General features: G+C 41.0%; 5 protein-coding genes and 1 long non-coding RNA gene across 8 annotated transcripts; 4 read left to right on the top strand and 2 right to left on the bottom strand.

Moving 5' to 3' along the window:
- The first annotated feature begins 1,788 nt into the window (after nt 1-1,788).
- On the top strand, nt 1,789-5,072 carry LOC122002937 (beta-xylosidase/alpha-L-arabinofuranosidase 2-like). Of its 2 annotated transcripts, none has more exons than XM_042558338.1 (6): nt 1,789-2,519; nt 2,617-2,904; nt 2,985-3,154; nt 3,228-3,325; nt 3,411-3,747; nt 4,170-5,072. In XM_042558338.1, the coding sequence occupies exons 1-6, from the start codon at nt 2,079-2,081 to the stop codon at nt 4,870-4,872; spliced, it is 2,037 nt and encodes a 678-aa protein (XP_042414272.1). In that variant the 5' UTR covers nt 1,789-2,078; the 3' UTR covers nt 4,873-5,072. The 2 variants fall into 2 exon arrangements, with proteins under 2 accessions (XP_042414272.1, XP_042414271.1); XM_042558337.1 differs by having other exon boundaries at nt 1,794-2,519; nt 3,411-3,761; nt 3,875-5,072.
- Nucleotides 5,073-21,624: 16,552 nt separating this feature from the next.
- On the top strand, nt 21,625-22,309 carry LOC122002938 (nuclear transcription factor Y subunit B-3-like). The gene has a single exon (XM_042558339.1). It carries the CDS (start codon nt 21,768-21,770, stop codon nt 22,191-22,193), a length of 426 nt encoding a protein of 141 aa, XP_042414273.1. The 5' UTR covers nt 21,625-21,767; the 3' UTR covers nt 22,194-22,309.
- A 16,308-nt stretch (nt 22,310-38,617) lies between these two features.
- Nucleotides 38,618-40,509, bottom strand: LOC122002939. The gene is made up of 2 exons (XM_042558340.1): nt 39,416-40,509; nt 38,618-39,335 (listed from the first exon to the last, which is right to left on the bottom strand). The coding sequence occupies exons 1-2, from the start codon at nt 40,332-40,334 to the stop codon at nt 38,872-38,874; spliced, it is 1,383 nt and encodes a 460-aa protein (XP_042414274.1). The 5' UTR covers nt 40,335-40,509; the 3' UTR covers nt 38,618-38,871.
- Nucleotides 40,437-41,036, top strand: LOC122002940. The gene is made up of 2 exons (XR_006117751.1): nt 40,437-40,577; nt 40,660-41,036. It is a non-coding gene; the product is annotated as an uncharacterized LOC122002940 (long non-coding RNA).
- A 12,241-nt stretch (nt 41,037-53,277) lies between these two features.
- On the top strand, nt 53,278-60,029 carry LOC122002941. Its single transcript, XM_042558341.1, has 6 exons — nt 53,278-53,782; nt 57,247-57,424; nt 57,521-57,597; nt 59,024-59,241; nt 59,416-59,542; nt 59,644-60,029. The coding sequence occupies exons 2-6, from the start codon at nt 57,259-57,261 to the stop codon at nt 59,776-59,778; spliced, it is 723 nt and encodes a 240-aa protein (XP_042414275.1). The 5' UTR covers nt 53,278-53,782; nt 57,247-57,258; the 3' UTR covers nt 59,779-60,029.
- A 1,145-nt stretch (nt 60,030-61,174) lies between these two features.
- Nucleotides 61,175-66,142, bottom strand: LOC122002942. Of its 2 annotated transcripts, none has more exons than XM_042558343.1 (10): nt 66,013-66,142; nt 65,454-65,536; nt 65,154-65,360; nt 64,209-64,290; nt 63,991-64,066; nt 63,442-63,525; nt 62,933-63,066; nt 62,499-62,739; nt 62,227-62,290; nt 61,175-61,922 (listed from the first exon to the last, which is right to left on the bottom strand). In XM_042558343.1, the coding sequence occupies exons 2-10, from the start codon at nt 65,500-65,502 to the stop codon at nt 61,324-61,326; spliced, it is 1,536 nt and encodes a 511-aa protein (XP_042414277.1). In that variant the 5' UTR covers nt 65,503-65,536; nt 66,013-66,142; the 3' UTR covers nt 61,175-61,323. The 2 variants fall into 2 exon arrangements, with proteins under 2 accessions (XP_042414277.1, XP_042414276.1); XM_042558342.1 differs by having other exon boundaries at nt 65,448-65,536.
- Between the last annotated feature and the right edge of the window lie 5,330 nt (nt 66,143-71,472).

Raw genomic sequence — 71,472 nt, forward strand, 5'->3', positions numbered from 1 at the left:
TGGACAAGCTAGTGAACAAGAAAACTATGGATTGATATCATGTAAAGTATGATAAAATAGTTTAAGAACATAACAAACATAATCATCAAAGTGAATTAATGCACCCTACAATCAAGATCCTAAAAGGATTATGAGATTCATACAATGCCATCTAGATTCTCCTGGGTGCTAACTCACTCCATCGACTTTACTAAATCCTTAGTTAGACTTTAGTTAGGGGTGCTATAGCTCACTCGATCGACTCTAAATTAGAATGTCTCCCTTATTTTAAAGGTGGGTCATCTTTGCTTAGATATTCTATCTTTATCTCCTCCAACCAATTTCCCCTTTTACTTAAGTCTATTAAATACAAAACTATTAAACAATAAATTTAGTTGGATCAAATAAATAGCTGTGGTGGTCCAAAGGTAAGGATAGGACACAATTAAACCTCCATGTGCCAATACTATTATATTAATTCCCAATTCAAAATCATCACATTGGCTTGTGGCATAGGCAATAAACAAGTCAAGTTAAGTTAAATTTTATGATGTTCGAGCTAAGTAAAATCGAGATTAAAATGAATCAAGTCGTTAAAATAATTATTTAGACTTGATTTGATTTTTTTATGAGCTTGAGCTTTGTTTATGTTTGGTTTAAGTTTGGTTCGTTTATATAATAGTGATTTCAATTCAAACTTATTTGATTATTTAAAATTTTTATAATTTTTTATTGGCACTGGGTATCCAGCTTACGTCGACTAATCCTAGGATGATCAGTTTGGTCCCACAAAAATTTTTTACTGACCTTCAGAGTAAATAAGGAAACGCTCATAGTGAGTGATGCATCAGTCCAATATTCTTAAGTCAATCGCTCATTAAATTTTTACATTTAAAGTTTGTTTAGTTGATTATTAAACTTAATAATAAAAACTTGCATATTCATTTTGAATTTTTTTATTTATTTAAAATAATAATTATTAATGAATAGTGTTCATGAACCCATCTACTCAAGCTTATTTATTTAGGTCCTATTTTTCATTTTGAAAAAATATTGTTGTATAATTGGATCAACATTATCACTAAAGTATATCAAAAATACTTTTTACTAGTCATGGACAATGACATAGTAATTAGGTCTTTCAAATACTTTACCCAGCATTGAGGGTAAATTTCAGTTGTAACGCATTGTAAATTTTTTTTCCCAGTCAGATAACAATTCTAAGAATATTAATTGTTTAGATGGGCTTCCACGAAGATTTTATAATTTACCTTATTTCAGCTCTTAAGAATTAATTTATTTGAAGAGCTAGATATCTTAATTAAAATTAAAAGACACTTTTTACTAACTATATTTAAATTAATTTTTACATGTAAAATATTGTAATACCAAAAGATTTACACTTAATCATCTTTATAACAAAATGTCCATCCGTTAATTAATTAACTGTTAATCATCTTTAATCAATTAATTACTTAGTAATCACATGTTCCTTCCCCTCTACTCCCCTTCTTAAAATTTAGTTAGTTCAGAAACAACCATTTCGGTATCTTTCTCCCAATTTACATGGCGGCTACTCCACTCTGGATCATAATTCTCTATTCTCACGCCTTGCCTTGCCATTTCGTCCGTCCTCGATTTGATCTTCCTTTTCTCACCGATCGCGAAGATCCGTGTAGTTTTTTGAGATTCCAGTAAAAAAAACAAAAAAAAAAAGGATTTTTATCCGACTCAATCAGCCAATTAACAATTGCAGCGCGGTCGAACAGAGTTTGGGATAAAGTCGAAGCTCTATCTCTCCCTGTTAATCCGATCGAATCATCCGCGTCGCCATCCATGACACCGAAATCCTCGCTGCGTCCGATCTGCGCCCTTTCTTATAAAGGCGAGATTTTTGTTGGATTATTGCAGCGAAGGTTAGTGTAGCAGTAACCACTGTGTTAATCTGCGGTAATGGCGGAGTAGGGAAGCGTACCCAAGTCCCCTTTCGCCATCCAAAGTATTCACGCGCTCTGTGTCTGTGCGGAGAGTGAGCTCGTGACCTAGCCGCCGCCGCCGCTGCTTGTGGGAGGAGGAGGAGGAGGAGGAGGAGGAGGGAGATGGGGGAGCGGTCAAAATCGCACCTTTTGGATCTACTCCTGGCGGCGCTGTGCTTGCTGGGCGCCCTGCGGCCCAATGTCTGCGCGGCCGCGGCCGGGGACGTAACCGCCGGTCCGATCTTCGCCTGCGACGTGGCGGCGAACGCCACCCTCGCCGGTTTCCCCTTCTGCAACGCATCGCTCTCGGCACACGAGCGGGTCGAGGATCTGCTGCCCCGCCTCACGCTGAAGGAGAAGATCGGGAACCTGGTGAACAATGCGACGGCGGTGCCGCGGCTCGGGATCCCGAAATACGGGTGGTGGTCCGAGGCCCTCCACGGCGTCTCCGACGTCGGTCCGGCCACGTTTTTCTCCCACTTGATCCCCGGCGCCACCAGCTTCCCCCAAGTCATCCTCACCGCCGCCTCCTTCAACGCCTCCCTCTTCGAAGCCATCGGAAAGGTGACATTTTTACTCAATGCTGCTAAATCCCAAGTTTAACTTCCACCGTCAAACATCCGCAAGATCGCGTCTTGCAAACAATTTGTTTGTTTCTCAGGTGGTGTCGACCGAGGCGAGGGCAATGCACAATCTAGGTCATGCAGGGCTGACGTTTTGGAGCCCGAACATCAACATTTTCAGAGACCCTCGGTGGGGGAGAGGGCAGGAGACCCCCGGGGAGGACCCTTTCCTAGCTAGTAAGTATGCCGCTGGCTATGTGAAGGGTTTGCAGGAGACCGACGACGAAGACCCCGAAAAGCTCAAGGTCGCTGCTTGTTGCAAGCACTACACTGCCTACGATGTCGATAACTGGAAAGGCATCCAACGATACACCTTCGATGCTAAGGTAATATATGACTGCAAGCTCAAGGTTTGTGATCTGATCGATTGGGCTGTGACTGAAACTCTTTGGGGTTGTTTTTGTAGGTGACGAAGCAGGACATGGATGACACCTTCCAGCCCCCCTTCAAGAGCTGTGTGATCGACGGCAATGTGGCGAGTGTGATGTGCTCCTACAACCAAGTCAATGGAAAACCTACTTGTGCCGACCCTGACCTCCTCGCCGGCACCATCAGAGGAGACTGGAAACTCAATGGGTCTCTCTCTTCTTCATCTTCTTCCCTTCTCCAATTCAAGTTCATGAAGCTGACAGTGAACTCATGCTTGCAGATACATTGTTTCGGATTGCGATTCGGTGAGTGTTCTCTACTATGATCAGCATTACACTAAGACTCCTGAGGAAGCTGCAGCCATCTCGATCAAATCAGGTTAATTTTAAAGATTTAAATGGAGTTTCGGTGATTTTGGGAGGAGGATTTCGGGGTTTCGGCATTAACGTGGAGTTTTGTCCAGGGCTCGATCTCAACTGTGGGACTTTCTTAAAGGAGCACACGTTGGCGGCGATCAAGGGCGGGCACCTGAAGGAGGAGGACGTCGACAAGGCGATCAGGAACAACCTCGCCGTGCTGATGCGGCTCAGATTCTTCGACGGCGATCCCCGGAAGCTCCCGTACGGTAACCTCGGCCGTGACGACGTGTGCTCCGCCGCCAACCAGGAGCTCGCCCGCGAGGCCGCCCGCCAGGGCATCGTCCTGCTCAAGAACGACTTAGAGCGGCTGCCGCTAGACGCCGCCGCCGTCGAGTCGCTGGCGGTGATCGGCCCCAACGCCAACGTCACCGTCACCATGATCGGCAACTATGCAGGTGTGCGCTCTGTTTTCTCCGGCGATTTCATCGACGGAATCGTTTTCTCTGCTAAAAATTCGATTTTTTGGGGGTGAAAGATTAAAAATTTGATTTTTGATCGATTGTTTCAGGGCCGCCGTGCAAGTACACGACTCCGCTCCAAGGTCTCTCGGCCAACGTCAAGAACACCCTGTATGCGCCGGGTTGCGCCGACGTGGGTTGCCAAGGCAGCAGCCTCCAGTTGGCGGCCGCCACGGACGCCGCCTCCAAGGCCGACGCCACCATTCTGGTCGTGGGCGCCGACCAGTCCATAGAGAGGGAGAGCTTCGACCGGGTGAGTCTCCTCCTCCCCGGGCTGCAAACAGAGCTCATCACCGAGGTGGCCAAAGTGGCCAAGGGCCCGGTGGTCCTCGTGATCATGTCCGGCGGCCCCTTCGACATCACCTTCGCGAAGAGCAACCACAACATCTCCGCCATTCTCTGGGTGGGGTACCCCGGCGAGGCCGGCGGCGCCGCCATTGCCGACGTCATATTTGGATTCTTCAATCCAAGTGGACGGCTGCCGGTGACGTGGTACCCAGAATCCTTCGCCGACTCCGTCAACATGACCGACATGCGCATGCGGCCGGACCCCAGCACCGGCTACCCCGGACGGACCTACCGGTTCTACACCGGCGAAACCGTGTACAAGTTCGGCGACGGCCTCAGCTACAGCAACTTCACCCACCACCTCATCTCCGCCCCCAAGCTGGTCACTGTTCCCCTCGACGCTTCCCACGCCTGCCACTCTCAGCGCTGCCTCTCCGTCCCGCTGGCCGACTCCGGATGCAGCGCCGGCCCACTCAAGTTCGACCTGCGCCTCCAGGTGCGCAACGCCGGCGCGGCGCGCGGCTCCCACACGGTGTTCCTCTTCATGACGCCGCCGCCAGTACACGGGGCGCCAAAGAAGCACCTTATGGGGTTCGAGAAGGTGTTCGTCGAGCCGAGCGGCGCAGCGGAGGTGGCGTTCAGTGTGGAGGTCTGCCGGGACATGAGCTTGGTGGACGAGAACGGCGAGAGGAAGGTGGCTCTGGGGGCGCACGTGCTGCACGTGGGGAGCTTAAAGCACTCCGTCAGCCTTACGATTTAGCGATCAATTAATTAATTTGAAGAAGGAAAAAATAAGGAATTAATTCATTCCAGTAGAAATAGGAATTTAATATTAGTCGTCATTTCCTAGTTTTATTCTAGTGCAAATAAATTGTAATTTGGATTTTAATTTTATTTTTCTTTGTGTCGATTGGAAAAACCATTACAAGATTTATTAGACAAGATTTATATTATTATCAATTAATTGTTCCTTTCCGGTTAGGGTGGTACGATCCGAGCTCGAGTCCGTCTCAGCTCAAGCTCGGCTCTATTTATATTGGCTCAATTAGGAACATAGTCAAAATCTAAATTTACTTGGGGCATCGTTAAAATATAATAAATTAATTGATTTAAAAATATAAAAAAATAATTATTAATTTTTTGAAATTATAAAATAATAGTGATCCGGCAGTAAGAATGGGGGACCCACAGATGGGGTCCCGTCCGAGCAGAAACAGAGATTACCCAGCCAAAGGTTTGAGTTTCCGACGCCAAAGCAGAAGAACCGGAGCCGAATGGCCGAGTGGAGGTGTCCGCTCGGCCGGAGTCGTGGCGAGGGAACAGTGGTTAGCCGAGCGGCCTATTCGATCGGCTCGGGATATGATATGTCAGCAAAGGCATGATGATTAGACTGTACGCAAGATGACACTATTAAAGGCCCCACCATCACGTCACGGACAGGTTGATACAGTAGCAGTATGGTCTTATGGATGCCCTTCTGACAGGCCCACACCTAGGCATGGTCGAAAGCAGGTGATCGCTTCGATTGGTGTGCCCAGGCTCCTTCGAGAGGTCTATATAAGGCCTCCATTTCTTCAACCGGAGGTACACAAGTCTACATTTTCTAAGCCACTTTCTTATTCCTTCGCCTAACTTGAGCGTCGGAGGGCCGTCGCCGGGACACCCCCCCCCCCGGCTCGGTTTTGTTGCAGGTTCGCCGGAGCACTCGAGGATACAGCAGGGAGCGCCACATCCCCAGCGTCCATTAATCCCGGTTCGGACAGGATCAATTTGGCGCCGTCTGTGGGAACGCACCTGCATCCGAGCAGAGGCAATGGACGAGGCTGGAAGACTACATACCGTGGCACTCTCATAAGAAGAGTTTGACGCTATAGTCGAGGCGAGGGCAACCAAGACAGTAGCGCAGCAAAAGGAGAAAGTACAGGCTGAGCGAGCGCAACAGCAAACAACCTCGGCTTCAGCAGGCCGGGCGGCGCAAGCAGACCGCCCGGAATATGTTTCAACAGGAGAGTTCCCTCAGGCACTCTTCCGTACTCCCCCATAAATCGCGCCCGCTCACGGGGAGCAAGGATCTTCATCCGATGAGCCTCCCGTTCGGGATCATTGGAAGGGCAAAGCTCCCCGAGCGAACGCACCACCCGAGCAGGTTCACCGACAGTTCTCTGAAGCCATACATCGGGATCCGTTACCAAAATACTATACACCACCGCCGATCGGAGCTTACAATGGGACGACCGACCCCGACGACCACTTGGGGAAGTTCGACAGCATCGCCACCTTGCATCAGTACTCCGATGGCGTAAAGTGCCGGGTATTTCTCACCACTCTATCGGAATCTGCACATAGGTGGTTTCGGAGGCTGCCAGACGGCTCTATCAATAGTTTCCAGGAGTTCTGAAAGGCATTTCTTCATCACTTTGCGAGCAGCCGACGTTATCAAAGGACAAGCGTCAGCCTGTTCACCATCAAACAAGAACCAAGAGAATCTCTCCGGGCGTATATACAGCGATTTAATCAGGTAGCGATGGACATCCACACAGCCACCTCGGAGACAATGGTAAACGCCTTCACGCAAGGCCTCGCGGAAGGGGACTTTTTCTGCGCGCTTATTCGCAAACCGCCCAGAGACTACAACCACATGCTACACCGGGCGAATGAGTATATAAATGTGGAAGAGGCGGAGGCTGCCCGGCGGAAGGGAACTCATGCCGAATGTCCGGCCCATGCCGAACGGAAGCAGCCCGCTGCCCATCAGCCACCAAGAGGACCAAGAGTTGAGGCATCCCGGGCACATCATGTGAAGTCCCCGGTGGTCCAAGAGGTAGCGGCCAAGCGGTCAAAGATGAAGAAAAAAAGGGTATGGACCCCAATGTTTTGCTCTTTCCATAATACTGACTCCCACTACACCCGCGACTGTCGGGGCCTGCCTTCAATCACCCATCCCGTACGACGGGGTGGCCCTCGTCGATCGCCTTCACCCGGCCGCCGGCAGCGGCATTTAGAGTCCGGTCGGCGAACATATAGAAGATCTCCCGAACAGCGTTTCCCTCCAAGGCATGAATATCGCTCTCGAAGGTCCAATGAGCGACCTAGGCAGTCCGCTCGGGAAGAGGAAAACAGAAACAACACCTCCTGGGGAGAAATCAATATTATTGCGGGTGGGCCGACCGGAGGATATTCACACAGGGCGAGAAAGGCAAGCGCCCGGCAGCTCAGAATCCATGAGGTGGGTTGCAGCCAAGAAAAGGCGAGCGGACCCGAGATCAATTTCGGGCCCAAGGATCTTGAGGGAGTTGAAGTGCCGCATGAGGATGCCCTTATCATCAAAGCGGTGATAGCCAACTACACCATCCACCGTATCTTCATTGACACTGGCAGCTCGGTCAACATCATCTTCAGAAAGGCCTTTGATCAACTACAAATCGATCAAGCCGAGCTGCTGCCCATGACAACCCCCCTCTACGGGTTCACGGGCAATGAGGTTCTTCCGGTCGGACAAGTAAGACTGGCTATCTCCTTAGGGGAAGAACCGCTCCGGAGAACGAGGACAACAAATTTTGTGGTGGTCGACTCCCCTTCCTCCTACAACGTGATACTGGGGCGACCGGCGTTAAGCGAATTCCGAGCTACTGTGTCGACGTTCTATCAGAAGATCAAATTCTCAGTCGAGGACAAAATCGGTGAAGTACGAGGAGATCAGTTAGCCGCTCGAAAATGCTATGTGGAAATGATCCGAGCCGAATCCAGCGCCGTGCGAAAGGCTCCACGGATCGAGGTACACGCCATAACCGAGAAACCTCCTGCTTTAATTTATGATGAAAAGGAGGAGGTTCAGATCCATCCGAGCCGATCGGAGGCTACAACCTTTATTGCCGCTGACCTAGAGGACGAACAGAAAGAGGAAGTGGTCAAATGCCTCCAGATGAATCATGACGTCTTCGCTTGGTCGACGCATGAGCTGTCCGGTGTCTCCCCTAGCATAGTCCAATATAAGCTTCACGTCCGGCCGGACGCTCGGCCAGTAAAACAAAGGAGAAGAGATTTCAGCGCCGAGCAGAATATTATCATTCGAGCGGAGGTAGAAAGGCTCTTAGAGGCCGGCCACATACGGGAGGTTCAATTCCCAAGCTGGTTAGCAAATGTAGTGCTCGTCTCCAAGCCGGGCAACAAATGGAGGGTGTGCATCGACTTCAGAGATCTGAACAAAGCTTGCCCGAAGGATTTCTGCCCTCTGCCCCGAATCGACCAGCTCGTAGATTCTACAGTCGGATGCGAGCTTATATGTATGCTGGACGCCTACCAAGGCTATCATCAAGTGCCGCTCGCCCCGGAGGATCAGGAAAAAGTTAGCTTCGTTACACCGGACGGGACGTATTGCTATACGGTGATGCCGTTCGGACTGAAGAATGCCGGAGCAACATATCAAAGATTGATGAATAGGGTCTTCCGCGAGCAAATCGGACACAACCTGGAGGTCTATGTAGATGACATCCTCATCAAATCCTTCAGAGCGGCCACTTTATGCAAAGATATGGAAGAAACCTTCCGTACACTCAGAAAATATGGGGTCAAGCTAAATCCTCATAAGTGTTTGTTCGGCGCCAAAGGAGGACGTTTCTTGGGCTATATTGTGACCGAACGGGGTATTGAAGCTAATCCTAGCAAGGTGAAGGCTCTTCAGGACATGCCACCGCCCAGAAACATGAGGGAAGTACAGAGGCTGACCGGTCGAATTACAGCGCTATCACGCTTCATCTCCAAGACTGCCAACCGGAACCTTCCGTTCTTCAAAGTCCTCCGCAAAGCTACAAAGTTCCAATGGAATGAAGACTGCGATCGGGCCTTTGAAGAACTGAAGACGTACTTAAACTCCCTACCTGTGCTGGCCAAGCCAGCTGTCGGCGAACCGTTGCACATTTATTTATCCTCAACCGAGCAGGCAGTGGGATCAGCGTTAGTCCGGTCGGGAGGTGAGGAGCAACCTGTATATTTCCTGAGTCATATCTTGAAAGATGTTGAAACTCGCTACACCGGACTCGAGAAGTTGGCCTTTGCTCTGATCCTGGCCGCTCGGAGACTTCGTCCTTATTTACTGGCGCACATGATTATCGTCAAGACCAATAGCCCGTTGGGACGAGTGCTTTTAAATCCAGAAGCTTCCGGACGGCTCATCAAATGGACAACCGAGCTAAGCGAATTTGATATCCAATATCAACCCCGCTCGGCTATCAAGGCACAAGCCTTAGCCGATTTTGTGACGGAGGTGCAGGACCCGGAACCCGAAGCTGTGTGGAAAGTGTTCGTGGATGGATCGTCCACTAGACACGGGAGCGGAATTGGCATAGTTTTGCTGTCCCCACAAGGAGAGCGGATGCAGCTCTCCGTCCGGCTAGATTACCGAGCGACCAACAACGAAGCAGAATATGAAGCCCTTATTGCTGGATTGCAGGCCGCTCGGCACGTTGGAGCCGTCCGGGTCATCCTCTATTCAGATTCCCAGTTGGCTGCTCAGCAAATCTCGGGGATTTTCGAGATAAATAGTACAAGGCTCAAGCTCTACGTGGAGGCTATTGAAAAACTTAAGCTCAACTTTAGGGAGGTGGTTATTCAGAAGATCCCCCGGGCGGAGAATCAAGTGGCGGATGAATTGGCCAAGCTGGCAAGCGCGTTATACCCGGTCGGCTCTCAGAAGCCGATCGAGCAAGTATCTTTAGTAGCACATGTCGATCGGATGGAGGACATCACATACCCGAGCGACTGGAGGACAACTATTGTGGAATTTTTGCGCTCGGGAGCTACCCCCTCCGACCGGGAAGGAGCTCATTTACTGAAGAGAAGGGCTAGTCGGTTCACCCTCGTAGGAGATCAACTCTACAAGAAGGCATTCTCTCGTCCTCTCCTAAAATGCGTCAGCTGGGAAGATGCCGAGTACATCCTTCGAGAAGTGCACCAAGGTTCGTGCGGTGGACATCCAGGCGGACGGTCGTTAACCAGGAAGATTTTGCTAGCCGGGTATTTTTGGCCAACACTTCAAAAGGATGCTGCCCGGACCGTTGCAAATTGTCTATCCTGTCAGAAGTATCACAGCATGTCCCACCGACCGGCAGATGAGATGAAAGCATCAACTGTGGCCTGCCCGTTCGACCAATGGGGGATGGACATCGTGGGACCCTTCCCCATGGCTACCGGGCAGCGGAAGTTCTTATTGGTGGCGGTCGACTACTTCTCAAAATGGGTAGAAGCCGAGCCACTTGCAAAAATATCCGAGCAAATGGTTAAAAAGTTCATATGGCAAAATATCATCTGCCGCTTTGGCATCCCAAGACGACTCGTCCCCGACAACGGACGTCAATTCACTCGGAAGCTGCTCGGGAAGTGGTGCGAAAGTTATGGCATCGAGCAGCACTTCACATCGGTGGCATACCCCCAGAGTAACGGTCAGGCCGAGGTAACCAACCGAGAGATTCTCAGAATTTTACGGGCTCGACTCGACCATGAAAGAGGCAACTGGGTAGACGAGCTGCCGGGCGTCCTATGGGCTCTCCGCACGACACCAAAGGAGGGAACGGGCGTCACTCCATTTCACTTGGTATATGGAGGCGAAGCAGTCATCCCGATTGAAGTTGGGGTGGAGTCCGTTCGGGTACAAAATTATGATGAAGATAACGCCGAACGGAGGAGCATGGAGCTAGACTTGGTCGAAGAGGAAAGAGCTAAAGCGTCCGTCCGGCTGATGGCGTACCGGCAACGTATGAAACAGAACTACAACCGGCGCGTGATCCCCAGAGCCTTTCAAGTAGGCGACATAGTTTGGAAGAAAGTCAAGCCGGTCGAAGATGTCGGCAAGTTGGAAGCTCCCTGGGCAGGACCCTTTGAAGTGGTCGAGAAACTCCGTTCGGGTGCTTATTACCTCAAGGATGCGGAAGGTCGGATGCTGGATCGACCATGGAGTGCAAATCACCTACAGCCATATAGAGCTGGGTGATAGGTGCGCTTTTGCTTTATTTTGTGTAAATTCAAAATAGCTGTACTCCTTTTATCGCAGGAAACAAATTATTCCCAAGGCATTCTGTGTTCATAGCCGAACGGTTGGTTATCCGAAGGCCCCGTGCCGTTCGATCGGAGGTAAATTATCGGAGCCAAGCGCTCGACGACTAAGGCCTCGAGCTGCTCAGCCGGAGGTATATTGTACGAGCCAAAGGCTCAATTCCAAAGACCCTGTGCCGTTCGGCCAGGTAACGTTGTCCAAATTAGGCTTAAAAGCCCGACGAGCTCCGTCGTTAAAGATCGAGAGCCGCGCCGACCGGCTATAAATATCCGCGCCGACGAGCTCCGTCGTTAAAGATCGAGAGCCACGCCGACCGGCTATAAATATCCGCGCCGACGAGCTCCGTCGTTAAATATCGAGAGCCGCGCCGACCGGCTATAAATATCCGCACCGACGAGCTCCTTCGTTAAAGATCGAGAGCCGCGCCGACCGACTATAAATATCCGCGCCGACGAGCTCCGTCGTTAAAGATCGAGAGCCGCGCCGACCGGCTATAAATATCCACGCCGACGAGCTCCGTCGTTAAAGATCGAGGGCCGCGCCGACGCCGACCGGCTATAAATATCCGCGCCGACGAGCTCCGTCGTTAAAGATCGAGAGCCGCGCCGACCGGCTATAAATATCCGCGCCGACGAGCTCCGTCGTTAAAGATCGAGAGCCGCGCCGACCGGCTATAAATATCCGCGCCGACGAGCTCCGTCGTTAAAGATTGAGAGCCGCACCGACCGGCTATAAATATCCGCGCCGACGAGCTCCGTCGTTAAAGATCGAGAGCCGCACCGACCGGCTATAAATATCTGCGCCTACGAGCTCCGTCGTTAAAGATCGAGAGCCGCGCCGACCGGCTATAAATATCCGTGCCGACGAGCTCCGTCGTTAAAGATCGAGAGCCGCGCCGACCGGCTATAAATATCCGCGCCGACGAGCTCCGTGGTTAAAGATCGAGAGCCGCGCCGGCGTCTATGGAAACCGAGCGGAAAACCGGTGAGCACCATCGTTAAAAATCGAGAGTCGGTCCGGCGACTATAAATACCCCGGGCGGACGAACGAATATCAGAGAATAAGAAACCGCGGAAACCACAGGCTAGATACGTGCAGAGCGAGTAGGCCCTCCCGCTCGGACTTTGTTTAATGGGTTAAGCTGATCGGCCGCGTGACGGAGAACACTTAGAGCATGACTGACTCTAAGCATAAACGTTAAGCAAACAGAAGAATATTATGGATAAGGATCAGGAAGACGCAAGCAAAGACTTAATTGTATTAAAGGGAAAGCATGCCGGACGGCAAGTACAAAAAGTTGCGCTGGGCGTAAGAAACGCAAAAACAAGATATAGACGAGGAACACTCTTCACTCGGGGTCTTCGAAGTTGAAGAAATCGTCCGGAATGTCGTCTGTCATGGCCGCCAGATCGGAGGCGGGAATGTGCATTCCCGCAGGAAGGTGGCCACCCTTCTTAAAGTAGGCCATAGTGACCTTAACGGCCTCGGCAAAGGTTGAAGAGACGCTGCCGCCAAATTTCGGCCGAACCTCTCCGAGCGGAGGTAATCTTGACGTGCAGCAGCCAGACGACTCGGCTCCCCTTCCTTGTACTTTCTGAGCGCCACCCGGGAGGCAATTAGTGAATCTTGAAGAACTTTCTGGTCCACCTCCGCTTTAGTGCGTTCAGCTGAGCGCCCATCCCGTTCGGTAGTTAGTTGGGCTTTCAGCTCCTTAGATCGCTGATCTAGGGCTCGGACTTCAACTTTCATCTTGTCCAGATCAGCGATCGCCCGCTTCTTCCGGCTACTGGCACGCTTCACGTCTTCGTCGCGTTTCTTCACCAAGCCTCCAAGTCGAGCCACCTCTGTAGCCAGGTCGGCGGCCTTCTTCTGTTCGGCCTCGCGGGCATGTTTCTCCCGCTCGGCCGATGGACCCCGCGAAACTTGGAGCTTTTCCATAAGATCCTCCAGCTCGGCCAGCCGATGGCTAGTGGCGATTTGCTCAGCCCAATGCTGTAAGGGAAATAATAAAATCAGGAACCGAACAGTAGCATGGAACAGGAAGAAAAATGAACCTACCTGAGTGGCCTGCTGCATGTAGTTATCGCCGAGCTGCTTGGGCGTCATGAGGGTCACCCGAATCTAGGCGTCCTCGAAAAGTTTGGCGAGCGGACCCGTCAAGGTTATTTCATGAACGGGGCTTGATGGCCGATCGGCAGACAATAACTATTCCTCCGACGGGAATCGAAGGGTAGTCTTGATGGTCGGGTGGCCGGCCGGCACTTCCTCAGCCGCAGTCGCCTGGCCCGAGGACTCCCCTATGGTTGAAGTTTCGCCCAACCGTCGTAAGCGACGACGAGTCCGTGGAGGAGAACCAGAGGGATGTGTGGTGGGCGAGGCCACGGGGGTCCTAATCTGCGAAGGCGTGCGATCTGGAGAAGCGATCTCGATCGGCGCCTGCGGTTCGCCCTTTGGGGTCGGCGGAAGGCTGGACTCTCTTTGACGTTTCCGCCGAACTTCCCGTGGTGAATCCCCGGCCTGGGGGACTCCCAGCTCGGCTGGAGCAGAGGAAACAGGATCCGCCTCAACCTCCGTTGAAGCGGGTTGGGTAACTTCTGTTTCAGGGGCGGACTGCGTCCCCCCCTCTCCTGCATCTGCCGGGCGGCTGGGGATAAGACCCCGCTCGGCGAGTTCTTTTTTGGTAGCCGCCTCGATTTCCACAGCCTTCAATCTCAGATGATCGGTAGCCTTGGAGCGCCACATGACTTCAGCTGCAGTGGAAGAAATTAAAATCAGTTAGACAAAAAAGGCAAAGGGAGTAAAGAGTCATTACCCATGCGGTAGGGGAGATTGGCCCGAACGGGAGATAATCCAAAAATGTACAACACCCCCTTGAGAAGCAACTGGTCGATTTTGTACCGCTGACCGGACAAACAATTTGCCGAATGAAGGTAGGCCGGATTGCTTCAGAATTTGTCGAGCTCCGGCTGGGTCGGCACAGCGGTCTGCCATTTGGTTCGGAATGCTGGCCGCTCGGGAAGTCGTATATAGAAGAAGAACTCCTTCCAGTGCTTGTTGGAGGTCGGCATGTTCTCAAAAAATTTGAAGCCTATTCTACTTTGGAAAAAAAAAGTACCCAACACGGATTGTTTGGGGTAGAAGAAGTAGTGGAATATTTTGGGGTCAAGTGGGATACTGTGCAGCCTAAAGAGGACGACAACCCCGCTCAGTAGCCTAAAGGAATTCGACACAAGTTGGCCGAGCGGGATGCGGAAATAATTACAAACTTCCAAAATAAATGGATGAGTAGGAAATCTAAGGCCGCCCTGGAATTGGTCCAGAAAAAAACAAATAATACCGATCGACGGGTTATGGGGCCGGTCGGTCGGGCCGGCTACAACTATTTCATGGTCGTGCGAGATCCCGTAGGTCCTAACAACGCGCCGGGCGCGCTCCTCATCTAACCTACTCTCCATACTCATATACCACGGACCGTGAACCTCGGTAGTGGGTGCAGAAGTGCACGCCATGACTAAATAAGGGAAGGAAGCCTAGCAATACTCGGAAACAAGGGGACGAGAGAAGAGAAGAAGCTTACTGAGGGAATATCAAAGGAAAGAAGCCCAGGAACTCGAAAACCACTGGAAAGCAAGCACGGGGAGTCACCGGAGTAAGCTAGCAGCAGGCAGCTTCGGCAGAGGACGCGCGATGAAACAGAGAGTGCGACGTGAAGGCCAGAACGAGGGCTTTATACAAACGAGACCGCTCAGCCTCATCCGTCGGATGAAGGGCACAAGAGACGAGGTCATCATCTAACCGTTCATTTCAAAACAAAGGGCGTCCCATCGTACGGAGCGTCATCGCCACTAGAGACAAGCCACGTGGCGCTCTGTCACCAAGCACAATTAATGCGCCCATACCGCGCATGCTTCGGCTTAATGAAAAAGACTTGCGCGATTTTCAAGAGGATTTAGACAAGCAAACATCCACGTTGGGCGCCAAGGCATACAAAGCGAAGAGCCAAACGGATAAATTTGGCATGAGGGCCGAACGGCTCAAGGGATATCAGCAGCAGCGATAAGGCGACGACCGCCCGCTCGGACACACAGTCCAGTCAGTCGGACTCACTGCCTCCTTCGACTAGACTTGAAGGGGAGGCAAGTGATCCGACGGTAAGAATGGGGGACCCACAGATGGGGTCCCGTCCGAGCGGAACCAGAGATTACCCAGCCAAAGGTTTGGGTTTCCGACGCCAAAGCAGAAGAACCGAAGCCGAATGGCCGAGCGGAGGTGTCCGCTCGGCCGGAGTCGTGGCGAGGGAACAGTGGTTAGCCGAGCGGCCTATTCGATCGGCTCGGGATATGATATGTCAGCAAAGGCATGATGATTAGATTGTACGCAAGATGACACTATTAAAGGCCCCACCATCACGTCACGGACAGGTTGATACAGTAGCAGTATGGTCTTATGGATGCCCTTCTGACAGGCCCACACCTAGGCATGGTCGAAAGCAGGTGATCGCTTCGATTGGTGTGCCCAGGCTCCTTCGAGAGGTCTATATAAGGCCTCCATTTCTTCAACCGGAGGTACACAAGTCTACATTTTCTAAGCCACTTTCTTATTCCTTCGCCTAACTTGAGCGTCGGAGGGCCGTCGCCGGGACACCCCCCCCCCCCCGGCTCGGTTTTGTTACAGGTTCGCCGGAGCACTCGAGGATACAGTAGGGAGCGCCACATCCCCAGCGTCCATTGATCCCGGTTCGGACAGGATCAAATAGTATCTAATATTCAATATATTCAAAATTAAAGTATCGGATAAAAAAATGCTATTGAAATTGTGTTCTTTGATTATTTTTAGAATCAAACTCATTAATTATTATATCATTATCATTTTTATCAATCAACTCCCGTTCAATATAGATGATCATAGAATCCACTAAAAACTCTTCTTCCATCTTGTTATGAAGTGATGTTTTAACAAGTTTCATAATTGAAAATGCTCGTTCCATTATTGCTGTAGAAACGAGAAAAGTTAAAATAAGACGAATTAACCTGTCAATTAAATAAAAGTATTAGATTTAATATATAAGTAAATGATATAATTATAATGTATAAACTATAACAAATGAGAAAAAAAAATCACCTGTCAATCAAATTGTAGGTTCCCGACTTATTTGTTTCAACTAATCTTCGATATAATTCAGAAATAGTTGATAAATTTTGAAATCTTTCATAGCCAACAATATCAAACTTATAATTATCCAATTACATTCTCAAGTGGTGCAAATCTTGTGTATCAAAATGAAGAAGATAGAATTTCTCAGCAAGTCGATAAATGTGATCAACATTAAAAAACATAAAATTTTCTTTAGGTTCGAACGCATAACTAAACTTAAGAAGTTCGACTATCTCATCCTTGAATCTACTATTAAGTTCTTCAATTTAAAAATCTATTGAAGCAACAAATACATCAAATCGATAGTGGTGTTCAACTGTAATTGAGTTATTTTGTTAACAAGAACAACTTGTGGCAGATTTATAACGAGCTTCCATATGGGGTATCTCATTGTCATATTTGGCACAAACTTCTTTCACATGACTAAGTAGAATAACAAAACCTTCTTCTCTCAAAATATGAAGCAAAATTTTAGTAGTTGAAACATAGTCCATTGCATTTAAAATATCTAGAGATTTCTCTTGCAATGTTCTACAAAGCAGATTTGTTATCCCAATTATCTTTTGCATCAAGTGTAATATGAATATGAAATCAAAAGACTTCATTGCAATCAACAAACCACTAGCTTCACTACGGATGGAGTTAGAAGACCCATCAACCACCATCTTTTCAAACACATTAATCACAGAGCTATACATATCAATCATGCAACAAATTGATTCAAAATTAGAACTCCAACGAGTCTTTCCAGGTCTTAGTAAATTTCCAATTTGATTACATCCTCTACCGGTATTGCGTTCACCAGTAGCTATCATATGTGCAACTTCAATTTTTTAAGCAGAATATAACTCAACATGACGTTTAGGAGATACATTAATGAGATTACAAATTGAATTCAATTTTGAAAAGAATAACCAAATGGATACCTCTTTTCAACGGCTGCAGTTAATGCTAATTAAAGTCGATGAGTGAAACAATGTACATAATATGCACATGAACAATCTTTTAAGAAAAGAGCTTGTAATTCATTCCAAGAACCACGCATATTGCTAGCACCATCATATCCTTGTCTTTATATATTGTGAATATGCAAGTCATAACGACCAAGAACATCATATATTTCTTTCTTAAGTGTTGCAGTAGTTGTATCAATTACATGTACAATCGTGAAAAATCGCTCTTGTAAAAAACCATCAATATCCACAAATCTCAATACAATAATCATCTACTCCTTGTTAGATGTATCTCTTGCTTCATAAACTAAAATGCAAAATTTCGCATCCCCAATTTCTTTACAAATCTTGGTTCTCACTTGGTTGACAAGAATATTTAAGATATTTTTTTGAATTTCCGGTGAAGGGTACTATGCATTTTTTGGAGCTTTCTCTAAGATGATGCTCCCAATACTCTCATTCATTTTCGCTATAAATTTTATCATTTCAATAAAATTTCCACTATTATTAGAAGATGGAGACTCATCATGCCCTCTAAATGCACATACTTGCAAAGTGAGTCATCGAATGTTTTTCAATAGTTGCTATAAGCCGCAATCTGTTCTTCTGCTTTTCATTTAAAGATTGTGCATTTATCACTTTGTCAATATAACTAGGTATATTCATCAAATTATCAAGATATTCCACAGCATTATTATGTGGTGAAGTATTGCATCCTATATGCATAAAAAATGTGCATCTATCCTCATCATTAACTCGCTTCTAATATTTGAATCCATTCGTTGTAAATGCAGAATTGCGAGGATGCTCGTGTTCAAACAAGAAACATGAAAAGCAAAATGCAACATCTTTTGAAGGAGAGTACTCTAACCAAGAAAACTTTTAAACTCATGACTTTGAAATCGTCGATTTTAACTTTCGAATTTGGTCAATGGATACTCATTCTTAATAGGTTGATATGCCCCTATTTTAATATAAGCTTGTCTGATTCATCTCTCTGATTAACAGGATATTTCCATATCGGAGTACGTAATACTAGATTAGGCTCAAGAGAACTAATATCTACTTAATCATTGGAATTTGATATATCAGTATTGGATAGAGAATGCCCTTGACTTGTCGGTATTTACTCTTTTACTTTAAAAAATGAATTGATAGTTTTTCTTTTCTTCATTCCTTGAATTTGCTATATTAAAGTGAATAAATTAAATACAGAAATTATCATCAATAAAAAAAATACTCCTTAATAATCAATCTAATATAACATGATACGAAGCTCTACTTGTTAAATATCAAGCAAACAATAAAGAAAAAAAATAATTATATAAATAAAACTAATCAAATTAATTAATCAATCTATTTATAAATTTAATCAATTTATTAAAAGAAAAAAATAGTAGTTGTCTCGTACAGATAATATCAAAAGAAAATATACCTATGACAATGGTTGTATCGATATCATGTGTTATTCTAGAGAAGGGATGTCGTGCTTGTACTCGTCGAGTTGCTACCGAATATATATATAGGACATGAATATAAAATATCATGTGAATAATAATGTAAAGATCTTCAAGAAATTGAGAGATCACGCCGCCCGAGAAAGAAGCTCGATTGCTTGAAGGAAATTCATTCTAAAGAAAAACATATCTACTTGAAAGTCAAACCTAGTGATGGAAAAAGATGATCAAAATTAAAGTCTTTCGCACCTACGGCTCTACAGATAAGAGGAAAAATAAGGGGGTGGGGGGACGACAATACTTGCGGCTCTACTCTACGAATAAGAGGAAAAATAAGGGGGTAGCGTGCATGGAGTTTATAAAATTTTAATTTAATTAAAATTCATAATAAATTGACATGTGTTTTGAAATTTTAATTAAACAAAATTAAAATTTTAATTTAATGGAAAGTGTACGTGGGGGGAAAACAGGAAACATGAAATAATTAAGGAAAAAAATATAGGATTGATTTTTTTTTTTTTTTTTTTTCTAAAATTGATAGGGCTAGAGTCCAACCTAACCCTAAGGTGACTCCACCCATGGGCTCAACTCTAGCTAAGTTCATTCGAGCACTTAGAATTGGACTCTACATGCTCGAGCTGATATTTAATTATGAGATCAAGTTTAATTTTTTTTTAATATATTAACTTTGAGCTCGAGTCATATTTTAATCGAGCCGGTCGACTCACAAACGATTGGACTCCTTTATATCCCTATTTCCGATTACCTATTTGTTTATTCTTTAATTTTTATATCGACCAGGTGATTTCAGACTTGTTCTGTTACCAACATGAGTTTTTTTTATCTTCTATTTTTCTTTTGTCTTTTAATCAAATGCCGTCTTTGACTTTAAATCACTTTGAAAAAATGGCAAAGAGCTGTTCCGACATCATCTAAATAGGATCTTTTGGTTGGATTCCCTCCGACAATCTAACAAAGGCAACGTTGACTACACAATTAGTCCATCACAGTCATCATCACCACCATATCAACCGCCAATCTAACGTGATAAACCCCCGGAGATATAGTACTATAATACAATATTTAAATTGAGACATCCATAATTTAATATTTAATTATAATATATTTATAAAAAAAATTCTAAATAAAACATATAATCAAAATATATTGTACTTCTAGATTTATCATCATATATATTTTCTAATTTATCCTTATTATCAGTAGAAAAATTTTATAGAATCAAATCGATCATCCCTAAAGCTAGCTAATGAAATTAATTAGATTTACAATTTTTTTTCAATCTAACGTAATACACATAGGTTAATTTGGCGAAAAAATAGAATGACATCTCAACTTATATAAATCATGAAAAAAATATAGGATTACTATATTAAAACATGTACTCTTATAATTTTTCTCCTTTAAGAGAATGTGAGGTTGTCTGGAGTCACAAAAGTGAAACTTCACTTTTTACTTCAATCTATTTTATATATATAAAAAGTAAAAAAGAACACACCATTATATGTTTTATCCTCATAATATCTCTTATTGAGCTATTAATAACTACAAGAATGTATAGAAATTACTATATATTTGCTATAACATATATAAGATTTAGAGTGTACAATTTAATTCGATTAAAGTGAAATTCATGATTTTTCGCGTTCTAGCAACTACCGAGTAGCTATTATATACACCCTTATATTTAAATCCTAAAACATAAATTTTAAATTCTAAATAATATTATATTAAAAAAATTAACAACGATTAAAATTATTTAAATTTCATCAAAGTCATTTTAAAACAATAGAAAAAACTATAAAATAACCGCTACAATACTATAATAGTATTGTATTAAGTGTTACATGTTATAATAGTTGCAAAAATAAGTTTTACATATTGTAGCAATTTTGTAGTTATTACACTAGTACTGAAAATAAAAAAAAAACAACATTGTATCAACTACTTGATAGCGTATACATGTTGTAACACTAATCAATACATAATGATGGAACCAGCTCAAGTGATCTATCCATGTTGATCTCAGGCCGTGTGCCACTAAGATCGATGCTGACACTATCACCCAAGGCTACATAGGCTATAAGTGTTGACATCGATGTCGTCACCCTGGGCTACCTTCCTCCTTTTCTCTCTTTTTCCTTTTTCCCACGTAAATCTCCTTCTCATCCTATTGCGCCCCTCAGCTACCGTCCGAGTAGCCATGAACCTGACTCCACCCGTGTCAATACATCAACATTGAAATAAGGGGTATTACATAGATAAAACTTTTGCTGAGACTCTCAGTTTCTTCTATTCGAAGTATAAATTGATAGTCATTTATTCCTTGGCTTATTTCTACTCATCAAATCTAGTTAAAATGCTTTTGCCTAATTAATCTCCCTCTTTTCAGGAATGCAAACTCAATGAAAGGCTCTGTGGAGAAAGGAATAAAGTGTTGTTGTCCCATTTGGAATCTAACTTTTTGTCCTTCGCCATTTGATGCCTTCAATTTGGTTTCATGTCCTTGTCATATGTCTCTCGCCTTGCCTTTCCTCTATAGAAACATCGTAGACTTCCTTCTTATGGTCAAATAATCGACTTATTAATGTTTAAGTTCACCTACAAATTATCATTATACAACTCTTAGAGACTCTTAAAATCAGCTAAAAGGGTGACAATTGTCACTCATGAGCCTCTAGAGATACCAATCTCGCGAGTTGTGTTGTGGTGTGGTCGGACGGAGTTTTTAAATAAATAATTTTTAAAAAATAATAATAATTTTATAAATAAATAAATAAAATTTTGGGGATTAAAGGGTGTTCCACGTTCCCTCTCGTTTCTTTTAAAAACCCCAAACCCTCGCCCCCACATTCCTCCGTCAAATCCCTAAAATTGGTCGATGAAGGGCAAACGCAGCGCCCACCGGGGCGGCGGAGGCGGCGAAGCCCTGTCGGAGACGGAGTCGGACGCTGTGCTCGGCGGCGGATCGAGCTCTCCGAAGGAGCAGGACCGGTTCCTGCCGATCGCCAACGTGAGCCGGATCATGAAGCGGTCGCTGCCGGCGAACGCGAAGATCTCGAAGGAGGCGAAGGAGACGGTGCAGGAGTGCGTTTCGGAGTTCATCAGCTTCGTCACCGGGGAGGCCTCCGACAAGTGCCAGCGCGAGAAGCGCAAGACCATCAACGGCGACGACCTCCTCTGGGCCATGTCCACCCTCGGCTTCGACAGCTACGTCGTCCCCCTCAAGGCCTACCTCAATCGCTACCGCGAGGCCGAGGGCGACCGCACCCTCGCTCTCGCCGCCCACCACCGCCCTTCCGCCGACCAATCGATGGACCAGGAGGCTGCCTATAGTACTAACAATAACAACAACAGCAACAGTAAGTACAGCGCCGCTGGGCTAGGGCTTACCGGAGAATCGCACCCGTCGGCGGGGATGGACGGCGAATGGGCTCGTCGGAGAAATTGAAAGGCAGGTCTTTTCCCCCAATTCTTGGTTTCCTCTCCGATTCAATTCCGCTTTGAGATCGGTGCCCCTGATCCAGGCTGATGCTTTTCAAATACTATTTATAGTTAAACTTTCAAGAATTCTGTAAAAATTTAAAATCGTATATAATAATAATAATAATAATTTAAAAAGAATTGCCATCGGGTGGTTTAGTAATAATAATAAATGGTGTGGTTTAGTAAATAATGCGATGGTAATGCTACTCGAGTTTATGGGTGTTGTTATGATAATAAATTGGATTTAAATCGGATTTTATATTTTCTGTTCCATATCAATCGGATAATATCCATTTTAATATTTATACCTATTAAAAAATTAAATATTTTTTATAATAATAATTTTAATATATATATATATACACACACACATTTTCATACTCCAACAGGTTTGAAGAAAATTATCATTCCTAGTTGTTTGGGATGCTGTTTACTATGGGTCGTATGCCAAGTAAACACTAAAATAAAGTCATTTATGATAGAAATATTTAAATTAAAAATAAATTAAATGATAGAATTTACTTTGTTAGTGGATTGTTGATGGCCGTACAAGGTTCCTTTTGCTTTTGCCTTTTAAAGTATTCCGAATCCACTTTCAATTATTGGGATTCTAAAGCATGGAACCAACTTGAAGTAATTTTTTTAAAATTAAATTTAGTATAATTTTTAAATATTTTTAGTTAAAATAACCTTTTAATATTTTTTAAAATTCCACTAGAATATTGTCTGCAGTTAAAATATCAATAATGAAAATTATAAAGGTTGTGTTGACATTATATATTAACTTTTTCTATAAATACAATTTTTTTTCAATTTTATAACAAATATGTTAGAGTCTTGAGAAAGAAGTGTCATTATTTCTCAAATAGTCAATTACATTCTCTAAAAGTTATATATTTTTCTAAATAAATACAAAACTATGAGAATATTTTTTATAAATTGAAACAGAATGTCTTGGTTAAATTAGATAAAATTGAAATGAAATAAAAATTAAAAGGTTTAGGTTATTCTAACGAGTGCATTATAAATGAATCATAATCATCATTAGAAAAGCGGATTAATGCACGAAAATTAATTGATTTATGTAATAAATTTCTATTAAGTACATTAATTCTACAATTTTCCCTGACAGATTTATTTTAATAAATATAGATCAATTCTCAACAAATTTATACTTGTTACTTAATATCCTATAACAAAATCTCTAAAAGGAAGGTAAAATTTAGATATTTCCATTTCATTTTGAGACATTGAAATGAGTACTATTACATTAAAAGATTATATATACTTTAAGCCTTTACCAACGTATTTCGGTTTTTTTTAAAGGACTCTATTTTCTTCCTTTTTCCAAATGTAAAATACTTATAAAAAATATGGAGTGGGTATTTACTGATGCAAATTCTTCCCTGAATTAAATAGATTGAGATTAATAACTTCTTTTAAAATCAACTATTTGTTTCTTTATTAAAGTTTGTTGTAGCTATAACTGATCTTGTAATTTACCGAACATTAAAAATACCATGTCTATATTAAATAAAATATTTTAAAAAATAAAATAGAAAAATAAAGGGCACAGGAAATGATTAATTTACCTGAATAATGACGTCACGGAGAAATGCACCACGGAAACGACGCGTTAACAGATGGGCAACGGCGACGGATTCCGAAGAGGAAGCATAACGGGAATATAACGAAGCTGACGGCGGTTTGCTCCGATCACTGCAGCTAACAACCACAAACACATCATTATCCGACTAATGTTCATCAATTAATTAGTTCCCGATGATTAATTTTGAATGAATTTTAATGAGTTGTGATTTCTTTTATCGGAAGCGTTTATGTCAGTTCATATTCCGGTGTTTGTTCCATCGGCGAAGCATCGACGCCGGTCATATGAGATTATGTACAGAGCCGACGGCTCAGTTCGCCGGATCAATTCCAGATCCGTTTCCCCTGCCCTTTTTTTTACAAAAAAAAAGAAGCCAAAAAAGGGATAAAAAATGCTCCGAATTGGCATCCGACGGTCGCCGTCGGAACCGGCAATGTTGGCTGGGAGAAGAGTGAAAGAGTGTTTCTCGAAGTTTCTCAACGAACCTGATTCAAGATCGGCGGATCGGACGGCGGAGATTTAGGCATTTTGTGCATTGGACATCCGCGAGAGGCGGCTGGGGCGGGGTTGGAAGGCGGTCCGCCGCCGCTGCTGGTGGGAGGAGGGGCGGATGAGGGCGCGCTTCACCCACTCGCCCTCCACCGCCCCGATCCGGACCAGCGAGTTCGCCATCGCCGACCGCATCGCGTTGAGCCTATTCGACGGCGAAGCAGCGGCGGAGGAGGCGAGCCCCTTCTGGAGGTGGCAGCGGAAGGATCCGGGGTGGGTGGAGGGGGAGCAGAGGCAGGTGCGTCAAGCAGGCGCAGATCGGTCGGCGGCCGCCGCAGCCAGGAAGCGGTCGGGAGACGCAGATCGGTCGAGGGAGGACAAGCGGACGGGGGGAGCAGAGAGCACAGATCCGGCAGCGGCCACGCGGACGTGCTGGTGGTGGAGAGCGAGCAGAGAGGCTGGTCGACGACGACGCGAATCCCGCGCGGCCTCCTGCCGGCGACACCGATCGCTGGAAAGGAAGAACCGATCCAGCGGACCTTCTAGAAGATGACGCCATTTCTTAATACCTTGTTAGGTAGCTAAGTAGCTAACCAGCTATCGATTGTGGCAAACATAGAACAACTCCGGCAGGGTATTTATAGGTAAACGAGCGAGGGGTACGAATGTCATAAAGTGGAAGTTTGGGCGGGAAGCGATTGTGGACTTACTGTGATAGAAAAGGCCCTTACATTTGCATCTTATTACGACCATGCCACCGAAAATCCGTCCTCCCCAGCACAGGCTTGCGTATTATCGTGTCGATTTCACCAACGTTTCAGCCTTAATTTTCCCTTTTTTAAAATCAAAATAATTCCTTTTTTTCTTCGTGTGATTATCCTTGGAGACTTCGGACAGGTCGCTGTCTGTGAACACTGTAGTTAGTTGGAGATGGAGAAACACGCCGCATTGACAGTCATCGATTAGTTGGGCGACAACGGCACGTTACGTGATTGGCGGTTGAAAGTAGGGCAAACGAGCCCTCAGCCCAGTCAAATTTTTTATATTCAAATTTATTTGATAACGGAACATAATCGAGTCTCGGATAGGTCAAACTATCAATTCAAAATTAACTTAAATTTTTTAACGAATATAAATAAATTATCGAACAACAAACTTATTTACGAATGTTCAATTTATTTACGACCTAGTTTAAAGGGTGTGATAGTGATCTACAAACAAACTAAGTATTAATGGTTCACTGAAAAAATAAAAGAGATTCAAGTGAGGGAGCATTCAGACCTTTTGAGCTGAGTTTCCATAGTAATAGATTGCATTTTTTTCTTCAGGCCTTTCAGATCCTCCTTAACAATTTGGAGTTCCAACTGTTCTTCATACTTCGGAAGGTCCTCCTTCTTAATTCCCCAGTCTGATTCAAATTTCAGAAAATCAAGGTAACACAAATATTGTCGAAAATATAATGAAAAGCATCATAAGCAGCAACAAATGAAATTAGTGCACTTAATTTTTGTTAATTTAATCAAATTCAGCTAAAAGCAGGGCATGTTCTTGGCATTTTGATCCCAACATCAAAGCTTTGGTACTGAGATCGTCAAGGCCTCTCCTGAGGAAACAAATTGTTTTGTACTTGTGTTGATAAGGAATGATTCACTATCATCAGATAAACTGAAATCTGAAATACTAATGTTACACATAAGCGTTCATAAACGAGGTGATGAAAACCACAAGTGCTAATCTAGCAAAAGCTTTTGGTTTATAAATTTTTTGATAACATCTAGTTGCTTGAATGAAATAAAGCAACAAATTAGCATTCGTCAGAAAGAAAATACCACTGATTGTCACATTTTGGTAGCAGTGAAGCATCAACCAAACGACATGGTGATTAACAGAGAAATTGTCATGTCTTGCATTACAGATTATGGCTGATGCGGTGATAAAAGGGGTCAACAAGTGTGGGTCAAAGGCAAAGACAGCAGTCGACGTGGAGGTCATAGTCAGGGTGATCAATACCAGGGAATCAACGAGCTCACCAAAAATGGACCAAGCAAAAGTCGATGTCAACTGTCAATCGGGCCTAAAGGGTCCGATTAACCAAGAGGTTCATCGGAGTAGATCGCTCGTCCGACCAGGGTCACTGCGAAAAAAACATCAGATGCTCACAATTGACCAAGCGAATGTTATGCCAACCAGAGCACATGTCCGGTCGAACAAGAAACAATCTACCGAACCGAGGTCCTACGGAGAAGAGAAGCTGAGATCGACCGGATGGGCAATCCCAGCCGAGCAGCTCCCCCGCTCGGCCAAGTAGTGTGACCCTCCCATATCTCATAATATCCTTCTGGGAGATAATGCCGTTGACAACAGGACATGGTCAACAGGCAAATCGTACGACGGAAGCTTCTACTGTCATATCCAAGATTTGCATGCCCTGTTAACGTATGGTGTCAGAGACACTTTTCTGACAGATCTTTTCATAGGACAGTTGAGAAAACGTGTCCACATCTTGAGAAGCATGCACGTCACCTACTGTAACACTATATAAAGGGGGTTCATGTACCGGTTGAGGTACATGCTACAGGTTATTTGTGCTTGTGCTCTCATTGCTACTAGATTGCTCCGTTATCTTTCTACTGTTTCAGTGACTGACTTGAGTGTCAGAGGGTCAATGTCGGAGACTCCTTCCTTGGTCCGGCACTGACGTTTTTTGTGTTACAGATCGAAGCGGAGTCTTCGCACAGTCAACCGAAGAGCCACATCCCCAGCTAGCATTCTTCACCATTTTCGGACAGGATCAATGGCAATTATGGACTTTGTTAACGGGTAACATAGCAGTGAAAGTCAAGAAAAGGTCAAAGGTATCAACAATAAGAGGGGCATGCCCAAACGAGTAACGTGGTCGGTCGGACGCTCACGCCCGACTGGTCCCCCCGCTCGATCAGATATTGTGTCTTGACCCTGTAAGGCACTAGGGCGCTAAACACGCGAAAACGTAGCGGAAAACATCTAGTTCCTCCAGAAGATCCATGTGAAAGAAAACCATATACTAGGTTTCTACATGATGTAGGGAGTTATACCTTTGATGCATGTACTCGATCTCCCGACAGCTAGGATCTTTGTACGATCACATGTTCGTGCTTCTAATGGTATCCACACGAATAAGCTTCTCGTCTGTCTCACGAACTTAAGGATTGGAGAAGAAAACCACCTAAGGTTGTGCTAGCAACCAAGCAAGGTGGTTCGGTGGAGGAAAGAAGAAGAGAGGAAGGAAGATGGGAAGAAGACCAAATGAACACCCTTCTTCATTGGCTGAAATTCACCTTTTGTATCCCTAATGGAATACCAAAAGTCCCTTTTGCCTTTTGTTCTTCCTTCATAAATAACTTTTAGTTATCTTTCATGAAGAGCCTTTGATGTCTTCTATGAAAAGCCTTTTCATCTTCTTTTACATGATCAATTCAAAATTGATCTTTCCCCTTCCTTGGTGAATTCGAGTTCATCCAATGAGTTTAACTCATTTGACCTCATCAATCCAAATTGACTTCATGAACAACAATCCATATTGACTCCATGAATATAATTTGAATTAGACTCAATCCAATAATTAGATCCAATTGAATCTAACTCAACGAGTCTAATTTAGATTAGATTTAATCCAATGATCCATCATATGAACTCATCTTCAAATCAACTTGTTCTTTGTGTGTGACCCAATAGGTTCTCGTAACATTGACAATGTATCCAAATTAACATTTTAGATACATAAACAATGAGTGACATCTAGCAAGTCATCATTGCTACCTAAGTGACGATAATATCGAGATCCGACTTAATCTTTCCGTGGCTATTATCTTGTATGACTTGGTCGTTCTATCCTTGATATCTAGATTGATTAATGAGGCATAGATCGTGTCATCCTCTTATCAATCTTTGTATTTCGTATTCTCTAAGTAGACACACTAAAACAAATATGTTCAATACCACATATTGACTCATTTGAGCATCGTCATGCATTCTTGTGTTCTAGTAATCAAGGAGCGGCTCTCAGATATCACTTCCGTCATATCGAAGGGATAGATCTCATCCATATCACTCACATCCCTCCGCATAAGTTATTGCTTATCTAGTGATCAACTTTATAGTCCACCCTGTTACAGGTGACGTTTATCGATACCAAAGTTTACAATGTCTTATGTAGGGAACTGTAGTAACTTCAAGTCTAAGGACTATTCATATCAATAGTCACATAAAAATATTTATGATACTCATATAATGATCCATGAAACATTCTCATGGCGGGTCATTCAGTATATATTCTCTAATATATACCCATGTGTCAACCTGATATCTCATACCTATGACTTGTGAAATTAAGTCATCCGTTGACCTACATGCTAGTCTCAACGCATTAATATTGTCCTCGCATATTAATGTTTGACTAGGAATAGTTAAGAGTAGTGTTATATATATATCTACAATATCTCACTATCAATTCAACCAATTGATATGTTGTAGATTAGAACCTCGTACTATAGGACATTATTATACTTATTCATTCGACACTGAATTGAAATAAATATAATAACTAACTTTGTCTTTTATTAATAATAAAATATGATACAAAAGGAGTCTTTTACAATCATCTCATAATTGGTACTAAGACTAATACTAACAAACCCAGGACAAGGAAGTCATCCTCATGGCTGATCCTTGAGTGACTCGACTGCAACTTCAGCCGATCGGGGATGTGTGCTGATTGGACACGTTGTTCCTTTATAATCAAGGAAGTGGTCGAGTGGGAACTGAGTCGTTAAAGGCAAGTCGTGAGGCCGAACCATTAGTCACCCCCAAGTGATGGTCGGTCGGCCTAACACGGGCCCCACGAATATGTGGTTTTGTACTTTTTTTTGGAAGTTTGTGTTGTAAAGGATAGAGAATATCCTGCAAGTAAGTTACACTTTAGAAGCTTCTCGCCTATCCAATCACATAGATTTGCGCGTCCTTTTAAAGAAAGGTGTTAGAATCACTTTATGACCTGTCATTTCTTACAAATATTTTGAAAAGTGTGCAAATGCTTTGGGATGTGTGCATAAACTCAATAGTGACACTATAAAAAGGGGTCTCCATCTACAGACGAAGGTATATTGTACTCTATAATTTTACACGCTCTTTGCTATGGTTCACTTTCACTATTTCTCTCTATAAATCGATCATTGACTTGAGTGTCGGAGGACCAATACCGAGAACCCCTTCCCTGACCCAACACTAATGTTCCTTGTGTTACAAGACAACGAGAAGTCTACATTTGGCCAACAACAGAGGCACATTCTCAGCTTACCTCCTTTGTCGCTTTTGGATGGGATCAGTGTTCTTTCAGTTGGTGTAGAACAAAATTATATGAGATCGAATTAAACAACCCTATTTAATATGAATGAATAAAGGTTCAATTAATTCCAAAACTTGTGAATCAAATACAGCATACCACTCAATTATTTTAAAAGGTAAAACTGGAAATTAATGCACTCAAAGGAGCATTGAATTGGTATACACATAATAGCTTTTCAAAAGAAAAATACTTACTTTTCCCTTAATAGTTTTGATGACTTTAACATACTGGCAGACAGCAGCTGGATCATCAGGATCAATTGTGATATTTTATTTCCAAAGCAGAAGCACACTGGGGCAACATCAAATTTGTTCTTCACCTCGTAAAAGTTGCTCTTCAAAATCTCTTCCAACACAAACATTTGATCATGAGCAACAAGTACCAAGACACATCAATTAAAATGAAAATTATCTTTACACTCAAAAAGAAATTCTGACAAAATTACAACACACAGATTATCAATTTCGTATGATAAATACTTGAAATAAGTATATTCAATCCACTCCTATACAGTTAAAGATAAGGCTAGTTAACAACCCCTAATCAATCATGATAAGAGGCAAGTTTGTGTCTAATTTTCAACTGTTTTTTAAGATGTTTGGTTCATATATAAATAAATTAAAATATTTCATCTTTATGCCTTTAAACTTTTAAAAGAATAAAGCTAGAGTCAAACCATTTTAAAAATATTTCTGATTGTATTTGCATCCAGCAGGTCTCCTGAGGAAGTTAATAAATCAATTATTAAAACATATCATTTTGGTTGTATGCCCTTATAACATGGTATCAATTCTTATCTTTAAAGACTAGAGCTCTCCTATCTCATTCCTTTTAGCAAGGCCAATATTCCTCTAGGTTTACAAAGGACTAGTGCAGAATCATATCTTCTATTTAGTCATCATCATCTTCGTGCCAGCCTATCTTGTGTCATCTATATAGATCATATATATTCCAAAGCTAAAATTTATGTAAGTTATATCACTGGTACTGTTCAAATATTTTAAATTACTTTTAATTGCATTAACAAAAGTCTTCTTTGATCTCTTTCTACAGCCCTTCCTTTCATACCTTTTACACCTAATTAGCACACAAATCTACTTAGCATTCTCAATTATTCTAAAAACATCGATCTATCAGACTAAGATCATGCAAAAGTCGTAAAGAACGTAAATTTTGAACGTTATGCAAAAAAATTCAGCAGCATTAGCGCAACAAAGACAGAATGCAGAAGCGCTATTGATCCAACCACGAAGGCACGAACTTACAATACAAATAGATCAAAATCAAGGACTATGCCATAAAATATAGAAGTATTGGTAAGTCTGGTACACTGTACAACTAGGGCTCCTAGACCTCGAAAGATCAAACCCAAACACTAGAACCACGTAAATAATAACAAACAGGAGAAAAAATATTCAGATATAGCTTCTCGGGATAAAATTGGACTAGATCCGCCGGTTCTACCGGATCTTAATATTGATACGGTGATAATGAGGAGTCCTATCCTATTATCACTGTGAAGATCAAAGGAAGTCAGCGGCCAACGCTTTGAAGTCATTTATCGATCGAACGAGCATGTCCCGATTGAGAAAAGAAATGTCCGATCCGATATCACTTTTGACTCGGCCATGAGCCGAGGACCCGACGCTCAAATAAGAGGACACTCAAGTGAACAGTATGCAGAAATTGGGCCGAGCAACTCTTCCGCTCGGCCTAGCAGCAGACTCGACATTAGTCGAGCAGCTATTCTGCTTGGCCCAGTAACAGAGCATGCGGACATTGGACTTCCGACCGAGCAACTATCCCGCTCGGCCCAACAACAGGATATGTGGACAGTAAAATTTTGATCGAGCGGCTATTCCGCTCGGTCGAGCAACAGACACAGTAAGTTATTTTTTGACATCCTTTTGGAAGCTAGTGTCATTGACAGATGACATGGTCAGACAGAGGATCGTATGCCGAAAACTTCCACTGTTCCTTTAGAGATATGCTCGGCTCGTTAAGTTACTGTGTCAGGGACATTTTACTGACAGATCTTTTTAGGGAAAGCTTTAAGATGCGTGTCCGTCTTTGGAAGACAGAAGCTCTATAAAAAAAAAGTCCAAGTATCGACAGAGATATACGATATTTACTGTTGCGTTACAGTATTCTTGTTGCTCTGCTCTTTGCTTCTTCTTCCTTGCCGGAGACTAACTTAAGCGTAGGTCATCGTCGGGATCCCTTCCCTGACTCGACATTGACGTCACTTGTATTGTAGATCGGAAAGAAGCTCACAGGAGATCAACGAGAACGTCACATCCTCAATATCTATCTCATCGATTTTCGAACAACATCAAATACTATTTCAAACGGCATCGATTAAATTTGAGGGGACGGAAGACGAGACGGAGAACTACAAAGGGAGAGGGGACGGAAGACGGAGCACCTGACGGGATCGTGAGAGGAGACGAGAGACCAAAGCCATGGCGGTCGCTGCTCGCAGTCCCGACTTTGCTTTCCCCTTCGATCGCAGAGATGCGGATCTTCTACAGAGATGATCGCATTAACCGCCTGAGCAGAAAACGCCATTGGGTTGACATGCATAGCCGTTGGATCAACATCGAACAGTTGAAGATGAAGAACCGGACCACCCGAAGTGAGCCGATGACTATGTAAAGAAGCAATTTGACTTCACTATTTTGTTCAAATAAAAAATAAATAATCGTTCTTAAACTTTTAATTTTAATAAATATATACACATTGTTATTTAAAAATGAATTTAGCATATTTGTAGGTTATAGCAATTTTTTAAAAAACAATAGAAATAATATGTAAATTAATTACTAATTAATTCAAATTTTCAATTGAGTTTTATTCGACAAAGTATTCTTCTTTTATGAATTATCAAAATTATATACTTCTGCCAATATTATTTAATATATTTAAAATATATAAAATTAATGAATAAATTTTTAATACGAGTGATTAATTTAGTAGTTAAAAGGAAAGAATATTAATGATGAATTTACGTTTAAAATTCATTTATGTTATTTATTTTTAAAAATTAATTCGATATTCATCACTTCCAGCAGTTACTCTACCCATCGCTGAGCTGTTGGCTGTCAACTCCAGCGAGACATCAACAACCAGCTGCCGATGGTGCTACGCCAGATCGCCGGCGGTGCTCCAGTCGGACACCGACCGTCGGCTGTCGTAGGCGGTCCGGTCGATCTCCGACAGTGAATATTTCAGAAGTTCGATAATTTCAAAACTTAAAGAGTTACAAAAGTAGAACAATAGTCGGAATTTTTTGAGGAAAAAGAGTTTTCCATGCCAGAAATCAACAAGTTCTTGAGAGGGAAGACAGAAGAGAGAGATTGCATGGCAAATCCCAAAGAGATCAACATTTTAAACACCGAAACCCAAAAGCAACACCAGACTCGATGCTAATTTACAGACATCAACTCTTACCAGATCATTTGTTTGCCTTCAGATGAATCGAAAGGCATCGACGGATCCGATCCTAAATATAAACATCAACGCCATCCATGATCCGATCGGTCGTTCGCCTTGGGATGGATCAGGCGGCGGATCATCCGGGAACAGGACGACGCAAAACCCTAAAAAAAAAAAAAAGGGAAAACAATCCGCACGCGTATTTATGAACGGCGAAGGCGATTTAGAGGCCGTAGAGGGCGTCGGAGAACTTGTTCTTGATCCACTTGAAGCTGTGGGAGAGGGAGGACTTGAGCTTGCGTTCCATGGCGAAGGAGTTGTAGGCGGCGATCCGGCGCTTGCGCTTCTGTTCCGGGTCGGTCGCCGCACTCGGCCCGTTGAAGTTGTAGGAGTTGGAACGGTTCTCGTACCCTAACTTTCCTCCGGCGACAGGCGACGAGGTGGAGTAGTAAGCGGAGGAGGACTCCGGGAACGACCGGCACTTCTCCATGAGGAAAGGGAAACAGAGGAAGCAGAGGAACGAGGAAGGGGAGAGACGGGAGAGGGATTCATATGTGGAGAGTGGAGTGGGTAGTTTTTCAAAAATGTCCCTTGATATTTTACATTTTCTTAAAATGTCTTTTGAAATATTTATTGTTGATAAAATGTAAGATATAGAGAGCTTGACTTATGAGACTTTTATTAGTAAATATGATTTATAAATTTTATTTATAAATAATTTATAATTTATATTTTAAATTAAATTAATTTATTTAATTAATTGGTTGCTTAAACTTGTCCATCTAGGAAACTTTTAGCTACCAAATGTTTATTACTTTTTAATAAAATTATTTTACAACTTTGAAGTGCCTTTTTAAAATTTTCTTGCATGAAAGGAGATGAAAGGGAAAGGAGGCATGGGCGATGTCGGAGGGGCCCAGGCTACATTTGTGGATTGCGGGGTCCTTCTTGTTGGGTGATTGGCCAGCCAATTGCATCTCTGGATGGATTTGCTTTTAAAGGTGCAATCGAAACGACAAATAATTAAATTCGTGGAAAATAATATATTAAACCTCATATGTGTATTTATTTCTAAAAATACACTGCATGAATTTCTAAATCAGAAAAGGGGGGAAAAAAATTAAGGGCGTCCATCATATAACTTCTGTAATGTGAAAGTTGATTGCTAACTTCAACACTAAAACTTATATTTAACTTTTATGCTATATTTAGTAAGATGAAATCTATTTTATAATATAATCAAAATTATATTATAATAATTATTATTTTATTTGGTATAATTTTAAAATTATAATATAATATAATCTAGATTATAAAAGATAATAAAATTTTATAATCTAATTACAAGGTCAACCATATATAATCTAATTATATTATAAAATCATTTTTTAATTAAAATTTTAAATGTAAATTATACCCTTACTATATTTTTGGCATCAATCGATCCCCAACGTTGCTTCCACTGGCGGCGTCGGCCGCTGGGTGCCACCATTGGTCGTCACCGTCAGCCAACAGTCGGCTGACACTGCCAACCAACGCCTCCGGGCGGCGCTGTCAGCCATCGTCGGTGGCCACCGGCCGTCGTCGCCGCCGTCGAGAGCCACCTCAAGGCACCCTCACCCACCAAGCACCGTTGACCACCGACCACCGCCGCTGTCCGCCGCCATCGGTCACCAACGCCGCCACCTCCAGGCACTGTCGGCCATCGCCGCTGTCCGCCGCCACCGGTCACCAACGCCGTTGCCGCCACCGTCGCCGACTACCACCACCTCCAGGCATTGTCGGCCACCATCATCGCCCGCCACCTCTGACTCCGGCATAAATGCGGCAGTTGTCGCCATCGATCGTCGCCTTTAGCAGAGATTGCAGGATATTTTTATCATTTTATAATAATACAAATTATATTTTTTATAAAAAATATTAGACATCAAATAACACTCTTGTAATCAAATATTACATACATCAAATATAGTAATATAATGATTACATTACATTATAAATTATATTACAAGCTATATTAAATTAAGTCTAATCAAACGCCCCCTTAATTGCTAACTTCTACCCAATATAAAAGGTACATGTTAGGTTTTATAATAATGAATTTATATCATTTTGATTTTACTTATTTAAATAATAATTTAATAAGTAAAACAATTAATAGGATTACATGACACTTATTATATTTCAGTTGAATCATGATCATAAAAGCTAACATAGAAGTTAAATACTAACTTTTATACGGTGTAAAAATAAGTTGCTAACTTGTATAATAGTGATTTTATATCATTTTAATTTTAATTTTTTGAATAATAACTTAATTAAAATAAATTTTCAACGAGCAAAATAATTACAAAGACCCTATGATATATTATATTTTAAATAAATATTATCGAGCGCGACGGACTAAGTATAAGTTAGTATATAATTTCTACACTTCTAGAAGCTAACCATCAACATTTTAAATAGATATGATAGAGTGATCAAATCATGTAACAGTCTTTGGATAGTTTAGGTTAAATTAGCAATCATTTAACTTGAATTCTAAATTTGACGATGGATGATTTGGTAAATGACAGATCTATTTTGCCCTCGTATTTTAAATTTGTTATTGATATGTCCTTGAGCAACGTTGTCATTTTGTACAGCAGAGTAAGATTGCAATAAATGTAAAATATTTTCATATTACTAAAGGTTATCTAAAAACAATGTTAAAGTTGCAGTACTATTTTTTTCATTATTCTAAGTTGAACCAAATATAGTCAGGATGTCTTGTTTTTTTCATTTAAAAATATCATTAACACAATTTTATTGTAATAATTTCGATTAAAATTATTATAATATAGAGTACTTTTAATTAAAATTTATTCAATATTAATTCAAATTACTTTATTGCTAATTAAAACGACTTCAATATTGATTAGAAAAATCCTAATATTGTTCAATCATTTTAATTTATTAAAATTATTATAATTTGATTAAAACTACTCTAATATTATTATAACACTCTTAAGCAAAATTATTATAAGATAGAATAATTTTAATTAAATGAATGTTATAGCGAGAGTAATTTTTAGATAAAAATAGGATGTCTTGTTGAGTTTAAGATGGTCTTCACTTAAAACAAATAAGGGACACAATTTAATTTTTGTGCCATTTTACACTGTTAGATTTAAAGGAGCTCAATCTAATTTTTGGTTGGATAATTGCAATTTTTAATTTTCAATAAATTTTAATAAAAAGATAAAATAATAAAAGTTTAGAGATAATTATTTATAGTAAATTGCCTATTCATATAAAATTTATATTCAATTTTAATGATATTATTTATTGTTATTTATAGGGGTGAGAAATGGTTTATGAGTTAAAAGTTTGACTCATTTAATTCAAAAAATCAGTTTCAAAAATTATTATCGGTTAAACCGATTAAATTGAATTGTTATTATGTCTGAATTAGAATTGGGAGTTTAAAATCCCTAATTCTATAATTCGGGATTCCCCTGGTTTCCTATCCATAATTTGGGATTCCAGCTGATATCGATGAAATATTACAAATAAAATTTTTGAAGCAAATGATTGTCCTCTTCCAAGATAAGTGCATATTCCTACAGCTATATTTTCTGAAACTTTAGTCAAACAGCTCCAGCAGAAGCTCGAATGATATTCGATTCTAAATTAAAAGTTTTTAATCACGCTGTTAATACGTTAAAAAAAAACGTAAATGATATTTTTTTCTGAAACATTTGAGTATTTTTCTCATTGTATTTTTACTTCTATTAACTACTACTGTAATAATCATATTTTGTGGATAACCCATTGCATTTTTACTTTTACTAACTACGTAATAGTCGCATTTTGTGGATAATATCTGAATATAAAAAAATATTGAGATGAGTTTGTAAATATCTCAGGATAATTTTAATGTAATCAATCGAGTTAAGTTAGATCCTGTGTATTTGATACCTTATGAGTAGGGACTTAGGAATACAGAAAGTCGATCGCAAAATATAGCAAGCAAGAAAGATGACATAGAATGTGAGTCAACGGACTTGGTGTCTTCGAGAGACGTCGAAAAGCTACAGAAGTATACCGATTGAATGAGAAGGACATATGCGACATATCCCTCGAAAAGTCGGAGAAGAAGTTTGCTCGAGGAGAATGTCAAAATTGAGTTCGGCTGAGCTCAACTCCGGACAACTGAGATCACCCAAGCGAACGAGACTCAAAAATAGTTAATTTGGATGTTGACTATGAAGACCCGAGGCGCATCACTTGGCTGGAGGCGTCTCGAATGCCTCAGCAGAAGAGCTGCAACAGATTAGACCTGAGGCGCCTTAGTTGGATTGAGGCGCTTCGGATGAGCAATACTCAAATCATCTCAGTCAATTGGAGGCGTCTCATATGAATAGTAGTCAGGGGACCTCTATCTAATCTGACACGCCTCCATTGAAGAGTAACCATTAGGCTATCGTTGAGTTGAAGATAAAGTTTTATTCGGTTAGAGGCGCCTCCAAATGATCTGAGACACCTCAATGCCATGTTACTATCGGTAACCTTTTTTCTCAAAACGCTATAAATATCACCATAGAACTAGGAGTTCAATAACACACTATGTAATTATTTTCTAATTTATTTTTAAGCTTCAAAAGTTTATAAGAAGATACTCCGGTTTTATAAAGGAAATTTTAATTGAGCTTTCAATATCTAGATTAATAATTATTTAAGTTGTAATCAAATAATTTTTCGTCTCTGATTTGATCTTTTATGCTTTCTATTTATATTTAATTAAACTTGATGTGAGGCATTACATGTTGAAATGTGAATATGACATTAACTTGCTTGACACTAGTTGTATTTTATCATGATATTTTGAAACCTTGGATTAGTTTTTCTAGCTATAGTCATCTTTAACATGATTATTATTATCTTGAACATAATTGATGCAGCACGAACTAATTGTGCTGCTAAAAAAACCTGAACCCAACTTGTAAAGAGGAAAGTATTATTAAATTGGAGATGCCTCAACACATGATCATAGATTCGAAACAAGATTTGTTATCTATAAAAAATATGACTTGGCTGTCTCAAAATTTCTAACAACTTCATGATAATTTTAAACAACCTTTTATTTAAAATAATGAAAATAAAATAAAATAAAATAAAACTGCAGACTACATCATCAACAAATAGGAATAATAAAATGATATAAAATTTCAAACATGTTTGTTTATTAGAATATTGTAAGTTCCTGAAACTTTCATCTTGTTATCTCTCTTTATGAAGTCTTAGTATTTATGACTGCATGACACCCTGCTTTAGTTTTAAGATGTGGGATTTAAGTTAATAAAGAAACTTTATAAGCTTATATAAGTGAGCTATTATTACCATGGCCTTAAGCATTTTTAGCAAGTTGTTGAGTTTAATAAATAAAGTAATGGCACAATTCTCTCAACTAAGAAGGTGATAACACCCACTCTAATCGCAATTGCTATACCTTGAGTGTGCTCATTATGATCCAGTTTACAGGAGGTTGGTGAATACATGGGCCAGTTCTTAAAACCAATGTAAGAGTGATGCCACTCTCAGTGTCAGTTTGTATCTTTACAAAGAAAGCATTTTGTTCAATTTTTTAGTTGTTGTTTATTATCTTTGTGATTCTGGTTGCTGTCTCTTCTTCCGCTTTTTGTATGAATTTGTTCTGTTCTTTGGACTCTTGATTAATTGATCTTGTTAGATTTGCAAAGAGATCTCGAAAAGATCGGAATCGGCATCCGCATCCACCGTCTGGCTCTTCTTGCTGGCGCTCTGGCTTTTTTTAGCGGCGTCGAACCAGTGCGCGTCGATCCTCCCCATGGAGAAGAGCTCCAGGCTATCGTCGTCGCTGATGGCGGCGGCGGCGGCGGCGTTGACGGAGGAGGAGCGGACGAAGCAAGGATTGGGCGTCCTGGACGCGTTCGCCGGCTGGTACTTGAATCTGCTTTGCCCCAAATTGACCAGGATCATGGCGTCGGCGTTCGATCCGAGGACCGGGAACAGCGGAGCTTTGTACATGTCGGAGTGGCAGTGGACGACGTGCACCAGCTGGGAATCCACCGTGAAGAACACCTTCTTCTTCCTCTGATCGAACCCACAGCCGATCACCCTGTTCGCCTCCGCCCACTCCGCTTTCTCCGATTCGAAAATGAGCTTCTTTCCTGCAAAACTTTCCCCCTTTTGGAAACCTAGATCTAGTAGGCGATGAGGGAAGGTTTCAATTTGGGGATCGTAAGCGTACCGTCGAGATGGACAGATCCATTGGAGTGGAAGCCGATGGAGCCGGGGTATGTGCCGGAGAATGATCCGCTGGGAAGTGCTCCGCCATGGGCGAGGCCCAAGGAGAGAGTTGTGTTCTGCCCTTCTTCTTTGGCGCATGCGTTGGGTTGTTGGGTTGGAGGCTGATCGGTTGCAAAGGGATTTGAAATTTCTGCGATCAGCTTGGCGCAATCGGTTTCCTTTCCGGCGTCCGTGGATTTGGTTCGCTTACTAGTTCCGGAAGGCGGCGGCGGCGGCGGCGGCGGCGGCGGAGGCGTTGGTTTCAGGCACAGGACGGTGACCTCGAAGTATGCTTCTTGCGGGAAGGAGGAGAGGCCGAGCCGCGGGCCGGGTAGCGGGAGGAGCATCCTCGCTGTGGCAGCGGCTCCCTCGCCACGGAGAGCGAGCGGGCTGCCCCTCCTCCCTCTCGGACGCAGCCAAACCGTCTGCGAGAACTCCGACGACCCCGGCAGCACCTCCCAGTTCGCATCCACAGCGCCGCCACTACCATCTCCACTGCCCTGCGCCGCGGCGTCCTGCGGCCGGCAGCCGGCGAACACGAAGCGCGACCAGCCGTGCTCCACCGCCTCCTCCTCGAGCCGCGGGTGGTCCTCCCAGTTGAACCGGCTCGGTGCCTCGCCGGCGAGTTCGTGGTCGTAGTGGAGGTGGTGGAAGAGGAAGCTGGCCTTGCGGCCGGTGCTGGAGCGGTAGGCGAACTGTAGCTTGGCGATGCCGGCGTGGAGGCTCTGGCTTCTGGCCTTGCTTGCCGATTGAGGCAATCGCGGGGTGTCCGCAGCGGAAAGCAGCCGCCTGTTTCGCCGTCGTCGCCATAAAATTAGGAAGAGAAAAACAGCGGCCGCGGCGGCGATCGCCGGAGGTAGAATTTTGACCCATAACCTCATCTGACTATCTGCCGACGATAGATTCAACGTCGAAAACGAAGGAGAACGAGAAATCCGGCATCGATCGGTGAGGCGTCCTTCGTTGCTGTTATCGCAAGGATCGGAGTCTCAAAAAGTTGGCGCATCAGGAAGAAGACGACGAACTCCGGCCCCGGCTCTGCCTCAAGAAAGAAATAGGAAGAGAGAGGATTATTCAAAGGAAACCGGTGGAATGTTTAACGCTCAACCAAATCAGTTATTATGGTAACATTTCACTTGACCCCCTATACTTTATTTATATCTCCAACATACTCCTAAACTTTGTTTTTCTTTTATTTTATAATAGGTAGACGATTTATTTTGAAAGCGACCGGTTCTGATTCAAGTACAGTGGGCATATGAAGTGTCCTACATGGTGCGAAAATTGAACTCTAGTAACAAAAAGGTAGAATTCATCAATCCTAGTAATCTCACACGGGGTCTATGAAGAGATAAATTAAGTAGTAATTTATCAGTGTGAAGGAGGATTTTTTTTTCTCATTTTTGTTGAGATTCGAATTGTTATCCTACGATAATAACTCTACCATGCATTAGTCAACTTAATCTTATCCCAGGGGTGTAAAAATTGAACTTTTAGTTGTATAAGTACTTATCATAACTCTCATCATTGTATCGTGCCTTCGGGGCGTAGATGATCTTTTATTGATTCACCAATTGGATACACATTTAGAAGTTGATTTTCGAGTGTTTTTTCTATTGCATTATGCTCGTGGGGCTGCTCATAAGGATACAATAAAATAAAAAAAAAAAAAAAGATAAAAGAAAAAAAAGATAATCAGGAAACACAATCTGACTGGTTTTGATTTGATGATTTTGTTCAGTGGTTCCAAATGTGACAAATTCAGCAGCATGATTTTGAACCTTTTGATTTTTAGATTTTCATAGGGTGTTTTCTGCATAAAGAGTTTTTATTATTTTTTGTACTTAGGTAAAGATGAATAAACGGATGGACAAGCCAGCCATTATAAGTGGCAAATAAGCTTGACATTAATAACCATTAATGAAGCCTAAACGCCGTGGATTCATGGTTTTTGATGATTTTTTTCTTCTTCAAAAATATCACAATCCAAAAACGTTGACTTTTGTCTCGTGTAATCAAATGTCAAAGTTGGAGATTCACCCATCACATCACCAGTTCCAGTGCCGACCAGCATAGGGCAGTTCGGATCTTTCGTTTCTAATTTTTTTTTTTTTGTGCTGTATCCTTTATTGATCAGGTGGATCAAATTATATTTCAAGACATTATAATATTCTTAAGATGTGTATAATATTCTCGTAATGTATAAGATATTCTTGAGATATAATCTGATCCATCCGATCGATAAGGAGACACGAGGATAGAAAAATTTGAGGACAGAAGATCCAAACAAAACATAGGGAATGCATAGGGTCCTAATAAATTAAGACTCTTATTTTTTATATTGTAATATTATTTATATTATTTTTTAAAAAAGTATTTATTATTAATTTTAGACTAATTTAAAAAACATCAATTTTTAATTTTAAAATATTTTAATTTTATTTATGGTTGATTTTTTTAATTATATATTTTATTTTTAAAAACAAATATCTTTTTTCTTATTCATATATCAAAAACGTGGGCTCTTGTGGCCATGGATGATTTCATATCTTTTCTCTTAAATAGTGATTCCATGTTCTTCTATTTCATAGTGCAACCATAAAATATTTAAGTTGTCACTCAGATATTCACGGTTTGAGCCTTAACTATGATAAATTTATAAGAATTTTTTCTTCAAATGGGGTATAGAATTAAAAGATTTTGGACTCCTGAGTTGTCCGCTATAAGCGTTTCCTGATTTACCCTGTAAGTACTTCCCGATTTACTCTGATGACTAATGAAAAATTTTTATAGGACCGAATCGGCTCCAAACTCGACATTACTCGGTTTTTTTTTTGTTTACTCCATCGCCTATGATACTCTGGACATTCATTTTCTCCCTCATTGTCCATTGTCTTTTATTTTTTTATTTTTTTATTCCTCTTTGGAATAAAAACTAAGAAAGTAGGTATTGTTTCATTTATTCGATGCAAGGAAGTATTTTTCGTTTTTTAAACATTGATTATGGATATGAAAAACACATGAAAAAACCAAAAAAATAAATAATGTTAAAATCAAAACTAAAAAAAATATTAAAAAAATAAATGAATTTTTGCTAGAAGGTAATACTTTAGAAAATAATAAATTCAGAATTAAAATTAATACTCAAAATACTAAACCTTGTAAAAAATTAAATTCTTTTTTCACTACATAGATAACTTATACAATACAACTAACAATACATGTTAGTATAGCTTAATAAAATTTTCAAAATTAAAATTAATAAAGCCTTATTTACATATAAAAAGATTAAATAATTTAATAATTTTATCAATTAAAATATTTTAATTATGAAAAGTTAAATATAAAAAAATTAATTAGTTAAAATTAGAGAATTAAATTTTATATTTTAAATTAAAATTAATTGTTTTAAAAAATATTAAAAATCTAAATATTTTTTATTTTTGCCTAAGGCCTCAACAATAGTTGAGACAGCCTTGCACCGGTTAAATCTAATTGACTTGCCTAATTCATTCCATCCAATTAAATTGACTAACTTAATCATCCTAACCAATTCATCTTACATGTTTGATCTAACAATATCGACGGTCTTAACTAACCCATCTAGATTGTTCGATCTAACTAATCTAATCAACTTATTTAGACTAACTCAACAACTTGAGTTAATGACCTATTAGATTTTGTATCTCGATTGACTAGTTTATTTGATTCATTTAGATAAACAAACTTAACCATTGGCTAAGTAACTTAATTAATCTTCTAATCTACTTTATGAAAATTTTAGTTAAATAATTAAAATGCTATATGATCCGGGAGGAAGGGGTCAATGACACGGGAGAGTCAAAAGTACGGCTGAGTGGGGAGGAAGTCTCCTGGCTGACCGGCCTGAGTAGATTCCGGGCCAGCAGGAAGACACCTCGACCTTGGGTCAAGTTTCTGACGCTCACAAGCTCCTTTATAGAGGAACCTCTAGGCCGAGTAGTCAAGCTGCTCGGCCGAACTGCAGAACAACTAGCTAGTGCCCCATCCGAGTATGTGACCGAACGGCCGTCTCGCCCGGTCCAAGGTGCGTGTATACCCGAGCGCCCGGGAGGCCGAATGATCAGCCCGTCCGACCCAATTAGAGACAAAGGACTTAGAAGAGGACAAAAGGGGCAGCTAGTGATATCACTCTCGAGATACCTGTCGCCGACAAGCAGCATGGTCGGCGGTCGGGCCGTACCAAGGATCGTACGGAAGAAGTTTCCGCTGCTGCGGCAGAGATATGCTCGGACAATTGCGATATGGCGTCAGACATGTTTTTCTGACACAACCATTTTGAGGTATGCTTTGAAAAATGTGCACGCCTTGGGAAGTGTGCACGCGCCTCTCCGGGGTCCTATATAAAGACCCGCGGAATTCGACGGAGGTATGATTTTTCTACTCATCTACTGTAGCCACAGTCTCCATTCTGCCTCTGTTTCTTTTCGCCATCGCCTAACTTTAACGTCGGAGGGTCGTCGCTGGGAACCCCTCCCCGACCCGGTTTCGTTGCAGGTTCATCGGAGGCTTACGTCGTTGCGGAGATCACCCGGGAGCAGCAGAGGACGTCACGTCCCCAGTTTTCATCGACTCAACGCACGGATAGGATCACTATATAAAAGTTAATCTTTTTAAAATTATTCATTGTAGTTTGAAATTATTTATTGAATAAAAATATATTTCTTATAATTACATGTACAATCATAATTTTATAAATTTTCAGAAAATAAAATAATGGTTTTTAGGACTTAAATATAAAATAATGGGATTTTAGATTTTTGCAAAAAGATTGGTGGGAAGTAGAAGAAAAACTTCACTTACTTTCTTTCATACATCTGTTAATACCTTTTCCTTTGGTCTCTCCAACCTTTGTATCGTGATATCTAAAAATTGCTAGCGATATAGCTTTGTATCAAGATTTACGTAAACTCTTTTGTATGATCTTGGATCATTTAGTTGCGAATAGTTGTTCTTTGGATCATACACACTAATGATGCATATAAATAGAGGAGACGAACGACAACTTACATATATATGCATGATGCATCTGTCGCACCCCGAGGATAAGGTTGTTCGACGAAAATCGGACGCTGCCTCCCCTATAGTAATGACAAATGAAACATGTATATAATGTCACAAGACTACTCACAAGTTATCAACAGTTTACACGGCTGAAAGTAAAAACAATCATACAGTTTATAAACCGTTCACTTGACTGGAAGTAAACACAACCACACAGTTGATAAACAACCCATATGGCTGAAACAAAATACAATGGAAGATATAAACAAAACATAAAAATAACACAACATAATAGATTAACTATATGTCGGCATGACTAACACCACAATAAAACTCAAACTGAATAAAAGTGACCACAAGACTTAAAATCATATACAAAACACATAACATAATACCAAAACTAAATACAAAATATCTATAGCATTGATGCGGTGATAGAGGGAGGCCCACTTGACACGAGGTCAACTGCCAAGGTGGAGATCAAAGTCAGGAGGACCAATGCCTAGGTGTCAAAGCTATCGAATGGAGGACAATTGTGATGGCAAGTCAGGACAGATAGGACTCGACCGACGCAAAGACGTGTCCAAGCGAACTACATGTCTAGCTCTGGATGATACGTAAGGCAGCTGACGCTCAGTACGGAATAGTCGGATGCCAAAGGAGATCAGATAGCTTAGCCGAACGGAGGGGTGCATGTTACTACACAGTCATCGCACGGAGGAGCACCTGAGGTCGACAGAGCGGAGGGGTCCCGACCAAGTGACTATCCCGCTCGGCCAAGTAGCGGGACCTGACCATCAACGGAGCGGAGTCCCGGTCGAGCGGCTACCCTGCTCGGCCAAGTAACGGGACCACTGCAGTATCTCTTAACATCCTTTTGGGAGATAGTGTCGCTGACACAAGGCATGATCGATAGGCAAATCGTATGACGAAAGCAATTCTACTATCTTGTCAGAGATATGTATGCCCTATTAAGATATAGTGTCAGATGAACTTTCCTGACATGTTAAAACACTTAGACAACAAACAGTATAATGATCAGTAACTCATTAAAGATCAACAACAAATCTGTTCAAAACACTTAGACAATGTATATGACAGTATAACCATGTATGATATACAATAATAGATCATCAAATGTGAGAGCATCACTCCATCACAAGAATATGTCAAAATTATTACAAAAACTAAGTACAGGAATTATTAGAAAGAAATACCGACAACACTGAAAAGAAAAACTTGAGCCACTTGTTGTCGGAGTAGCTTTGCAGCGTCGTAGGAGCACAGCACGACAGAGCAAGCGTTGAAAGATCTTGTTGTGAGTTGTGTTTTTGCTCCAAGGTGCATCCTCCTTATATAGGAGGCTCTGGGCGCTGGAGTGTGACGTAGCTTGGCCAATCATGAAGCTCCACGTGGCGACGCGGCGAGGGGATAAAGTTTGCATTCTGGGCGCTCGGACTTGCGGGTGCCCGGATCCCTTCCAGGCGCCCGGACCTCTGTTTTCCAGCAACTTTAACTCCCTGCAAGAAAACATTAGTCCGAAGCACAAATACAAATTATATATCCTGCAAAACAAAGTGTTAACAAAAATTTTATAATTAAACAGGAGTATTAATTAGATTCCATCTCATCAAGATCAGAATCTAGTTAAGATCTCAACTTAGAGTTCCGAAATGGTTCTAAGTTGGATCGGCGCCTAAGTTCCCTTCCCGGGAATGCATCCTCACAGTCACTCCCCTCCAGTGACTTACCTCAACTTACCTGCCAGACATCCGATCTGCCCTTCGATCCATCTGGACTTTGTGCCAGCTATCAGGCCAACCCGTCGACCTAGCTGAATTTCGTGTCAGACGTCAGGTAAGCCTGTCGACCCATCTGGACTTTGTGCCAGCTATCCGGTCGACCCATCGACCTAGCTGGGCTTCGTGTCAGACATCCGGTCAGTCCGTCGACTCGTCTGGACTTCGCGCCAGCTATCCGGTCGACCAGTCGATCTAGCTGGGCTTATTCTGCACACTTGGTCAAAGTGTTAGATTACAATGAAACTAACTTAACTTACTTTGTCATTTATCAAAACTTAAGTTAGACTGTTAGTGCTAACCGCACCAACACAAAGAACTATAGAGGCCAGAAAGAAGTATTGCCTTTTTCTATATACCGCGCAAAAACTATCTTCATGTCAAAGTGCTCGTCTAATATCAGTGCCCTAAAACACCCACAAAGATTAGCCAATTCTATCATGAATTAAATAGCTAACATAAATCCTAAGTTAAATCAATTAACCCTAACTAATTCATCCTAATTAGTAATTAACTTTGATTAATCCAACTCATCGATCAAACTTAGTTAAGCCCAACATAAACCCTAATTCTTACCTAGTTCGACGGTGGTTGGTGGTGGTTCATGGCTAGATAGGTGGTCGAAGCTCTGGATCACCGACGAACAGTCGCAGGGCACCGACGTATAGAGAGATCGACACCCCAAAAATGGACAAGTGGTAGCTCTCACCACAACCAGCAACGTCAGCTTATCACTGTCCCATCTCTTCGGTGGTAGCCACCACACGATCACAACAGTGGTGAAAACACTAAGGGAAAAAAATCCATCAAGCAGCAATCTAGTCGTTGTGATTGCCTATAGCCACCAGCATCTGGCCGAAGGAGGAGTAGTGACAACAGAACAACGATGATGGGGCGATGGGAGAAGATCAGTGGCGATGGATCATAAGCAATAGGTGGTGGCGCCGGGTTGCCTTCACTCGAAGAACTGGCTATGTGGAGGAGACAAATCGGGCAGCAGATTTCTGGTGACGACGACAACATGATAATGGCTTCGCCGATAGACAATCGACGATGGCGCGAGGGTGCGTGGGGTAGAAATCGAGAGCTAGGGCTCGACCGAAAAGGTGAGATTGGGTGCTCAGCTCCCGACGAATGCTTGGTGTCCGCGGTTAGGGCTGGGAAGGGGGTGGTTGGCATCGGTAATCGAGAGATGCGACGAGGCAGATCAGGAGAGGGGCGGCGGTCGGATCTACGTCGGTGACGAAGAGGAGGGGGAGAGGTCGGCGATGAATCGGGAGAAGAGAGGGATCGGGAGAGGTGGAATTGGGTGAATGAGGAGATTAAAGGAAAATCAAGCTTTATACTCACAACTTCAATTTAGTCTTAATTAATTAAACCCTAAGTTAACTTCTCAATCAACTCCCACTTAGATTATTCCAAACAGGCTTTCTCTAAACCCAATAGATCCATCCCCTTAAACGAGTCATATGGACTCCGTTTAAATCCTGAAAAATTTCTAGAAAATTCAATATGGTTATTATTCCAATAATACTTATTATTTAATTATTATTTGAGTATCATATTTTATGACATCACCTTCGATTTCAACATCGGATTCATAGCTAATCTTGCCGACTAAATGACCTGTTCTACCTTCTATAATATGAACTTCATATGATGAACAACATAATAACAATTCTTCTTATAGAAGTTTTGAATGTAATTTTGGATAAAAATCACAAGGACATCCCATCCCTCTTCAGTACTTCTATACATTTTACTTTATGAAATTGTCTTTATTTTTAAAAGTATTGTAACAGTCACATATTCATAACTACTACAACAAAATAGATACTATCAAAATAAAAAAACTTTATTGTAATAGTTATAGTTCATACATACTACAATATATACAATTCAATCATAATCAACAACACTAATATTATTGTAACAGTACTTTATCTTTGATCATTACTAGTTGATATTATATTACAACACTTTAATTATGATCAACATTAATAACATTACATTGTGTTATAACAATTGTAATTTATAGCTCTTATACTATAAGTGAATCATCTATAATTAACACGGGTCAATATTAGTCAACATGATCAATATCATATTATATTGTAATAATATAAATAGTTTATTTATGATCAATTTTAATTAATATTATATTGCAATAGCTACAAGATCATAACTATTATAATTGTATAGTAGTTAGAATGGTGTAGTTGCTACAATAACGCTAAAGATAAAGGTAGTTTTGAAAATTAAAATATAGAGAGATGAAATTGATCCCTTGATAATAAATTAAAAAAAAAACACTTATGCGACAATTCTAATAAAAGAGACCTTTTTTATTTTTCACAAAACTTTGTTGCTAAGATTGATTAATCCTAACCACAGTTCAAAATTAATAATTTGAAGGTTCTTGACAAGTCGACCCTTAACTTTAACTATCGAAGATGGTTACGGTTCACAGTTCAGAACCACCGGTTCAGGGTTCAGTTCATGGTTCGTCACGGTTCAAAATTATCATACTAAATAATTTAAAATTTATTTAAAAAATTATCTTGCACTTATTTAAATTGTCTATGTATCCCCTTAGGGTATAGGGAAATCAAAGTCCACGCAATTTTTTTATATTTTTACCCTTTTACATTTGAAAGTGACATTGTTACTCACTTTCAGTTCCTGTTCTCGTTGAATTCATTCATTCGAAATCAAAATCTTCGACTTCAACATTTGAAAGTTACATTCCTTGGATTCTTTTCTTGGCACTGGTTTAATCGTTCAGTAATGTTGGGCTTCTAATGAGTCGAAAGACAAAATCTATTGTCATTTATCTAATATGTTACCACTAACACTGAACGTCTGCTTCACAACAACAGTTGATACTGGACAAACTAAAATTTCTTTGGCGATCACGGAGAGGACGGGAAAAAAAGGGCAATGGATCTAGGCCTGACAATAGACCAGGTCCAGCTCATATCCATAACAGGTCAACAAGCTGGTTGCTTGTTGACCTGGGTCGCCAGGCCGAACTATAACGGCTCAGCAGGATGTCGAGTCAGTTACAGTTCCAGACCCCCAAAAATCGACAGACTATCGGTTAACCACGGTTTGACCCATTGATTCAAGTTTTTTTAGCTCTGTATTCGTTGGAACCCGTCGATTTCTACCTGTTAGGAGGGGGTGGAGATGTTTTTTTTGGGTATGTTTTTTAACGATTAAGATCATTTAACTATTTTTTTTTTAATCAATGTCTATGATTTAGTATTTGTTACTATCCAAACTCTATAAATAGAGAGTTCATTTCATCATTTCCATACACATCTTCTCTAATATCATTCTCAATTTCGCATTCTCTATACGTTTTCGATTCCAAGTCTCCATTTCTACACACTTTCATTTTCAACTTTCAATTACAATGGAAGGAGGTCGTGGAAGTTCATCATCTCGATCGAAAGGGAAAGGAAATAGTGAATCCGCACGAGGGCCCCAACATTCAATCCATCGATGATAAGATCGAGCACCTTTAAACACCTGAAACACAAGGAATTATTGATGCAATTATTTCTAAGATTCGGAAAATTTCACCTCTAAAATTTTCTATTTTCACTAAATATTTTGAAAAGGTCACTCTTCCATCAGAAGAATTGCGTGCAAAATGTAAGCATTACAATGCCTCATATAAATTTCAAACCGGTGCGGCTATGGGTCATTGAGATGACACGTTGAAATGAAGCACCTAATGGAATATGGATTCGACCATTCTTAAATACAATTATCTAGATTTTACTTCTATTAGAGGTAGTACTGATTCCGGTTTATTTTTATATTCTGATAATAAATTGAGAGCATCGTTAGCTAAATTTGTTTCAATAGAACATTTTGTTTTGGATCTAAAATACACATTTAAAAATTTTTATAAAGAAATCTTTTAATCCATCTGCTAAACATGTTCCTAGGACAACACTTATTCGTACAATTAAAAAATTAGTAAAAAAAATAATAATTTACTTGATTAATTTAGTAAATTAAATAATAAAGTTTCTTGATATTCCAATATTTGAAGTAATTATTAACAAATAAATTCACATATGAGCGTGATTTGCCATTGGATTGATAACTCGAACATCTAAAAAAAATCTTAACTTATAGAGTTTTTGATAAATCACATACTGCTCATAACATTGTACAATTATTATGTTTAATTTTAGAAGAATATATATTAACTTATAAAATATTTTCAATATTATTAGATAATACTAGTTCTAATACTGCTTGTATAAAAATCTAAAATTTATTTATCAACCTGTTATTGTTGGTTTATTTTTTCTTATTAGTTGTATATATCATGGATTAAATTTTTTAGAAAATCATATTAAACCAATTAGAGCAGTAATTTTTTATTTATGGTCACATCCATCTATAATGAACAATAATGTAGGTTTTGTAAAACTAATGAATGAGACCTAATAGATTTTCAGGTGATGTATCAATACGTTCAACAGATCAATTATTACAAGATTCATTTCAATATAAAAATTATTATGTTTATTTTTTTACACAAAATACTAATACTAATATATATTTACTTTCACAACAATAGAATATTTATAGTAGTATTTATAGGGATAACAATTTTCTCTGTGAGTTCGGGGCCCCACGAGAAAAACCCGAAACAGGAACAGGGATCCTCGATTTATTAGGGGAGCGAGTTCGAGGATTTTTTTTTTCAGGAATGGGGCGGGTTCGAGGCGGGTATGAGGATATTATCCCTATCCCCGAACCCGCCCCGAAAATAATAAAAATAAAAATAATAATATTATTAATATAATAATATTATTTTAAAAAATATTAATAATAGTGTCATTAAATAATATTGATAATAATATTAATATTAAAAAAATTTAAATTATTAATAGTAATAGTAAAATATTAATAATATAAAATTAATTTTGGGGATGGGAGCGGAGATGGGGCAGGGATGGGGATTTGATTCCCCGTTGGTTCGGGTTCGGGGATTTCTTGAACCCGAAAAAGTGGGAATGGGGGCGGAGATGGAATTCGGGGACGAGGACAGGGATGGGGATGACAAACCCGGCCCCACCCTACCCCATTGTCATCCCTAAGTATTTATGAAATTTTAAAAGTATTTAACGATGCAACCGAATAACTTTCTGATATTTATTATCTCAATACTCATTTAGTTTTAGAAAATTTTTTTAGTATAATATTAATTTTAAATAAACATATTAATAATAAATCTTTATCTTCCTATATATTAACTATAAAAGTTAAATGAAAAAATATTTTTATTTTATTTCTGAAATTTATTTAATTGCATTTGCTTTTGATTCTAAATTTAAATTAGAAGTTTTAAAAGAAATGTTAATTTTATATTATGATGCTTTAATTCCATATAAAATTCTTCTTCCTTGTTAATATTATATATAATATTAGAATTTATTTATATAATATTTATAATCAATATTATACAAAATATAGAATACAAACTAATATTTTCTGAAATAAACAAACTACTAGTAGTAATTTAAACTTACAAAAATATAGCTTTTATTAAAAGAATGAACAAAACATCAATGAGGAAGGATTAAGGTGTCATTTGGTTTAGGAATTTGGGAATGAAGGAATGGATTCATTCCTAAATCTTGTATTTGGTTGGTGGGAATGAAATTAAAATTTTAGAATAAAATATAAAAACTTGGGTATTGATGAAACTCACCTCCTCCCTTGGTTTTGATGGGAATGAGAATGAAAATTAAGTTTGAGACGAAAATACCCTTAATATATTTGTTTAATTTGTCTTCATATCACTTTCTCTCTTATTGTTTTGTTTCATTATACTTTTACTCTCCTTATTTATCATCACATTTTTTTTTTCATCATACTTTCTCTCTCCTGAATCTCTCCATCATACACTTTCTCTCCTCACACTTTCTCATTCTTCATTCTCTATCATCACACTTTCTCTCTCATTACACTTTCTTTCCCATCACTCTCTTTCCACATTTTTTATTATCATGCTTGCTCTCTCATCATACTTTCTCTCTCCTCGATCTCTCCCATCACACATTCTCTTCTCATGTTCTCTTATCACACTTTCTCTTCCATCACTCTATTTCAATTTTTTTTTCTTTCTTTATTCCACTGTCGTTTGTCTCTCCAAGTTTTTTTTAAACAAATATGAAAATCACGAGCGTTATTCACCCCTCCTCTAGTGCAACGATCCTATAGATCTATCACGATCTTGCGGTTCATCCGAGAAGTACTAATATGTATCAAGACTTAAAATACTCCTACTGGTGGAACGATATGAAAAAGGACCTTGTAAACTTTGTAGCTCGATATATGGTGTAGCAACTAGTGAAGGTAGAACATTAGAGTGAAGCCGCGAACACATGCTTGGTGAGCCCATAACTCACAAAGAGTTTCAGAGAACAACAGACTTAGTTCAGAAGATTTTTATACCTAAGTGGAAATAGAAACATAATACAATGGACTTTGGGAGGTGTATAGATTTGGATAATCATTGATCAATTAATCGAGTCAGCATATTTTCTACTGACCGCTAGACTAATTTTTTTGGAGCACTTGGCAAAGTTCCAACGAGCCAAGTGTACAAAACTTTTTGTTAGTACAACATTTTCTCTCTTAGACAGACAAACATACGAGACACACCATTCATATAGTGGAAGACTTACTTCAAGCATGCATGATGGACTTCAGAGATATCTTGGAAGATCATCGACATCTAATAAAGTTCATTTACAACAACACCTGTCATACCCTATGATTAATAGAGCTTATTCCCTAACGTTTAGGACTCCTCAAGGAGTTAGAATGGAAATTAATAAGGAATTTTTAGAATTTAAAATGTTTTTTTTTATTTTTACGAGGATAAATTGATTAGTTTTTGAAAAAGCCTCAAATGTTGATTTAGGTTAGGAGTAGATTTAAATTAGTTATTGAAACAAAACCTAGGTTTTTATTTCTTCCTTTCCGCCGTCTCTCAATCGCGCACGAGGTGCCGTTCGCCGCGCGATCGGTTGGCGTCGCCACCTGCGGCCGGCCGTCGGCGTTGCTCCGCTGTCCTTGCGAACAGCTAACGCTGGTGCCCCATTTCTTGTCCTCCCCCTTCACCACGCACGCGCGCGCGCGGCGTTGTCACCGCAGCCGCCACCTCGGGCCGACCACTGGCGAAGCCCCTTCGTCCAGGCGAGCAGCCAACGCCGGTGGCTCTTTCCTCTTCTCCCCCGTCGCCACCACCTGACGTCGCTGTGTCTGAGCAGCTGCGTTCTGCCGTGCTAGTCGCTGCCTCCATTCTTAGGTCTCCTCGCCGGCGAACGTCGCCGGAGGCCGCCGCTGCCATACCATCGTCAATTCGAGTTATTCCGGAACCCCAACAGCCACCGCCGGTGCCGGTCACCGCCGTCATCAGCGCAACGCTCGCTGCCGTAGCCAAACAGTGGGTAAGACTTGATTAAGGTTTTCGTTTCTTAATTAGTCTATTAATTAGATAATTAGGGGAGTGTTGATTAACAGTAGGTAATTAGATTAGGGTTTATGCTTAGTTAACGATTAGATTGCTTAATTAATCAAACTTTGGGATGACAATTTTCCCCGCGGGTAAAACCCGAAATGGGGACGGGGATTCCGATTTATTTGGGGATAGGGACAAGTTCGGAGATTTTTTTCGGGGATGGGACGGGTATAGGGATATTGTCCCCATCTCCAAACCCACCCCGAAAATAATAATACTAATATTAGGGGGCGTTTGGTTAAATGATGGGAATGACTATGGGTATGGGTTTGATAGTAGGATGGAATGAGAATAGAAATGGAAATGAAACCCATCAAGTTATATGAGTTTGGTTGATTCCCATAAATCTAGTAATCATTCCCAAAATGTCATTCCCAAACCCACAACCCAAACACTATTTTTTTACTATCATTCAATTCCCTCATTCCTAAACCCATCAACCAAACACCCCCTTATTATTATTAATATAATAATATTATTTTTAAAAATATTATTAATAATAATATTGATAATAATATTATTATTACAAAATTTTAAAATATTAATAATAAAATTATTATTATTACTGGTATTAATATTAATATTAATAGTAAAATAATAATAATATTAAATTAATTTAGGATGAAAGCGGGGATGGGGCTGGGGATGAGGATTTGATCTCCGATGGTTCAAGTTTGGAGATTCCTCGAATCCGAAAAAATGAGGATGAGAGCGGGGATAAAATTCGAGGATGGAGATGGAGATGGAGATGACAAACCCATCCCCGCCCCGCCCATTGCCATCTCTAATCAAACTAAGTGATGAATTAATGTTGATTAATTGATTTATCTGATAAATTGCATTGGTTTAACCAATTTAATTAATGGATTAATTAGATAGTTAATTAAGATTCATGGGATTAATTAAAAAATGCCCTTAAATTAATCAGGTTAATTATCTTAATTCGTTTAATTAATTAATTGGTTAACATGCTGTAATTCATGAGTTTAATTAGAATTATCTATTTAATTATATAATTATCTTAATTCTCCACAATGATATGATATTTTCTACTTTGACCTAAACCCTTATAGTTTTGTTTTTGGGCTCTATACAAAGGATCTCATACCAATAAGATATCTTTTCTCCCTTATAAGTTCATTATCTTTTCCATGTGTTTTTCAATGTGGGACTTTCTTTACAACCATTGCAACTCAGCAATCCCCTTTAAACGAAGGACCGCCCCCTCAAGCCTATCCGCTTGATGTTATCTAATCAGTGATCCACTAGGACTCTGCCCCTCGGTTTAACCGATCTACTAGGACTTCCTTGCCACTCAGTCCAACCGACTCACTAGCTCTTTCTTGCCTAGCCGCAACTAGGACTTCTCTACCTGGTGTCTGGTCGTCATGGTCTATACATGGGAGTCCCACTTCCTTCATTAGAGGTCAATATTCCACCCACATGACTCGATTGGACATGACTCTTGTGTACAGTCGACAATTAGTCCTTCTGACAGTCCGGGCTCTAATACCAATTATTATGACCAAAAGAATTAAGATATCTCCACAATGATATAATATTATTCACTTTGGGTCTAAGCTTTCATGGTTTTGTTTTTTGGGCTCTACCCTAAAGGACTCATACCAATGGAGATACATTTCCCTTATAAGTCTATGATCTATGTGTTTTTCAATGTGAGACTTTGTTTACAACCATTGCAACCCAACATAGTTCGCAGTCCATAGCTAGATAGTTGCGTATATACCCTGACTGTCTATGAGACATCCGTGGTAGCAAGTTCGCGTGGAGTCCGTACCTAGATAGCTACGTATATACCTTATCTATTCACGAGACCATCCGTGGTAGAGCATTTCTCCCGCAGATAGTAACTATTTATATACTTTGACTGCCCACAAGACCCATGTATAGTAGCATGTTGTTGTGTGTAGTTAGGACTTGTTATATGCTGGTTATGTACTTATTATATGCAGGTTTTGGATGTACTGTATGTACTCCCGATTTATTGGCTATACCTAATAGAGTAGATTAGTGGAAGGTTATGTTGTTGTTTATGCTTTTGTTAACAGTTGATTATATTTACGCTCTTACTTTTTAGTAAGTATTTTAGTTGAGTCTGCTTCCTTTGATCTTCTTACACTAAGTAGTTAATGCACTATCTTTCGATCTACCAAGTTATTTGTATTCACTACCCCTTATTCTTCTCTTACTTTCCGGTTAGTAGATAGAAAATATGTTGTGTGGCTCAGAGATCCAGTCCCACTCGTTTAGATTCTCTTTTGAGTTGTTTGATTTATTTTCTGCTGCCTTTGTTTATGGTTTAATTCACTTGTCGAATCTTTGAATTTTTATTATAATAGTATAACTGTTATCGTGTTTAGTTTAGTATGATCATATGAACATGCATACACACACATTGGTATTTAAAAAATTATCGAGTTTTTATATTACGTTGGTGTTTGTGTTCACTTTAATTGGTTTAATATTGATTGTTTTCTATATTGTCATAAAGGGGTATTGTTCGATCTTACAGACAATTATATCCTTGTGACAGAAGTTCTACAAAACGATGGTTAAACCTGTTATGTTATATGACGCTAAATATTGGGTTATGACATGAGCAGAAGATGAGAGTTATAGAGATAAAAATGTTAAGGTGGATGTATAGACATACAAGGATGGACAGAATCAGAAATGAGAGCATTAGAGAGAAAGTCGGAGTTTTATCTATTGAAGGGAAACTCCGAGACACAAGATTAAGATGGTACATACTTAGACAACCAATAAATATTATAGTTAGACGATGTGAAACTATGATAAATACACACATTAACGAGAAAGAGGAAGACAAAAAGATTTTGTTAGCAATAATAAAATAAGATAAAATTTATTTAAATTTAAAATAATGATATAACAGAGGATAGAGCTTAGTGACGTAGAAAAATTCATATAACTGACTATATCTAATGGGATAAATCTTGATTGTTATTGTTGAATTTATGAGTCATTCATAAACCAAATTTAATTTAAATTTACTCAAATTATGATTCGAATAATTCAAACTGAACTTGAATTTAAATCATTCCAAGCTAATAGTTTGATATGTTCAAATTAAAGTTGGAACTCAACTCAAGTTCGAATTTCAAGTTCAGTCAAAATCATTTATATTTTCAAATATCATATATTTTTTAAATTTAAATTTAAATATTAATATTTTTATATATTTGGGTTGATTTGGTTTTATTCCCCTCCTTAATTGTAACATTTAATAAAATTTTAAAGGGCCTTTTTATAAATTAGCTAACTGTAGGAAAAGGCTATTTTGGAAATTCCTCGTACGACATGAGCCACCAGATCCAGCCTGAGCCTTAGTTTTTTATTGTGGCGCAACAGGCGGCAACATTAATGGGCGGAAAGGGGCAGCGACGGAGGGAGAAGAATTACAGAGCCGCTCATGGTGGTGAAACGCGGCTTCCTCCTCCTCCCAGCTTGAAAGAGTTAGATGTTTTTCCCTTCAAGCTCCGCAAAATCATGGAGCTCAGGAACGAGAACTTCTTTGCCGTCAAGCAAGGTAGCAGCTTTTTTCACAAATACCTCACATGCCGTTCACTAGTTCTTCCATATTTTCCCTTTCCTGTTGATGTTTTGAGCACTTTTATTTTTTTAGGGCACACATCAACGTCCAAAGGCAGCGGAGGCCAGAAGAGAAAGCCAGTAAGTGACTGTGTCTCTGAGAAGAACAAGGTAAGATTAGTAATCAATTTGCGTTAAATCTTTGTATTTGTTTTTTTCTTGAATTTTAACATTCCTATGCATTTGATGTAAGATTTTATCATCACCATATATTTTTATTCCCCTAGCTTTGTATCATAGGGTTTTTGTACGCAATAAGCATGTTTGATTTGTTACAGCATGGGCTATCAAATATTGGTTGACAGGGTTCTTGGTATTATAGTTGTTAAAAGTGAAGACTTGAAGAGGGTTTTTGTTCTAGATTGATTGGAATAATAAATCAAACCATATTACTTGATGGAACCAGTTTACAAGTAAATATATAAAACAAAAGATAAAAATATATTGCTTTACCATTTTAAGTGTGTTCTTAGACATTTGCAACCCTTATATATATATATAATGCCTGATTATTGAAGCCTTGGCAAGTGATGTGTGTTTGTATGTTGCTATTAGTAAGCTAGTAAAGACCATTGATATTTAAGCAAAAATACCGAAGAACTTTAGATGTATGACTGCATGATATTTGAGCATCCTCAAGAAGTCTCAATTTGCAACGTGGTAGTTGAGAACTCCAATCTTTTGTCTTTGCCTCTTTTAACATATCGAGTCCAACATCGTTAGAGAGACTAACAATACCATCTTAATGCCAAGAGCAGTCCAATCCAGCAAAAATGCTAATACAACTTAGGTGGAAGACCTATCGATATCCTATTGATAGTTAAGCATGCATACGGAGTCTCACTTAGCAATGTGAGACTAGAGGAATGAAGTTTTTGTCTTCTTCATTCTTTTTACCTACTATAGGATGTCTTTTTGTTAAAAAAATGATAATCTAGGTGTCTGGGCTTTGTTTGACTAATTTTGGAGGTAGACGACCTTCCCCCTAGTTCACCTACCGGATAAATTAAGGGTGTCTTTTTGTACCCAATATTGTTAGTGGAGAGAGATTGACTCCAATACCATCTTGAAGCTCAAGTGGAGCCAAATGCATACCAAGATAGTAGGTCGTTATGTCTAAATATTTAATCTTAAGAAGATTTACGTATCAATTTGAAACACAATGTGAGACTAAAAGGAGCCAAGTGTCTTTGTTTCCCTTCCACCTTTCTTTATTATGTCTTTTAACATGTCGCTGTATGTTCAAGTATCCAACATAGCTAATTTTGGCCTGACTCTTCACGAATAATGGATTCAGTGATATGGTTCCTCCAAAATCCAATGCACTCATTGAATTATTATCTTCAAGTTCAAATTGTTATTTCTGTATGAGATATTTCTGCAAATTAAATCGCTCTTTTCAAATCCTAGTCAATTTCTAATTCATCTTTATAACCTAGAGAATTCTTTCATTCAGTGTTCATGCAGTTCCGGCAATAACTTTTGTACTTTAGTTGGGTTGATTGCTTATTGAATTTAATTGATACTGTAATTACAGAAATTGTACAAAAATGAGTCTTCATCTACAACAAGTTCTGTAAACAAAGAGGGCATCCCGGCAATAAAGGAAGACCATTTAAATAGTAATGATGCAATTAAAACTCAATTTTTAAATGGTGAGGAAAAGGAGAAACGAAAAAGAAAGGTGCCTAAGGACCTACGCTTTGTAGACATGGATCAAGTTGCTGGTGTCTCAAGGAAGAAAAAGCGCAAAGAGTAAGTTACTGCTTAAGTTTTATTAAATCTGGATGAATCCATTTTCTTAGAAGAAAATGGGATCATTTTAAAATTCCCTGTACATATTGGTTTCTTGGGAGCTATATATTTCCAAAGACTTCATTTTTAAAAAACTTTTCAATGTTCAAATGTGCCTTTTTCTTTGATTCCAAGTTATTTAGAGGCAAAGAAGAAGAAAAACAAAAGACCTAAAATTGATGATGTTCGGGACTTTCCTGGTCGCGAAGAGATAGTGTTTGGTGAAGTTGTTCAAGCTCCGCCTAAACTATCTGTTCCCAAGGTAGAATTTTGAGCTCAATGTCAACTTATGCTTGCATTTGACTTAGACCCGAAAGAGCTGATGCAACATGCTGTTGTTCTGTTTTCCTTTTTTTTTTGCAGAGATCCACAAAAGGACCTCTTGATGCTTTTCATGAAAGAGTAAGATTGGAAACAATTGAAGCCTACAGAAAGAAGAGAGGATGGGAATCCAGGCCTGGTGTCCATATTCCTATGCCGGAAAATCCATCCACATGACATTGGTTGGGGGCATTTAGCAGTATCTCATTAGAAGTTTATAGATAGCTGAAAAGGTTTCGACCAACGGAGCTTAATGATGCTCATATGGCATGATGATATTGTTTCTATAGGGTTGAAAGTTACCAGGAATTTACTTTGATCATTTGTCCTGCAATATTATCTTTATGCCTTGCGACTAATTATTGAAACTTTTGTACTAGCGAATTGTTTGGTTTGTATCATCTTTGTCTAATTAAGTTTATTGAACTTGCGTGGGGTGATCTTCATATCTGTTAAAAGAATGATCTTGTTTCACAAATCACAATCTGTATACAACCTACTAGATCTGTGTTGTTATACTTTCAAATGCCAAAGTTATTTTTCAGCTCGAGTTCTTAAAACACAGATGTTCTTCAACCTACTAAATCAACAGATTGCCTATGACTGGCAGGAAGCTTCAGACCCTCATCTATCTTGAGTAATCTTTTTTAGCGCACATTCTTATAGTCATCCTTCAACTTAGAACCTGAAGAGATGAAGAACTGCTGACGCAAATTTCATCTGTATGTATGTAAGCAAAATTCTTACAACATCAGATGAAATAACCACAATGAAGTATAGGCAAGCTTGTCATTCTTCATAATATTATGTTTGCATACAAGAGTCGATTCCTAAAGGATTGCAGATACAACAGGTGAGCCCGAACACTCTAAACCTTGGACTATAAAATACCGTGTAATTTCAAAAGGAATATATATTTATATATATAAACAAAAATTATAGAATACTGATCCATGGTAGTAAAAAGTAAAATCTACCACCCAACGACTCCGCACGATCGGCCCCATAACCATTTAAGCTCGTTTCAACCAATCTTATATAAGCATCTACGACACCAAATTTCAGTGACTCCGAGGAGCAAAAGGTTAAAGAAGAGACGGGTGCATAGATCAGATGCTTGATGCTTAATGACTGGTAATCCAGCTGAAGAAGTTGCTATTTTTGCAAAATCGTATTAATCTCTCTTCGCATCGATATTTAACTTTCGATTCAAAGTTTCGGTAGGATCTTTGTTTAGAAAGAATTTATGGAAGCCTTGAGGTTCCTCCTCTCAAACCCTTTTGCGGAAGGTTGATCTTGAATCCAAGACCATGACAATTGTATTCTGCTAGGAAGGCTGATGTTGAATATTCTACTAGTCGGTCTGCCACATTCCTACAACATTTATATAGAATGATAATCTAGAGAGTTGTTCTATACATGATCGGGCTAACTTAGCACATGACAAGATAGAAGATGCGACCGACATAGATGTTCAAATGCTAAGCGAAGGGAAGCACTAGGCATACACCAAGGTTCACTGATTAGAAACATTTTGGGTGAAACTTGAACATCCTTTAAAACAGAAAATATGTTGAAACTTTAACAACACTAATAAATTTCTTCATTAGGGCATAAATGTTAACATTAGTCTGATGATTTTATCCAATCTGCATCAAAATATTAGTTCATGGTCTGCTGTCCAAACAATCGATAAGGATACAACAATGGCGTCTGCGTCATTCACTTACAATTATGGTGGTTGTGAGAACGATAGTCATACCTGTTGAACGAGGAAGAATCGGGTTCCCATCTAAATGACCCTTCGCTGCTCCGATGATCATAACTCTGATAGTGATAGTGATCCCTAGGGGATAGCAGGGCTGGGGTACAAGGGTATGGGCTGCGGGGGCTGGGACAGGGATGTCCCCATCCTTGCTCGAATAGTGACCTCCCGAAGTTTGGGCTCCTCAAACTCAAGTTGTGATTGTAGGGGTGGTACCGTGGCGAATAACCTGGATAGGAGGAAGAGAGTCTTCGATCTCTTTCAGGCGTGCCATTGTCTTGAATGTGATTCCCTCTATGGTGGTCCAAGGAATGGTTGGATTGATGGACATGACTTCTCGATGAGTTAGAACCTGATCCAGTGAATGGAATGCCCCATCTCCTAGAATCCGCGTTGTCTGGTACAGGTGCATTTATTCCAGGAAAGGCCACACTCATCTTTTTCCGTGGAGGCTCGGGGTCACTCCGTTCCGGGAGTTCTCCATCCTCGAACTCCTGATTTGTCTCATTGGCAAAGATGGTGATTCCAGAAGGCTGGTCGACATCTGCATCTTCATCTAACAAGACATGCCAATTCACAATAAGCCGAGTCGAAGGAAACTCTCAAATGAAAAAACAAACTTGCAAATAAAACTTGTTTCCGTTCGTTCAAGGAGGCTTGCATTTAGTAAACAAAAGATTGGCACTAGTGAAGCTAAATTCGATTTCTAATAAGATCATATATAATAAGAAGCCTTAGTTAAGCTCATCAGTTTACAAATATCTTTATAATTCAAATGCTGTATGTCATCGAACATCATCGATCACAAAATTATCTTGGCTAGATGTAAATTACTTGTAATTCAAAGTATAACTTGTTACCTAAATATCCAGGAGGGTATCCTATTTCCCGCATCCGATGTAACCAAGGCGGCGGATCGTTTTCCTGTGTAAGATCGACGCATATTATAAGGTTGAATGCATTAAAAGATGCTAAGTTTCAAAGTCCTACAAAATCCAACAGTTACGAGTAATCCAGATGAATAGTCGGTAAATGAAAACAGCAACAGAAATCAAGCATATCTTGTGCTTTATTGAATCTTCTATATGAAGAACATCACTAAAGCTCTGAAGTAAGTAGAATTGTTTATTACCCCAATTCCCAAGCATTCTCGCGTTGCAGACCCTAGAACTCCGGCGCACAAGTCATCAAATTTGCCAGGAGTTTTCTGATAATATCGAACTCGTGCACGGTCAGTTGGATTTCGCCTTGAGCTATTGTGCATCTTGCGTGCATTGTTGATTGCCTCATTATCACGTGGCTTTGAGCACTCCTTGAGCGAGTGACTGTATGAGCCACAATTGAAACACCGGGAGGCTTCCAAAATCGCAATCCTGCATGAGTAACATGGAAAAAGTTACATTTCTTACAGTTCAAGGCGGTATAACTGAAAAAGGAAGAGGAGCTCATCACACATACTTTCCCTTTTTATGCATATAGACATTCAAGCGCGAAACTTCATAAACAAAGTAGTACAGCTTCAATAATTTCATAACAAATTTTATTTCAAAGAGAGAGCTCGCTCACCCTTCGCGGTCACCTGAACCATCAACTGAATTCGAGCCTAAAGTGCACCCTCGATCATAGAAAGGAACATCAGCTTCCAATGATGCTTTGTCTTTATCAACCTCTCGCCTTGCTTGGCTATCCATCCAAAATGTCTTTCGTGCAAGAAAAAAAGAAACAAAATTCAAAAACTTACAAATCAAGAGTATGAGCATATACAGAAGCTCAAAGACAGTATTTAAGGCAATCTTGCACATCGAAATGTATATTCAAAATGATCAACCTAGTACTATATGCTATATTTTTTTTCTACGAAAAGAAATGAATTCAATCGATGGATAGGATACATCATTTAAATACAGAAACTTGATACTAAAAGGAATGTCATGATCCCTTAAGGTTATAGATCTGATCTTGGAGTTTCAAACATAGGAAGAGAACAAAGTCTCAAGTTAATGCAACTACATATGGTTCACATTAGGTTGTGCTAATAATAAGTACCAACTATGAAGAGCTTAATTCTTATTTACCACTGTGTTCGGCTTCTCAGTGCCAACATGTAATGCTGGAAAATATGTCTCTTCACCATCTTCTAAGGACTCATCTCCAGGTCTCTGCCAAGAAACGCGCAAGAAAACTTTAAATGTATAAGAACCGCAAATTCAGTGCTTAATCGAAACTATTCTCTACTCCCTCTAGCATAGAAAAACTGCATTGTTCATCAGAAACATTGTTATTTTTTTTCTTCCCAGAAACCTAACAACCACCTTATCGATAAACATATATTTTTTATCCTCTAGGAATAAAGAAAATGATACAGATGCACAAGAAACAAGTTGAAGCGGATAAAAAAAGAAATATGTTAATGGAGATTGCTCAAAAAGAATATTCACTAAGGTGTTTATCTTGTGGATCCAACAGTTGACCATTTTTTGTAATTTAACAAGCCATACAATTTTCACAGTTCATCTTACGAACAAGGTCCGCCTCCGTTCGTATCCAGATTGTCTTTCCAGAAAGATGCTTTATACTAATGGATATCAACTTAGGCGTAGAAGTACCAAAATAGAAAGACTTACACTCGATGAAAACTGGTTGTGTGCCTGCCATTGAGACCACTGCTGCATAAGTTCCACCAGCTTCCTTTTGCTATCTCTGCATACAGTAGAAGATACAGTGCATGAGGAATTTATTGACAAAAATTGAAAAAACAACCGATACTATGCTTTTCAGAAGCATGCTTTGCATGTCTGGTCATGTATTGCATTAGGGTTCTGTCGTTTTTTTCTATGCCAACCTTGTTAATGAGCTGAATACTACTTGCACAGATGGTTGTTTCTCAACATCACTCGATCGAGCTCTTTTTACTCCTGTTATAGCTACCACTCTAAATTAGGGAAGACAAACACATCTGACAAGAATTAGCAAGGCAACTTAGAGATAGCGATGTTGCTTTTTGAGAAAAATACCCAGATCAGGCCCCTACTAATACATGCCAAATTAATATATTGTATCAAAATTGTGCCAAAATTGATCTAGATGATACCTATATACTTAGACATATTAAATTATAATCACACGAGAAGCTTCAAGGGTGTGAAATTCACAAATTTTCAGTCCATTGACAAAACAACTTAAAGGACTGAAAATTTGCCAGAAACTTTTTTTTTTTATTTTGTAAAAATTGACCTAGATGATACCAATACACTCAAACATAACAAATTATGATTGTATACTATGAGGAGAAGCTGTCAAGAATGTAAACTTGACAATTTTTAGTTGACCAAGTTGTTTGATGGATTGAGAAGGATATTGGATGCAATGGACTGGGAGGGGGCCTGAAATGGGGCATTTTCAAATGGAGTTCTTTGTTAGCAAAGCCTCAAAGCGGGCATTTGCTTTTTCTTCTACGCTAGAAATATCATTCACCTTGCCTTAAGAAAGGAAAAACTAATTTTTTTCTTGGCAATGATGTGAAATCAATCAAGAGTTCAAACAAAAGCAAGCTGGTGCACGAAACTCCCATCAATGCAGTCTATTGGGTCTATTATATGCAGCCTCATCCTGCACCGCAAGAAGCTGTTTCAATGAGTCGAACCCATGATCATAAGGTTACATGGCAGCAACTTTACCATTGCGCCAAGGCTCCCCTTCATCAATTAAGGGTTCAAACAAATGTCAATAAATGCTTAATGTAGTACTTGTATTTGAGGAAGACAAAGCATAACCACTGAGAGGATACGACTTTCACCAATCAAAAGGTTGTTGGAAGCGCCACAAGTTAGCATAGCATCTCTGACTGCGACTGTATCTTGCTCTGCCTGTTCTAATGCTGAAGAACCAAATAACACAGCTCTCTCATAGAGAACTGGGGTCTGTGCATATATGCCATCTTCTAGCTCCATATCCAGCACGCGAGCATCATCTCCCACAGAATTGTCACCATTCTCTGAATAAAAATGATCTTTCTTCATGTAAGATAATCTAGAATGTGAATCTATTTCAAAATTCTTGGATTCTAATCCTCCGAGATCACCATTACTGTTGTTTGCAGATGACGATTCAAAGCCAATGAAGTCATCAGGGTCCATATTCTAGCACCAAGTTTTTACCAAACAAAAGGTCCTGTATGAGAAACATAATTGGGTATCAAAGAACACATCAATAAGGGGGGAAAAATATGCATCATGATTTGAAGATGAACAAGTTATTCTATACTTTTATTAGCTTGCACGTTATGAACACATATTACTTTTTAGAGGATGGATTGTTCGAAAAGGGAATGTAGTCGAAAGATTTCATTTTTAATAACTGAAAATCTCAGAAATAGAAATTTTAGGGTTTCGTGGTGAGTCGGAAATCAGCATGAGATGAAGACTTCGAGCAGTCAATAGAGCACAGTAAACTGTAAACGAGACCCTCGAGAATAAAGAAGGGGGGGAGTCGGGCGACGAAGGGGCGGAACACCGCCAGGCAAAAAGAGGTGAAATCTGAGTTCCGCCGAAGGAGTCAGCGGCAGAGGATTCGACTGATGGGTCCAACGAGAGTGAGAGGAAGAGAAGAGGGTAAACGGAGCGTAGAGCGAGCGAGCGAGAGAGAACCTGAGTTCGAAGATGAGAACGGCGGTCGCCTTCCTGTCCGCCTCCGCCGCCGCCGCCGCCGCCACGCCGACGTGTAAACGCGTATCTATTCCTAAATCTGAAGCATCTAATCATAAATAAATTTATTGTTTTAAATGTTCTTCCTTTGAAATTTAGGTTTAGTCAATTTAGTCCCTTAACTTCCATCAAATAAATGATTTTTAAATTATTAAAATTTTTATAATGAATTTGAGATTATTTTTATCGAGTAATTCCACAAACTTTTTAATACATTTTTTTTTAAAAAAAAAGTATCTTGATAAAAAATTGTAAAATTGATTTTGAAATCATTCATTTCCGATGAATACAAATTGATTTATAAATACTCTAAATAGAATATTAAATTTTTAATATCAAAAAGTTTTTTTAATAAAAAAATTTGATTAAGCCATTTTTAGTAATTATTAATTACAAAGATATATTCAATATTTCTTTCCCGAATCTCTCTGGTTGGTGATCGACCATATTTTGGTTTATGAAAGCCTCCGTATTCAGTCAAACTCATAAAAAGAGTAATATTTTTGCAATAACTTATTTTTTAAGATGTCAATTTGGATATATTGAAATAAGAATTTTATAAAAAGAAATCTTAATTCGAATCCCATCCTAATATGAAGACCTTCTGAAAATTCTAAATCGACTCAACTTAAAAATCTCTCAAAATTTAAAATAACTTATAAATTTTATTGATCCTGTCCGAACGCTGACTCAACGGACGCTGGGCACGCGGCACTCTCCGGTTTACTGACGTGGGTCTTCGACTGGTGGTACGAACCTCCGGCGCACCTGCACAGAAGTCGGGCCGGGAAGGGGTTCCCGGCGGCGACCCTCCGACGCTCAAGTCAGGCAAGCAAGTAGTGGGGAAAGTGGCTCCAAAGTTGTATATATGGCGTACCTCCGGCGAAGTATGAGGCTCTTTATATAGAGCGGTGAAAGAGCTCCTACACGTCCACCGAGGCGCCTACATGTTCGTAGCTCATACCTCGGTATGTGTCTATCAGAAAGCTTACCTGATGTCATACTGCTGCAGTCCACGCATGTCTTCGATGGGACAACCGAACACCCCGTTGTCAGACTTGGAGTATGGCCTAGCCATAGGACTTGACAGTTGTCATAAGATGTTCTTGTCCTTCTTTACCTACCACAGGCCGGGGCGTCCTGCAGGCCGGCCGGACGGGGAGTCCGTCCGGTCAGCCCTCAACGTATGCGCCGGCCGGACGACACTCACATCGCGTCCGTCCGGCCAGCCCTTTGCCTCCATATGCTGGGGATATTTTTGGTAGGGTGCTATGTAGGGACTATTTAGCAGTATATCACCTTCTCTTAGGCCTTCCGCTCGGCTCTTTGCTACTGTTATATTGAGCATCGGAACCCCGACTTCTGTCGGGGCGACTTTGGCCATCGGCTGTTCACCGGTCGGCCGGCTGGGAGGTCGGCTCATCCTTCTCCGGTCGGCCACCTGGCTTTTTGACTCCCGCATGGCATTGACATCTCAGAATGGGGGTCCCCTGTTCTAACCGCCGGATCACTTGCTTCCCCCTCAAGTCTAGTCGAAGGAGGCGAAGTCCGACTGACTGGACTACCGATCTGTCAGTAACGACCGATACATTAATCCGCTCGGGCGGACTTAGGGATGCCCATCCGTTCGGCGGTACTTTGCCCATGCCTTGTGTTCCTTTGGAATCCATGCCCCATCCTCTCCCCTACTGCCCATCACGTGGGATGCGCACGGTAAGGGGCGATCATTAAATGCGACCTATATTCTGCTAACACGTGGCGATCCTGCTTTTGTCAGCGCATGGCGGTGGCGTCACTTCTGATGGGACGGCCGTCGTTTGAAATGAACGGCTGGATGATGGCCTCGTTCTTCACAACCTGGATCGGACGGTGGAGGCTGCTCTCGGGCGGCAATATAAAGCCCACGACTCTTTTTTCTCACTGCATTTTTCTCTTCATCCTTCTCCGGCGCCCCTCTGCTCTTTTTCTTCTCCGACGACCTTGCTCCTCCATTCTTCGGCAACCCCCAGGCCCCAGTCGATCATCCCTTTCGCTCGTAAGACCCTTTTCCTCGCTCCCTACGTTTTCTTCTTTCTGTTAATCGTTTCATTCAGTCGGTTTCCTTTCATTCCTTGCTCGAACCTTCCTTCTTGGTCCCGCATTCTTGTCTTTTGGCCATGACTAGCACCTCGCAGTCGACCGGCGGCGCTCCTGGTCTATGGTACACGACCATGGAGAGCCGTTTTGACGAGGAGGACGCGTTGCGTCTCGCTAGGACCTACGACATTCCTTCCGACCACCACATAGTATTAGCCACACCGGCCGATCGGTCTCATGAACCGCCGCCCGACACCGTTCTTTTTTTCCGAGACCAATTTTTGGCCGGGCTACGCTTTCCACCCCATAAGTTCTTCTTGCAAGTCTACAACTACTTCCGCATCCCGCTCGGCCAGCTAGTTCCAAATTCCATAAGGCTGCTGAGCGGGGTGATAATTCTATTCAAACTGAACGGCATTCCCCTAGACCCCAAAGTTTTCCATTACTTCTACTACCCCAAGCAGTCCGAGTGGGGAACTTTTGTTTTTCAATCTAGGATAGGTTTCGTTCTTTTTGATAACATGCCGAGCTCCAACAAACATTGGAAGGAGCACTTTTTCTATGTGCGTTTCCCCGAGCCGCCGACCTTCCGTGTCAAATGGCAGACGGCGATGCCCGCGCAACCAGAGCTCGGCAAGTTTAGAGGCGATGCGGCCTACCTTCATGCAGCCGATCGGCTAGTCGGCCAGCGTTATCATATTGACAAGTTGCTCCTCCCGGGAGTTATGTATATATTCGGCTTGTCTTCTACCCCGGCTGATCTGCCCTGCAGCATGAGTAAGTTCCTTTATCTTCCCGTTTGTTTTGTTCTAACTGATTTATTTTTTGCTTCTGCAGCTGAAGTCATGTGGCGCGCCAAGGCAACCGAAAAGCTCAAACTGAAGGCCGCCAATATTGAGGCGGTAAAGGATAGGGAGATTGTCGAGCGGGGCTCGGCTTCAGCTGGTCCGGCCAGCGAAGAAGGTGAGGGGACCCAAACTGTCCCAGAAGCCTTAGACGCCCCTGCTTCTCACGACAAGGCCACGGGCGACATAGAACCCTCTGCTCAAGTCGAGGTAGAGGGTCGTTCGGCCGACGACATTCCTCTGGCAACTCGGAAGCGCAAACAGCCGGAGGCAACCTCTCGACCAAGTCCATCCGATGAACCGCAATCCGAGCGGGGCTACAAAGCTCCAGTGTTATCTGGGACGGTCTCTATCGAGAGTACCCCGACACCGCTCGGCTCTCCAAGGGCAACCTCTGGGGTGCCGCCCTCTAGTCCTCCAAGAACACTGCGACGTATTAGGCGGTTGGGCGACCACCCTTCTTCCTCCACCGGTGAGCCGTCCGGTAAGGCTGCTGCTTCTAAAGGTGATCCGAGCGGCCCGAAATTGATAAAAACCGTCCTGCGCCTCCCGTCGGAAGAATACATGGCGGTCGCTGATCGGCCTGTTGTTCCTGAGCAGCAAATCATGCTTACTGGTCCTCTTGCCAAAGCTTGGGAGGATGCTCGGCTTAGAATTGCCATGATGACTCCTAGTCAGCTCGGTGACAGCAATTTACAACAGGCGACCGGGGTATGTTCTTTTGCTTTGTTGGTTATTTTGGATCAAGCTCCTATCTTGCTCGTATCTGCTCGCAGAACTGGGTGGAGCAGATTGCCATCAGTAATCGCCTAGCCGAACTGGAGGACGAGCTGAAGAAGCTCAAGGCCGCGGGAGACAGCCGACAGTCGACAGCCGCTCTGGAGAAGGTTAAAAGATTGCTGGAAGCCGAACGGGGTAAATCCTCTGGCTTGACGAGTGAGGTGGCCCGCCTCGAAGCCTTGGTCAAGCAGCGGGACAAGGAAGTGAAGACCGCGACCGCTCGGAAGCTCAAGGCCATTGATGATATGGACCTGATGAAGGTAGAAAATCGGGGGCTAGAGCAGCGCGTCAAGGATCTGGATGCCCTTCTGGCCACCGAGAAGGAGAGCCGCTCGCCCGATCTGCTCAAATTTGAAGGAGACTTGAAGGATCTCCAGGCCGCCAACGATGCTTCCCGAGCCGCGCTCAAAGAGTATCAGGATGGGGAGTCAGCCCGCTCTGACGAAGTGAGGAAGGCATTTGTCCGCTCGGACGACTTCGGAGAGAAATTCACCGACAAGATTTCCCTCACTTTCGAAGAGGCGATCAAGGCGGCGGTGGATTACTTGAAGACTAAAGATCACCTTCCTGCCGAGCTGACCATCCCCCCAGAGGATCTGGCTACCGTGATGGGCGCCATTCCCGACGCTCTTTTTTATTTTGACGCGTGAGGAGTGTTTTCTATCAACTTTTTTGTATCCTCGTCGTTCGGCAAAACTTATTTTTGCTGTAACTTCTTTTGTTTGCCCAGCGTTGGGCGTAAATTGATCATCTTTCCGTTCTCGTAACTTTTGTTTTGGCAAGAAATTTCTTTCTGTAAGACCGTTGGATTCGATAGAGGGGGGGGTGAATATCGATTCGATAAAGATGAGTATAAACGCAGCGGAAAACTAAAATAGACACAGGTGTTTTTTTACTTCGTTCGGAGCCTGTGACGACTCTTACTCGAAGGCCCGTACTCCGTGAGTACTTTTGTTGGGCAATCACTATCAATTCGAATGAAGATTACAAATAAGTACAAGAATTGACAGAAATAAAATACCGACAAGAGAAGAAGAGTTAGACTTTAAGAAAGCGCTTTGTCGGAATAGCCTCGTGGCGTCGCAGGAGCGTAGAGCAGCAGAGCAAGCAGTAAGTTTTCAGTGCAGACTTGATTTCTTTGAAGCTCCTACCTGGGGCTTCTTTTATATGCTGTCCCGGGCGCCTGGATCCCTTCCGGGCGCCTGGAACGTGACGTAGCTGCACGAACCATGATGCTCCACGTGGCGACGACTCGGCTGGATGAATTTGCCTTCCGGGCGCCCGGATCCCTTCCGGGCGCCCCCTTCCCGGCGCCCGGACCACCTTGTTTCAGAAGCTCCTTTTCCTGCAAAACGAGGTTAGTCCGAGGCAAATATGTATCCTGTAAAACAGATTGTTAGAACGATTAAAGTTCAATAGATGGATAAAAAGAGTATGACTTAGATTCCGTCTTTCCGAGACCGGAATCTAGTCACGATCTCGACTTAGATATCCGAAATGGATCTAAGCCGGATCGACGCCTAATGTTCCATTCCCGGAACGCGTCCTCACAGTCACTCCCTGTAACGCCCGCCCTCCCTGCTAACTCTGGACCTGGCTACGATACTCCATGTACAATTTTTCTATCTCGCCAGCTATCCGGTCAGCCCGTCGACCTAGCTGGACTTTTCCTGCACACTTGATCAAAGTGTCAGACAACAAC

Source organism: Zingiber officinale, chromosome 7A (genome assembly GCF_018446385.1).
Source record: "Zingiber officinale cultivar Zhangliang chromosome 7A, Zo_v1.1, whole genome shotgun sequence".
NCBI classification, from domain to species: Eukaryota; Viridiplantae; Streptophyta; class Magnoliopsida; order Zingiberales; family Zingiberaceae; genus Zingiber; species Zingiber officinale.

Bases quoted from the DNA above. Each gene is read 5' to 3' on its own strand.
- LOC122002939 (XM_042558340.1), bottom strand. From the start codon at position 40,334: ATGAGGTTATGGGTCAAAATTCTACCTCCGGCGATCGCCGCCGCGGCC. The intron at 39,336-39,415 runs GTACGCTTACGA...AAAGTTTTGCAG, and splicing joins TGGATCTGTCCATCTCGACG to GAAAGAAGCTCATTTTCGAA.
- LOC122002941 (XM_042558341.1), top strand. From the start codon at position 57,259: ATGGGCGGAAAGGGGCAGCGACGGAGGGAGAAGAATTACAGAGCCGCT. The intron at 57,598-59,023 runs GTAAGATTAGTA...CTGTAATTACAG, and splicing joins GTGTCTCTGAGAAGAACAAG to AAATTGTACAAAAATGAGTC. The intron at 59,543-59,643 runs GTAGAATTTTGA...TTTTTTTTGCAG, and splicing joins CTAAACTATCTGTTCCCAAG to AGATCCACAAAAGGACCTCT.
- LOC122002942 (XM_042558342.1), bottom strand. From the start codon at position 65,502: ATGGACCCTGATGACTTCATTGGCTTTGAATCGTCATCTGCAAACAAC. The intron at 63,526-63,990 runs GTAAGTCTTTCT...GTTTCTTGGCAG, and splicing joins ACAACCAGTTTTCATCGAGT to AGACCTGGAGATGAGTCCTT. The intron at 62,740-62,932 runs GTGAGCGAGCTC...TTACTCATGCAG, and splicing joins GGTTCAGGTGACCGCGAAGG to GATTGCGATTTTGGAAGCCT.
- LOC122002938 (XM_042558339.1), top strand. From the start codon at position 21,768: ATGAAGCGGTCGCTGCCGGCGAACGCGAAGATCTCGAAGGAGGCGAAG.
- LOC122002937 (XM_042558337.1), top strand. From the start codon at position 2,079: ATGGGGGAGCGGTCAAAATCGCACCTTTTGGATCTACTCCTGGCGGCG. The intron at 2,520-2,616 runs GTGACATTTTTA...TTTGTTTCTCAG, and splicing joins TCTTCGAAGCCATCGGAAAG to GTGGTGTCGACCGAGGCGAG. The intron at 3,155-3,227 runs GTCTCTCTCTTC...TCATGCTTGCAG, and splicing joins GGAGACTGGAAACTCAATGG to ATACATTGTTTCGGATTGCG.